This window comes from Triticum urartu, chromosome 3A (genome assembly GCF_056163025.1).
Source record: "Triticum urartu cultivar PI428250 chromosome 3A, HENAU_Tu73, whole genome shotgun sequence".
NCBI lineage: Eukaryota > Viridiplantae > Streptophyta > Magnoliopsida > Poales > Poaceae > Triticum > Triticum urartu.
The window spans coordinates 668811864-668883548 of NC_141875.1; the positions used below are offsets into that span (position 1 = coordinate 668811864).

A 71685-nucleotide genomic window follows, 5' to 3' on the forward strand; every position below is an offset into this window, starting at 1 on the left:
GTAGCTAGATGGCTTCTTCTCTCTCTTTGAATCTCAATACAAAGTTCTCCCCCTCTCTTGTGGAGATCTATTCGATGTAATCTTCTTTTTGTGGTGTGTTTGTTGAGACCAATGAATTGTGGGTTTATGATCAAGTCTATCTATGAATAATATTTGAATCTTCTCTAAATTCTTTTATGCATGATTGGTTATCTTTGCAAGTCTCTTCGAATTATCCGTTTGGTTTGGCCAACTAGATTGGTAGTTCTTGCCATGGGAGAAGTGCTTAGCTTTGGGTTCGATCTTGCGGTGTCCTTACCCAGTGATAGAAGGGGCAGCAAGGCACGTATTGTATCGTTTCCATCGAGGATAAGAAGATGGGGTTTATTTCATATTGCATGAATTTATCTCTCTACATCACGTCATCTTGCTTAAGGCGTTACTCTATTTTTAACTTAATACTGTAGATGCATGCTGGATAGCGGTCGATGAGTGGAGTAATAGTAGTAGATGCAGAATCGTTTTGATCTACTTGTCACGGATGTGATGCCTATATACATGATCATGCCTAGATATTCTCATAATTATGCACAATTCTATCAATTGCTCAACAGTAATTTGTTCAACCACCATAGAATACTTATGCTCTTGAGAGAAGCCACTAGTGAAACCTATGGCCCCCGGGTCTATTCTCATCATATCAATCTCCATCACTTTTATATTGTTTTGCTATTTACTTTGCCTTTACTTTTTACTTTGCATCTTTATATCAAAAATACCAAAAATATTCTATCTATCAGATCTCACTCTCGTAAGTGACCGTGAAGGGCTTGACAACCCCTAATCGCGTTGGTTGCGAGTAGCTATCGCTTTGTGCAGGTACGAGGGACTTAAGCGTGGGCTCCTACTGGATTGATACCTTGGTTCTCAAAAACTGAGGGAAATACTTACGCTACTCTGCTGCATCATCCCTTCCTCTTCGGGGAAAACCAACGCAAGCTCAAGACGTAGCACTCATCACGACACATGAAAGTGAGAGTGCGTGCGTCATCTTCTCCAAAGTGAACCGTGGCATAGAACTGATGGACGAGTTGAACATCAAAGTCACAGTTGACTGACATGAGCTTGACAAGATAAAATTCCTCGCAGAGAGCCAATGCCTCACCAAAATACTCCAAGTTGCTCCTCCAATGGTCAAGATCGATGGTCCACTGCTTGGCATACCTGTTCTTGTTGTGCTCAAAGAGTTCATGTACAATTCGTGCTTGCATCTCATTCCGGAACTGAACGGTGGTCCAACGAGGAGCAATGGGAACCTCATAAGGATTCTTCGAGCGATAGGCTTCCCAATCCTTGGCTTTTCAGCGATGCAACGGCAGTACCACACGTTGCTTTGCAGTGACAGACTTTTCATGGCGAGTGGGCTTGGTGGGAATCACAACCTCTTCTTCGTCATCAGACACAACCGGACGCAAGGTCCGTCGTGCCCTCTTCTTGGTCTTGCGAGGAGCAGAGCGAGAACTAGAGCCACCTGAACACACGCATAAGGAGAACACAAGAGACCCAGCAAAGATGAGAGGATTGCACACACAAAGAAGAAAAGATATATTGCACAAACTTTAGAAAATGAAACAGGGCTACATGGTGCAGATAACCCGGTTGAACTGGTTCTCCTACCGATAGTACCGCTCCAACGGTTGTACCACCCGCAGAGGCAGTATAACCGCTGGACAGTGGTACTACGGGTAGAGACTAGATTGAACCACGAAATATGAATCATACTAGCCATATTCTACTTTCAAAGACATGCAATCTAAGCAGGAGGTAAAAAGTGATCTCTTCCACCCAATAGTTTAATCAATAAATGCGGAATGTCAAGTAATGCCCTAGAACAAAGGGAACAAACCCTAGAACGAAGAACGAAGGACAAGGGGCAATACCGGCATCCATGGGAAGAGATCGGGAAGGAGGAGGCCTCCAAGGAGAGGATCCACAGAGACCCCACGGATCCGAAGCGCGAGAAGTACTCCGGGGCAGAGGCAATGGCGGCCGGCGGCTAGGGCACAAGAATGGAAGGGCTAGGGAAGGAAGAAAAGAAATCCCCACCAGCCCCGAGGGGTATATATAGACCCAAAGCCGCGTGGCGGTTGTACCGCTGCTTGGTACGAGCCAGTGGTTACGGGCGGTACTTCCGTCGCCAAGAGGCAGCGGTAGTACCGCCGTAACCAACCGGTAGAACCGGTCAGACGGGCACCCCAGTGGTTGAGCGGTGGAACCGCTGGGAGACCGCCTGGAGAGCACCAGCGATTGAACCTCCTGTGACCCCGGTTGTACCACCCGGACACCATCACCAAAGCCAAGGTCAAGAGTGTGCAATGAGACTAGAAGGCTTGAGGAAGGGAAGGCTTGGGATAGAGAAGCACGGGGAAAAAGGCAGGTCTCCAAGAAAAAACAAAAGGAAAAAAAACACCCTTGGAGACCCCAACACCTAGCACCTAGGAAAGCAAACTGAGGCATGAACAAGAAAAACTAACACAAGGCACAATCACTAACAAGGGGGTCGGAGGCCGTAGCCCCCTTTGTATGAGTCAATTGGTATGGCACCGCGAAGAATTATCATTGCGTCCATGACCAAAACTCATCTTTGAAGCACAAGTACCATCAAACATGGCTAATGTGAAAGACTTGATCAATTTATGCATAATGGGGGGAAGGAGAGTTCATTAAGCGAACAACACTCCCCCTATGTCCATGCCTACATCTAAACAAGACAACAAGTTGAGTATGGTGGGGTGTGCAAGGGTTCAAGCAACATTGCTCGAATCAATGATATTTAGCTCATGCCTTAACTCGCGAAATCTTGCTTCATCCAAGGGCTTCGTGAAAATATCTGCAAGGTTATCATGAGTGTTGACATAGTTGAGCTCGATCTCTCCTCGCCGAATGTGATCCCGGATGAAGTGATACCGGATCTCAATATGCTTCGTCTTGAAGTGTGATGACCCACAAGTATAGGGGATCTATCGTAGTCCTTTCGATAAGTAAGAGTGTCGAACCCAACGAGGAGCAGAAGGAAATGATAAGCGGTTTTCAGCAAGGTATTCTCTGCAAGTACTGAAATACGTGGTAACAGATAGTTTTATGATAAGATAGATTGTAACGAGCAACAAGTAACAAAAGTAAATAAAGTGCAGCAAGATGGCCCAATCCTTTTGTAGCAAAGGACAAGCCGGAACAAACTCTTATAATAGGAAAAGCGCTCCCGAGGACAGATGGGAATATCGTCAAGCTAGTTTTCATCACGTTCATATGATTCGCGTTCGATACTTTGATAATTTGATATGTGGGTGGACCAGTGCTTGGGTGTTGTTCTTACTTGAAGAAGCATCCCACTTATGATTAACCTCTATTGCAAGCATCCACAACTACAACAAAAGTATTAAGGTAAACCTAACCATATCATGAAACATGTGGATCCAAATCAGCCCCTTACAAAGCAACGCATAAACTAGGGTTTAAGCTTCTGTCACTCTAGCAACCCATCATCTACTTATTACTTCCCAATGCTTTCCTCTAGGCCCAAATAATGGTGAAGTGTTATGTAGTCGACGTTCACATAACACCACTAGAGGCTAGACAACATACATCTTATCAAAATATCAAACAAATACCAAATTCACATGACTACTAATAGCAAGACTTCTCCCTTGTCCTCAGGAACAAACGTAATTACTCACAAAGCATATTCATGTTCAAAATCAGAGGGGTAATAATATGCATATAGGATCTGAACATATGATCTTCCACCAATTAAACCAACTAGCATCAACTACAAGGAGTAATCAACACTACTAGCAACCTACTAGCACCAATCCCGAACTTTGAGACAAGAATTGTATACAAGAGATGAACTAGGGTTTGGAGATGGGATGGTGCTAGTGAAGATGTTGATGGAGATTGCCCTCTCCCGATGAGAGGAGCGTTGGTGATGATGATGGTGATGATTTCCCCCTCCCGGAGGGAAGTATCCCCGGCAGAACAGCTCTGCCGGAGCTCTAGATTGGATCCGCCAAGGTTCCGCCTCGTGGCGGCGTAGTCTCGTCCCGAAAGGTTCCTTCCTATTTTTTTCTCATCGAAATACTTCATATAGGAGAAGATGGACATGGAGAGCCACCAGGGGGCCCACGAGGTAGGGGGCGCTGTTGGGGATCATAGTAGAAATTTAAAATTTTCTACGCATCACCAAGATCAATCTATGGAGTAATCTAGCAACGAGGGGAAGGAGAGTGCATCTACATACCCTTGTAGATCGCTAAGCGGAAGCGTTCAAGTTAACGGGGTTGATGGAGTCGTACTCGTCGTGATCCAAATCACCGATGATCCTAGCACCGAACGGACGACACCTCCGCGTTCAACACACGTACGGAACGGAGACGTCTCCCACGCCTTGATCCAGCAAGGAGGAGGTATAGGTTGAGGAAGAGAGTCCAACAGCAGCACGACGGCGTGGTGGTGATGGAGCTCGTGGTTCTCCAGCAGGGCTTCGCCAAGCACTATGGAGGAGGAGGAGGTATAGGAGGAGGGAGGGCTGCGCCAGGTTCAAGGGTGTGGCCGCCCTCCCACCCCTCCACTATTTATAGGTGGGGGGAGAGGGGGCCACCCCCTAGATCCCATCTAGGGTTGGGGGCGGCGGCCAAGGGGGGGGGGGAGGAGTGCCTCCCAAGTCAAGTGGAGGCCCTTCCCCTTAGGGTTTCCCCTCTCCCATGCGCATGGGCCTTGGGGGGGCTGGTGCCCTTGGCCCATTAAGGTTAGGGCGCCCCCCCTACAGCCCATGCTACTGTATTGGACGTGGTGGAACATTTTCCGGACCTCCGGACCCCTCCGGAAGCTTCCCGGTACAATACCGGAAAAAACCGAACTTTTCCCGGAACCCGAACAACAACTTTCCGTATATAAATCTTTACCTCCGGACCATTCCGGAACTCCTCGTGACGTCCGGGATCTCATCCGGGACTCCGAACAACATTCGGTAATCACATACAAGTCTTCCTAATAACCCTAGCGTCATCGAACCTTAAGTGTGTAGACCCTACGGGTTTGGGAACCATGTAGACATGACCGAGACAATTCTCCGGCCAATAACTAACAGCGGGATCTGGATACCCATGTTGGCTCCCACATGTTCCACGATGATCTCATCGGATGAACCACGATGTCGAGGATTCAATCAATCCCGTATTCAATTCCCTTTGTCCATCGGTACGATACTTGCCCGAGATTCGATCGTCAGTATCCCGATACCTTGTTCAATCTGGTTACCGGCAAGTCTCTTTACTCGGTCCGTAATACATCATCCCGTGATCAACTCCTTGATTACATTGTGCACATTATGATGATGTCCTACCGAGTGGGCCCAGAGATACCTCTCCGTTTACAGGAGTGACAAATCCCAGTCTCGATTCGTGCCAACCCAACAGACACTTTCGGAGATACCTGTAGTGTACCTTTATAGCCACCCAGTTACGTTGTGACGTTTGGCACACCCAAAGCACTCCTACGGTATCCGGGAGTTGCACAATCTCATGGTCTAAGGAAATGATACTTGACATTAGAAAAGCTTTAGCAAATGAACTACACGATCTTGTGCTAGGCTTAGGATTGGGTCTTGTCCATCACATCATTCTCCTAATGATGTGATCCCGTTATCAACGACATCCAATGTCCATGGTCAGGAAATCGTAACCATCTTATTGATCAATGAGCTAGTCAACTAGAGGCTTACTAGGGACATGGTGTTGTCTATGTATCCACACATGTATCTGAGTTTCCTATCAATACAATTCTAGCATGGATAATAAATGATTATCATAAACAAGGAAATATAATAATAACCAATTTATTATTGCCTCTAGGGCATATTTCCAACAGTCTCCCACTTGCACTAGAGTCAATAATCTAGTTCACATCGCCATGTGATTAACACTCACAGGTCACATCGCCATGTGACCAACATCCAAAGAGTTTACTAGACTCAATAATCTAGTTCACATCACTATGTGATTAACACTCAATGAGTTCTAGGTTTGATCATGTTATGCTTGTGAGAGAGGTTGTAGTCAATGGGTCTTGCCATATTCAGATCCCTATGTATTTCGCAAAACTTTATGTCATATCGTAGATGCTGCTACCACGTTCCACTTGGAGCTATTCCAAATTGTTGCTCCATTATACGTATCCGGTATCTCTACTCAGAGCTATCCGGATAGGTGTTAAGCTTGCATCGACGTAACTCTTTACGTCGAACTCTTTATCACCTCCATAACCGAGAAACATTTCCTTATTCCTCTAAGGATAATTTTGACCGCTATCTGGTGATCCAATCCAAGATCACCTTTGTACCCTCTTGCCAGACATGTGGCAAGGCACACATCTGGTGCGGTACTCAGCATGGCATACCTTATAGAGCCTATGACAAGAGCATAGGGGACGACCTTCGTCCTTCCTATTTCTTCTGCCATGGTCAAGCTTTGAGTCTTACTCAACTTCACACCTTACAACTCAGGTAAGAACCCCTTCTTTGACTGATCTATTTTGAACTCCTTTAAAACATGTCAAGGTGTGCGTTCTTTGAAAGTATCATCAGGCGTCTTGATCTATTTCTATAGATCTTGATGCCCAATATGTAAGCAGCTTTATCCAGGTCTTCCTTTGAAAAACACTCTTCAAACAACCGTTTATGCTTTCCAGAAATTCTACATTATTTCAGATCAACAATATGTCATCCACATATACTTATCAGAAATGTTGTAGTGCTCCCACTCACTTTCTTGTAAATACAAGTTTCTAGCAAACATTGTATAAACCTAAAAGCTTTGATCACTCCATCAAAGCATATATTCTGACTCCGAGATGCTTGCTCTAGTCCATAGAAGGATCGCTGGAGCCAGCATACCTTTTAGCATCCTTAGGATCAACAAAACTTTGATTGTATCACATACAACTCTTTCTTACAAAAACTGGTAAGAAAACTCGTTTTGACATCCATCTGTCAGATTTCATAATCGAAAAATACAGCTAATGCTAACATGATTCCGATGGACTTAAGCATCGCTACGGGTGAGAAATTCTCATCGTAGTCAACTCCTTGAACTTGTGAAAAGATTCTTTCCCACAAGTCGAGCTTTATAGACGGTAACATTACCGCCCACGTCCATCTTCTTCTTAAAGATCCATTTATCTCAATGGCTTGCCGATCATCGGGCAAGTCCACCAGAGTCCATACTTTGTTCTGATACATGGATCCTATCTCGGATTTCATGGCTTCTAACCATTTGTCGGAATACGGGCCCACCATCGCTTCTCCATAGCTCGTAGGTTCATTTTTGTCTAACAACATGATATCCAAGACAGGATTACCGTACCACTTAGGAGTAGTACATATCCTTGTCGACCTACGAGGTTCGATAGCAACTTGATCCGAAGCTTCATGATCACTATCATTAACTTCCTCTTCAACAGACGTAGGCGCCACAGAAAATATCTTTCTGTGTTGCATCACTCTCTGGTTGAAATAAAGGTTCGACAACCTCATCAAGTTCTATCTTCCTCCCACTCAATTCTTTCGAGAGAAACTCCTTCTCGAGAAAGGACCCGTTCTTAGCGACAAACAGTTTGCCCTCGGATCTGAGATAGAAGGTGTACCCAACTGTCACCCTTGGGTATCCTATGAAGATGTGTTTGTCCGCTTTGGGTTCGAGCTTCTCTGACTGAAGCCCCAAGCATCGCATCCCCAAACATTAAGAAACGACAACTTTGGTTTCTTGCCAAACCAATGTTCATATGACGTCATCTCAACGGACTTAGATGGTGTCCTATCTAAAGTGAATGCAGCTATCTCTAACGCATAACCTCAAAATGAAAATGGTAGATTGGTAAGAGACATCATAGATCGCACCATATCTCATAGGGTTCGATTACGACGTCTGGACACACCATTACCCTGTGGTGTTCGAGGTGGCTTCAACTGCGAAGCAATTCCACAATGTCTTAAGTGATTGCCAAACTCATAACTCAGAAAATCCCCTTTTGATCAGATCGTAGGAACATGATCTTCTTTGTTATGATGATTCTTAACTTCACTCTGAAATCGCTTGAACTTTTCAAACGTTTCAGACTTGTGCTTCATTAAGTAGATATACCTATATCTACCCAAATCGTCGGTGAAGATGAGAAAATAGCGATATCCACCGCACGCTTCAATTTTCATTGGATCACACGCATCAGCATGCATGATTTCCAGCAAGTCACTTGCCCATTTCATTGTACCTGAAAACGGGGTCTTAGTCATCCTGCCCATGAGGCATGGCTCGCATGTGTCAAGTGATTCAAAATCAAGTGACTCCAAACATCCATCGACATGGAGTTTCTTCATGCATATTACGCCAATATGACCTAAGAGGCAGTGCCACAAGAAAGTGGTACTATCATTATTAACTCTACATCTTTTGGCGTGAACATGTGTATTACCACGACCGAGATTCAATGAACCATTCACATAGGGTGCATGACCATGAAAGGTATTATTCATGTAAACAGAATATCCAGTATTCTCTAACTTAAATGAATAACCGTATTGCAATGAACATGATCTAATCATATTCATGCTCAACGTAGACACCTGATAACATTTATCTAGGTTCAATACTAATCCCGAAGGCAGATGGAGCGTGTGATGGTGATCTCATCAACTTTGGAAATACTTCCAACACACATCGTCACCTCGCCCTTAGCCAGTCTCCGTTTAGTCCATAGCTTTTACTTCAAGTCACCAATAATAGCAACTGAACCAGTATCCAATACCCAGGTGCTACCAGGAGTACTAGTGAGGTACACATTAATAACACGTATATTCCTTGTTGAAGTTGCCAGCCTTCTTATCTACCATGCATTTGGGGTAATTCCGCTACCAGTGACCGTTCCCCTTACAATAGAAGCACTTAGTCTCGGGTTTGGGTTCAACCTTGGGTTCCTTCACTGGAGCGGCAACTGGTTTGCCATCCATGAAGTTTCCCTTCTAGCCCTTGCCCTTCTTGAAACCAGTGGTCTTGTTAAACCATCAACACTTGATGCTCCTTCTTGATTTCTACCTTTTGCGGTCTTAAGCACCGCGAACAGCTCCGGGATCAATTCCATCCCTTTCATGTCATAGTTCATCACGAAGATCTAGTAGCTTAGTGATAGTGGCTAGAGAACTCCCACTTGATTTAAGTGATTGTAGCACCCAGACATTCTGAGCACATGCTCACTAGCTGAGCTATTCTCCTCCATCTTGTTGGCAAAAGAACTTGTCAGAGGTCTCACACCTCTCAACACAGGCATGAGCCTAAAATCCCAATTTCAGCTCTTGGAACATCTCATATGTTCTTATGACGTTCAAAACGTCATTGGAATCCCGATCCAAAGATGTAAAGTATGGTGCACTAAACTATCAAGTAGTCATCAGGATGTGTCTGTCAGGTGTTCACAACATCCACAGATGACGTTGTAGGGGTTTGCACATCGAGCGGTGTATCAAAGACGTAAGCCTTCTGTGTAGTAGTGAGGACACTCCTCGGACTACGGACCTAGTCCGCATCATTGCTTACAATATATTTCAACTTAATCTTTCTCTAGGAACGTATTGAAACAGGGAGCTACAACGTGAGCTATTTATCTACAACATATTTGCAAAGACAATTTAGACTATGTTCATGATAATTGAGTTCATCTAATCAAATTATTTAATGAACTCCCACTCAGATAGACATCCCTCTAGTCATCTAAGTGAAACATGATGCGAATCGACTAGGCCGTGTCCGATCATCATGTGAGACGGACTAGTCATCAACGGTGAACATCTCATGTTGATCGTATCTTCTATACGACTCATGTTCGACCTTTCGGTCTTCCGTGTTCCGAGGCCATGTCTGTACATGCTAGGCTCGTCAAGTCAACCTAAGTGTATTGCGTGTGTAAATCTGGCTTACACCCGTTGTATTCGAACGTTAGAATCTATCACACCCGATCATCACGTGGTGCTTCGAAATGACGAACCTTCGCAATGGTGCACAGTTAGGGGGAACACTTTCTTGAAATTATTGCGAGGGACCATCTTATTTAAGCTACCATCGTTCTAAGCAAATAAGATGTAAAACATGATAAACATCACATGCAATCAAATAGTGACATGATATCCATCTTCGGGGCTCCATGATCATCGTTGTCACCGGCATGACACCATGATCTCCATCATCATGATCTCCATCATCATGTCTTCTTGAAGTTGTCTCGTCATCTATTACTTCTACTACTATGGCTAACGCTTTAGCAATAAAGTAAAGTAATTACATGACGTTTATGTTGACACGCGGGTCATAAATAAATTAAGACAACTCCTATGGCTCCTGCCGGTTGTCATACTCATCGACATGCAAGTCGTGATTCCTATTACAAGAACATGATCAATCTCATACATCACATATATCATTCGTCACATCCTATTGGCCATATCACATCACAAGGCATATGCCGCAAAAACAAGTTAGACGTCCTCTAATTGTTGTTGCAAGTTTTTACGTGGCTGCTATAGGTTTCTAGCAAGAACGTTTCTTACCTACGCCAAAACCACAACGTGATATGCCAATTTCTATTTACCCTTCATAAGGACCCTTTTGATCGAATCCGATCCGACTAAAGTGGGAGAGACAGACACCCGCTAGCCACCTTATGCAACTAGTGCATGTCAGTCGGTGGAACCAGATTTGCTGTTTTTTGCCTATTTCAGTGTTTCGAAGAAAAGGAATATCAAACAGAGTCGAAACGGAACGAAATCAACTAGAGAAGTTATTTTTGGAACGAAAGCCACCGGATAGACTTGAACTCCACGTCAGGAGATACGTGAGGTGCTCACTAGGGTGGGGGGCGCCCCCCCTAGGGCGCGCCCCCTACCTCGTGGGGCCCCCGTGGCTCCTCCGACGTACTTCCTGCACCCATATATATCGTCGTACCCTAAAACTTCCAGAACGAACAATAGATCGGGAGTTCCGCCGCTAGAAGCCTCCGTAGCCACCGAAAACCAATCTAGACCCGTTCCGGCACCCTACCGGAGGGGGAACCCTCACAAGTGGCCATCTTCATCATCTCGGTGCTCTCCATGACGAGGAGGGAGTAGTTCTCCCTCGGGGCTGAGGGTATGTACCAGTAGCTATGTGTTTCATCTCTCTCTCTCTCTCGTGTTCTTGAGGTGATACGATCTTGATGTATCGCGAGCTTTGCTATTATATTTGGATCCTATGATGTTTCTTCCCCCCTCTACTCTCTTGTAATGAATTGAGTTTCCCCTTTGAAGTAATCTTATCGGATTGAGTCTTTAAAGATTTGAGAACACTTGATGTATGTCTTGCCGTGGATATCTGTGGTGACAATGGGATATCACGTGATTCACTTCATGTATGTTTTGGTGATCAACTTGCGGGTTCCGCCCATGAACCTATGCATAGGGGTTGGCACACGTTTTCGTCGTGATTCTCCGATAGGAACTTTGGGGCACTCTTTGAGGTCCTTTGTGTTGGTTGAATAGATGAATCTGAGATTGTGTGATGCATATCGTATAATCATACCCACGGATACTCGAGGTGACATTGGAGTATCTAGGTGACATTAGGGTCTTGGTTCATTTGTGTCTGAAGGTGTTATTCCAGTACGAACTCTAGGGTTGTTTGTGACACTTATAGGAATAGCCTAACGGATTGATTGGAAAGAATAACTTTGAGGTGGTTTCGTACCCTACCATAATCTCTTCGTTCGTTCTCCGCTATTAGTGAATTTGGAGTGACTCTTTGTTGCATGTGGAGGGATAGTTATGTGATCCAATTATGTTAGTATTGTTGAGGGAACTCACACTAGTGAAAGTATGAACCCTAGGCCTTGTTTACTATCATTGCAATACCGTTTACGCTCACTTTTATCATTTGTTACCTTGCTGTTTTTATAATTTCAGATTACAAATACTATTATCTACTATCCATATTGCACTTGTATCACCATCTCTTCGCCGAACTAGTGCACCTATACAATTTACCATTGTATTGGGTGTGTTGGGGACACAAGAGACTCTTTGTTATTTGGTTGCAGGGTTGCTTGAGAGAGACCATCTTCATCCTACGCCTCCTATGGATTGATAAACCTTAGGTCATCCACTTGAGGGAAATTTGCTACTGTCCTACAAACCTCTGCACTTGGAGGCCCAACAACGTCTACACGAAGAAGGTTGTGTAGTAGACATCAAGCTCTTTTATGGCGCCGTTGCCGGGGAGGTGAGTGCTTGAACGTATATCTTTAGATCTTGCAATCGAATCTTTTTGTTTCTTTTTTAGCACTAGTTTAGTTTATAAAAGAAAACTATAAAAATGGAATTGAGTTTGTCTTATACGCTTCACCTTTTTAATATCTTTCGTAAGTATGATGGAAAGGAAAATTGTGCTCAAATGCTAGAAGAAGAATTACATAGAATGCTTGGCATAAACTATGTGAATGATGAGCATGATTGCAATGTTGTTAGTATGAATTCCTTGAATATCCATGATGATAATGATATGCAAATCCACAAGCTTGGGGAAGCTATGTTTGATGAAGATGATATTTTTTGTCCCCCAAGCTCTGATATGCAAATTTGTAATGATAATAACATGCCTCCTACTTATGATAATTATTGTGATGATACATATGCTATGAAAAGTAGTGAGGATTATATTTATAAAACTTGTCATGATTATGGTTACCCCTTTTCTGAACTTTACTCCTTTAATGTGGAAACAATTTATAATATCCAAGTCTCTTATGATACTCCCACTATCCCGAATGAGAAGAATTTTGTTTATGTGGAGAGTAATAAAATTTCTATGCTTGTAGATCATGAAAAGAATGCTTTAGATGCTGGTTATATTGTTGAATTCATTCATGATGCTACTGAAAATTATTATGAGGGAGGAATATATGCTTGTAGGAATTGCAATAATATCAAGTTTCCTCTCTATGTGCTTAAAATCTTGAAGTTATGCTTGTTTTGCTTTCCTATGCTAGTTGATTATTGTTCCCATAAATTGTTTGCTCACAAAATCCCTATGCATAGGAAGTGGGCTAGACTTAAATGTGCTAGTCATATTCTTCATGATGCTCTCTTTATGTTTCAATTCTTATCCTTTACGTGAGCATCATTGAAATCATCATGCCTAGCTAGGGGCATTAAACGATAGCGCTTGTTGGGAGGCAACCCAACTTTATTTTTGTTCCTTGCTTTTTGTTCCTGTTTAGAATAAATAATTCATCTATCCTCTGTTTAGATGTGGTTTTATGTGTTTAATTAGTCTTTGTGCCAAGTAGAACCTTTGGGAAGACTTGGGGAAAGTCTTGTTGATCATGCTGTCAAAAACAGAAACTTTAGCGCTCACGAGAATTGCTGCCATTTTTATTTGGAGAGTGATATTTAGTTAATTATTTTTTCGTATGATTAATAGATAAATTCCTCAGGTCTATAAACTTATTTTAGAATTTTATGTGTTCTAGAAGTATACGTTTGATTCACATTACTACAGACTGTTCTGTTTTTGACAGATTCTGTTTTTCGTGTGTTGTTTACTTATTTTGATGAATCTATGGCTAGTAAAATAGTTTATAAACCATAGAGAAGTTGGAATACAGTAGGTTTAACACCAATATAAATAAAGAATGAGTTCATTAAAGTACCTTGAAGTGGTGATTTATTTTGTTATACTAATGGAGCTTACAAGTTTTCTGTTAAGTTTTGTGTTGTGAAGTTTTCAAGTTTTGGGTAAGGATTCGATGGACTGTGGAATAAGGAGTGGAAAGATCCTAAGCTTGTGGATTCCCAAGGCACCCCAAGGTAATATTCAAGGATAACCAAGCGTCTAAGCTTGGGGATGCCCCGGAAGGCATCCCCTCCTTCGTCTTCGTTCATCGGTAACTTTACTTGGAGCTATATTTTTATTCGCCACATGATATGTGTTTTGCTTGGAGCATCAATTTATTTTGTTAGGATTTGCTTGCTGTTATTTATAACAATTTTTTGCATCTTTTATTTCAAAAAAAATGGCATTGATAGCCTTTACTATGCCTATGTTACAAGTATACATGTCGCTGTTTGAAAACAGAAAATTTACCGCTGTTGCAATAATTCCCTAGAAAAGTCAGAATGTGATAAAATGTTGAAACCTTTTTCATATTAAGCTCTGATAAATTTACTACGGTGGGAATTTTATTTCATAATTTTTGGAGCTAGGGAAGTATGGATGTTGCAGCATTCTTTACAGACTATCCTGTTTAGGCAGATTGCTGTTATGTTTGCATTGTTTGCATATGGTTGCTTCTTTAATGATTCTATTTGAGGATAGGACTATTAAATATGCAGAGGCATTTAGTATGCAATGTTGAATAATAATTTTAGTGATTTGCTACAGTAGAGTATGATAAGGTTTTTGCAATGGTTTATACTAACTTATCTCATGAGTCCTTGTTGAGTTTTGTGTGGATGAAGCTTTTGAGATTTAGGGAGACCGTGATATGAGAGGAATTAAGGAGACACAAAATATCAAGCTTGGGGATGCCCCAGTTGGCATACCACCTTTCTTCTTCAACAATTATCGGTTAGTTTCGGTTGATCCTAAGTTTTTTCTTCTTCACATGATGTTTGCCATTCTTAGAATGTCATTTTATTTTGCTTTGCTTGCTGTTTGAATAGAAAACCAAGATCTGAAATTATTAAATGTTAGAGAGTCTTCACATAGTTGCATAATTATTCAACTACTCATTGATCTTCACTTATATCTTTCGGAGTAGTTTGTCGATGCTCTAGTACTTCACTTATATCTTTTAGAGCAAGGTGGTAGTTTTATTTTGAAGAAATAGATGAACTCTCATGCTTCACTTATATCATTCTGAGAGTCTTAAATAGCATGGTAATTTGCTTAACATCCTAATATGCTAGGTATTCAAGAATAATACTACTTTCTTATGAGTGTGTTGAATACTATGGGAAGTTTGATGCTTGATAATTGTTTTGAGATATGAGGATGGTGATATTAGAGTCATGCTAGTTGAGTGGTTATGAATTTGAGAAATACTTGTGTTGAAGTTTGTGATTCCCGTAGCATGCACGTATGGTGAACCATTATGTGATGAAGTCGGAGCATGATTTAATTATTGATTGTCTTCCTTATGAGTGGCGGTCGGGGACGAGCGATGGTCTTTTCCTACCAATCTATACCCCTAGGAGCATGCGCGTAGTAATTTGTTTCGATAACTAATAGATTTTTGCAATAAGTATGTGAGTTCTTTATGACTAATGTTGAGTCCATGGATTATACGCACTCTCAGCCTTCCACCATTGCTAGCCTCTCTAGTACCGCACAACTTTCGCCGGTACCATAAACCCACCATATACCTTCCTCAAAACAGCCACCATACCTACCTATTATGGCATTTCCATAGCCATTCTGAGATATATTGCCATGCAACTTTCCACCGTTCCGTTATTATGACACGCTTCATCATTGTCATATTGCTTTGCATGATCATGTAGTTGACATAGTATTTGTGGCAAAGCCACTGTTCATGATTCTTTCATACTTGTCACTCTTGATTCATTGCATATCCCGGTACATCGCCGGAGGCATTCATATAGAGTCATACTTTGTTCTAGTATCGAGTTGTATCATTGAGTTGTAAATAAATAGAAGTGTGATGATCATCATTCAATAGAGCATTGTCCCAAAAAAAAGATAAAGGCCAAATAAAAAAAGAAAGGCCAAAAAAAGGGGGGACAATGCTACTATCCTTTTACCACACTTGTGCTTCAAAGTAGCACCATGATCTTCATGATAGAGAGTCTCCTATGTTGTCACTTTCATATACTAGTGGGAATCTTTCATTATAGAACTTGGCTTGTATATTCCAATGATGAGCTTCCTCAAAATGCCCTAGGTCTCCGTGAACAAGCAAGTTGGATGCACACCCACTAGTTTCTTTTGTTGAGCTTTCATACACTTATAGCTCTAGTGCATCCGTTGCATGGCAATCCCTACTCACTCACATTGATATCTATTGATGGGCATCTCCATAGCCCATTGATACGCCTAGTTGATGTGAGACTATCTTCTCCCTTTTTGTCCTCTCCACAACCACCATTCTATTCCACCTATAGTGCTATGTCCATGGCTCACGCTCATGTATTGCGTGAAGATTGAAAAGGTTTGAGAACATCAAAAGTATGAAACAATTCCTTGGCTTATCATCGGGGTTGTGCATGATTTAAATATTTTGTGTGGTGAAGATGGAGCATAGCCAGACTATATGATTTTGTAGGGATAACTTTCTTTGGCCATGTTATTTTGAGAAGACATGATTGCTTAGTTAGTATGCTTGAAGTATTATTATTTTTATGTCAATATGAACTTTTGTCTTGAATCTTATGGATCTGAATATTCAGACCACAATTAAGAAGAATTACATTGAAATTATGCCAACTAGCATTCCACATCAAAAATTATCTTTTTATCATTTACCTACTCGAGGACGAGCAGGAATTAAGCTTGGGGATGCTTGATACGTCTCCAACGTATCTATAATTTTTGATTGCTCCATGCTATATTACCTACTGTTTTGGGCAATATTGGGCTTTATTTTCCACTTTTATATTACTTTTGGGACTAACCTATTAACCGGAGGCCCGGCCCAGATTTGCTGTTTTTTCCCTATTTCAGTGTTTCGAAGAAAAGGAATATCGAACGGAGTCGAAACGGAACGAAATCAACTGGAGAAGTTATTTTTGGAACGAAATCCACCAGATAGACTTGGACTCCATGTCAGGAGATACGTGAGGTGCTCACGAGGGTGGGGGGCGCCCCCCCTAGGGCGCGCCCCCTGCCTCGTGGGGCCCCTGTGGCTCCTCCGACGTACTTCCTGCACCCATATATATCGTCGTACCCTAAAACTTTCAGAACGAACAATAGATCGGGAGTTCCGCCACCAGAAGCCTCCGTAGCCACCAAAAACCAATCTAGACCCGTTCTGGCACCCTGTCGGAGGGGTAACCCTCACCGGTGGCCATCTTCATCATCCCGGTGCTCTCCATGACGAGGAGGGAGTAGTTATCCCTTGAGGCTGAGGGTATGTACCAGTAGCTATGTGTTTGATCTCTCTCTCTCTCGTGTTCTTGAGGTGATACGATCTTGATGTATCGCGAGCTTTGCTATTATATTTGGATCCTATGATGTTTCTTCCCCCCTATACTCTCTTGTAATGAATTGAGTTTCCCCTTTGAAGTTATCTTATTGGATTGAGTCTTTAAAGATTTGAGAACACTTGATGTATGTCTTGCCGTGGATATCTGTGGTGACAATGGGATATCACGTGATTCACTTGATGTATGTTTGGTGATCAACTTGCGGGTTCCGCCGATGAACCTATGCATAGGGGTTGGCACACGTTTTTGTCGTGATTCTCCGGTAGGAACTTTGGGGCACTCTTTGAGGTCCTTTGTGTTGGTTGAATAGATGAATCTGAGATTGTGTGATGCATATCGTATAATCATACCCACGGATACTTGAGGTGACATTGGAGTATCTAGGTGACATTAGGGTTTTGGTTGATTTGTGTCTTAAGGTGTTATTCTAGTACGAACTCTAGGGCTGTTTGTGACACTTATAGGAATATCCCAATGGATTGATTGGAAAGAATAACTTTGAGGTGGCTTCGTACCCTACCATAATCTCTTCATTCGTTCTCCGCTATTAGTGACTTTGGAGTGACTCTTTGTTGCATGTTGAGGGATAGTTATGAGATCCAATTATGTTAGTATTGTTGAGGGAACTTACACTAGTGAAAGTATGAACTCTAGGCCTTGTTTACTATCATTGCAATACCGTTTACGCTCACTTTTATCATTTGTTACCTTGCTGTTTTTATAATTTCAGATTACAAATACTATTATCTACTATCCATATTGCACTTGTATCACCATCTCTTCGCCGAACTAGTGCACCTATACAATTTACCATTGTATTGGGTGTGTTGGGGACACAAGAGACTCTTTGTTATTTGGTTGCAGGGTTGCTTGAGAGAGACCATCTTCATCCTACGCCTCCTACGGATTGATAAACCTTAGGTCATCCACTTGACGGAAATTTGCTACTGTCCTACAAACCTCTGCACTTGGAGGCCCAACAACGTCTACAAGAAGAAGGTTGTGTAGTAGACATCACCGCCAGATAGTGACTTTCCTTAGGTGTGGCTTGAAACCGTGCACAAATTCCTGCACTCAACATGATATCCGGTCTAGATGCACAAAGGTAAAGCAAGGATCCAATCATGGAGCGATATACCTTTTGATCCACCGCTTTACCATTGGGATCTATGTCAAGTTGGCACTTGGTGGGCATTGGAGTGGAAGCCGGCTTGACGTCACTTAGCTTGAATATCTTGAGCATGTCTTGAGTGTATTTGGCTTGGTTGATGAAGGTCCCTTCTCTTCTTTGCTTCACTTCGAACCCTAGAAAGAACTTCAACTCTCCCATGGAAGACATCTCGAACTTTGAGGTCATGAGAGCGGCAAATTCCTCATTGAAAGCTTTGTTAGGGGAACCAAAGATAATATCATCAACATATAATTGGCACACAAACAACTCCCCTTTGACCTTCTTAGTAAAAAGAGTGGGGTCGATTAGCCCAACTTCAAAACCACGGTCTTGTAACAACTCGGTAAGGTGGTCATACCACGCACGTGGGGCTTGTTTAAGGCCATAGAGTGCCTTATCGAGTTGATACACATGATCAGGAAAGTAGGGATCCTCGAACCCGGGGGGGTGCTTGACATAAACCAATTCATTAATGGGACCATTAAGAAAAGCACTCTTCACGTCCATTTGTTGTAACTTAAAGTTATGATGAGAAGCATATGCAATCAACATACGAATGGATTCAAGACGAGCAACGGGAGCAAAGGTTTCACCGTAGTCGATACCCTCGACTTGGGAGTAGCCTTGTGCTTACAAACGAGCCTTCTTGCGAATGATAATCCCATGGGCATCTTGCTTGTTCTTAAATACCCACTTGGTTCTAATGACATTGTGGTTTCCCGTCGGTCTTGGCACCAATCTCCACACTTTGTTGCGCTCGAAGTTGTTGAGTTCTTCATGCATGACATTGAGCCAATCCGGATCTTCGAGCGCCTCATAGACCTTGTGGGGTTCGACACAAGAAACAAATGCGTGATGCTCACAATAGTTTGCTAATTCTCTACGAGTGCTTACCCCCTTTCTTAAGCTTCCAAGCACATTCGTCATGAGATGATCCTTGGTGGAGAGCTTGGAAGCAACCTTGGCGGCACGACGCTCCAATTCCTCCTCGGGGGTGAGACGAGGAGTGGTCACTTGATCATTTTGAGCGTCGTCTTGAGCTTGTTCTTGTTCTTGAACTTGCTCGGAGGAGAGAACTTGACCTTGGGCATCACTTGATGTGTCAACACCGTCTTGAGCATGATCTTGCCCTTGGTCATGTTCTTGAAGATGAGGGCCTTCATGTTGTTCTTCGGAAGCGTGTGGACCTTGGGTTGGTGATGGCTCCACTTGAGTGGAGCATTGTCCTTCTCCTTTAGCCACAAGGGGTTCCTCAATGGGTAGGATAAAGCCAACACCCATTCTTCTTATGGCTTGAGGAGGAATTTCATCACCTACATCACAAGTGCCACTTTGCTCCACTTGGGAGCCGTTATTCTCATCAAACTCCACGTTACACGTCTCCTCAATAAGTCCCGTGGATTTATTGAGGACACGGTAAGCATGAGAGTTTGTAGCATAACCAACAAATATGCCCTCATAAGCTCTAGCCTCAAATTTAGACAACCGAACACCCGAAAGTACTTGAGGTTGGGCTTGTTACCAGTGAGTATCTCATATGGAGTCTTGTTCAAGCCCTTGCGGAGGTAGAGCCGATTGGATGCATGACACGCGGTGTTGATGGCTTTGGCCCAAAAGTTGTATGGAGACTTGAACTCCGCCATCATGGTCCTTGCCGCATCCATCAACGTTCGGTTCTTCCTCTCCGCAACACCGTTTTGTTGAGGGGTGTAAGGTGCGGAATATTGATGCTTGATCCCCTCATCACTAAGAAACTCATCCAAGGTGTAGTTCTTGAACTCGGTGCCGTTGTCACTTCTTATTGTCAAGATCTTTGCATTGTGTTGACGTTGTGCTTCATTTGCAAAGTCAATGACGGTTTATTGGGTCTCGCTCTTCCTCTTGAAGAAATACACCCAAGTGTATCTTGAGTAGTCATCCACAATCACCAAGCAATACTTCCTACCCCCAATACTATCGAAGGATGGAGGCCCAAAGAGATCCAAGTGAATGAGTTCCAAAGGCCTCTTTGAGTAAATGATAGTCGTGGGAGGGTGAGCCTTCTCATGTAGTTTTCCTTCGATACAAGCACTGCAAGCACGATCTTTAGCAAAACTAACATTCGTTAGTCCACGGACATGGTCCACCTTGAGAAGACTTTGCAAAGATCTCATATTGACATGGGCTAGACGGCGATGCCAAAGGCATCCCACATCAACTTTAGCCATTAGGCATGTCGCGGTCTTAGTGGGTCTCTCCGAAAAGTTAATCACATATAGACCATTCTCGACATGCCCAACAAAGGCTACTTTAAGAGTCTTGCTCCACAAGAGGGCCATGGTATCGATATCAAATAAAGTGGCAAAGCCCATGATTGCAAGTTGACAAACGGAAAGTAAATTGTATGCAAGGGACTCAACAAGCATGACCTTCTCGATCGTGAGATCATGAGAGATGACCACCTTGCCAAGTCCCAATACCTTAGAAGATGAGGCGTCACCCCACTCGACGTTGGTGGGCATAGATGGAATCTTGTGCACGTCCACCACCAAGTCCTTGCTTCCGGTCATATGATTTGTAGCTCCGCTATCAAGCAACCATGATCCCCCACCGGAAGCAAACACCTACAAGAGATCAATGCTTGGTTTTAGGTACCCATTTTGTAATGGGTACTTTGATGTTAGTAACAAGGGTCTTTGGAACCCAAATAGACCATTCAATGTACTCATGAGGGGAACCAACAAATTTGGCATAGACATGCCCATCACTAGCACGACATAACATATAAGAAGGATTAAAGTCGCCGGCTTTGATGGGAGGAGTGGCATTGCCCTTTTTGACAGCGCCACCCTTCGCATTGGTCTTATTCTCCTTGGAAGTACTCTCTCCCTCCTTCACAAAAGTTTTCATGAGAGGAGGAGGTCGTTTGGTCTTGTCATTCTTCTTCTTGTTCTTGGACTCGGGCATGTACCCAACCCCTTCCTTGGCCACAACTCCCTTTTGGTTGATCAAGAGGTCGTTGAGGTTCTTCTTGCCTTGTATGCAAGTCGAAAGGCCTCTCTTAGGTTGCCCCTTTAACTTAGCATTCTCCTCAACAAGATGCACATGCTCACAACACGGGTTAGTAGCATTTGCATTATCAATTAACATCATACGAGGAAAAGTGGCTTTTTCCTTGGTTAGCTTTACTTGAAGTTGATCATGAGACTCTTTGAGGCTAGCATGAGCACCCTTCAAGACATTGTGAGCCTTGTCAAGTAGATCAAACTCCTCTTTGAGTCTAGCAAGATCAACCTCAAGTTCGGCCTTCTCGGAGTTTAGCACATGAGAAACAATGAGAACATGATCATAATCTTTCTTTAACTTAGCATGATCAACGTTGTGTGACTCCTTAAGAGCCAAACAAAGACCACGCTCTTCCTCAAGAGCATTGGAAAGATCTGAAATCTCATCGGCATAGTCATGACTATCCCCTTCCATCTTAGTGATGGTATCTTCGTGAGCCTCGATCATGTCATTGGCTTCACCAAGTTGTTCCAAGAGAGCAACAAAGTGCTTCTTGGATTTACCCATAATTTTGCCCATAAAGGCCTCAAACTCATTTGCCTCCACATTAGCTCCCTCATGTTCATCAATGCTATCCGTCGAAGAAGGATTATTAATGATGGTAGTTTTGATGTTGGGGGTTACCTTGTTGGTGGCTTTAGCTATGAGGCACTTGGCGGTGATGCTCTCATTGGGTGAGTCGAAGAGAGACACCCATGGAGTAGTCGCAATGGCAACTGAGGCCATGGCAGCCAACTCACCATCTTCATCATCGTCATCATCCTCATTGTACTCTTCTTGTACCACCAACGCCTTGGGAGGAGTCTTCTTGGTGAAGTTTCTCTTGTTAGGTAACGACTTGGCCTTGTCCTTTCGGATGAGCTTGCAACCATTGTCTTCCCTCTTCTCATACGGGCACTCCACAACAAAATGACTCACATTGCCACAATTGTAGCAAGTCCTTACACGTTGCTTGATCTTCGTGCCACTTGAGTTGTTTTTGTTAAAGTTTGGCCTCGAGTTTTTCTTGCTCCAAAATTGCCTTGAAGCGAGTGCCATGTGTTCATGATATGCATACTTTGTATCTTCGGGGTTGCTCTCCTCTTCTTCCTCTTCTTCTTCTTCAACGGAGAGCTTGGCCTTCAATGCAAGGTTGGGCTTCTTTGCCCTTTGAGAACAAAGCACCGCATTATCGGCGGTCTTGTCCAGAATGTTCATGGCCACAAACTCATCCAACACTTCGCTTGTGGTCAAAGTGTGGAAGTCCGGTCTTTGACGAATGACGGAGGACATGGCCTTGTGGTAGGGCATCATTGCCTTGAGGAATTTGCGCTTGATCCAATTGAAATCCGTGTCCTTGCTCCCGTGATCTCGGAGTGAGACCGTGAGTTTGGTTACTCTCCGATAAAGCTCACGAGGTTCTTCATCTTCTTTCATTGCAAACTCATCGGCCTCATCTTGCACCACTTCATAGTTGGAGCGGTGAATGCTTGTGCTTCCCCGGTAGAGTGAGACAAGACAAAGCCATGCGTCTTTGGCCAAGGCGAAGGGACGAAGATGAGGTAGGTCTTCGGGTGGGATTGCATCTTGAATGATGAAGAGAGAATTCTCATTGAATTGATTATCCGCGGCTTCTCGAGGAGTGAAGTTGCTTGGATCATCCGGATAGAAACCTTCTTCAATGATTCTCCAAAGATTAGTGTTCACATGATTTAAATGACGTTTAAAGCGGTAAACCCAAGAATCAAAGTCCTCATTTTTCACAATCTTAGGGGGAGGACCGGCATGATTCAAATGAGTGGAAGGAACCGGTCCACCATAAACAAGTGGTGGTTCCACATGAGCAAAGATGTCGGTGCCATTCTTACCACTAGAAGAAGGATCCTTTTCACTACTAGCTTCCCCCTTATCGGAGGTAGCATCCGTCACCTTGTTGGTGGGATTACCCACTTCCAACGGTGCGGTGGATAGTTTAAGCCCTTCAAGGAATTTAGTAAACATGCTTTCAACCTCGGTCGTCATGGAGGTTTTCAATGTCTCCAAGGCCACATTGAACTCCTCACGAGAGACCGAGGTTCCCCCATAGCCCGTGGACGAGATCGGATTCACACCGGAGTGTTCCTCCACACCGTCTACGGTATCAACCATACTCTTCGGACGGTAAAGTCCTTAATAAAGAGACGAGGCTCTGATACCAATTGAAAGGATCGATATGGTTGACTAGAGGGGGTGAATAGGCAACTAACAATTTTTAGCTTTTCTTTAACAATTTAAGCTTTGCATCAAAGTAGGTTGTCTAGATATGCAACTAGGTGAGCAACCTATATGATGCAACAAGGATAGGAACACAAGCAAGCAAGAGATATGATACAAATAAGCTTGCACAAGTAAAGGCACGAGACAACCAAGAGTGGAGACGGTGGAGACGAGGATGTGTTGCCAAAGTTCCTTCCCTTTGAGAGGATGTACGTCTCCGTTGGAGCGGTGTGGAGGCATAAAGCTCCCCAAGAAGCCACTAGGGCCACCGTATTCTCCTCAGGCCCTCACACAATGCGAGATGCCATGATTCCACTATTGGTGCCCTTGAATGCGACGACCGAACCTTTACAAACAAGGTTGGGGCTCTCTCCACAACTTAATTGGAGGCTCCCAACGAAACCACGAAGCTTCACCACAATGGAATATGGCTCCGAGGTGACCTCAACCATCTACAGTGCTCAAACACCCAAGAGTAACAAAATCCACACAAGAAAGTATGGGGGAAGCAAATATCCTTTGGTGGAAGTGTAGATCTAGGTCTCCTCCTTCAATCCCTAGCAAATCAACAAGTTTGAGTGGCTAGAGAGAGAGATCGGGCAAGAGAGCTTGAAGTGCATTAATGGTGGAGTGAGAGAGGTCAAAGGTGAGAGTGGTAGGTGGGAGAAGCTCCCTTATATAGCAACCCTAGATTCCAATCGTTACTGTGTTTTTTGTACTGCAGCGGTACAACCGGGACTCACGGTGTATCTGCAGAACCCTACCAAGCAGTACAACCGAACCTGCGGGCGGTAGTACCGGCTAAGAAAAATAACCGGACTAACCGCCTAGCCACCGCACAACCACCACATCAAAATAGGAGCTTGGCCGGTAGTTGGGCGGTGCCTGGCCGGAACAACTGCATGGCCTTGAGCTCTTGGGCGGCTAAGTTCTGAGCAGAAGAACCGCTCGGACCACCGGTGGTATCGGTCATCGAGGAACGACCGGACCAACCGGGCCACTACCGCATCAAAATAGGATCTTGGCCGGTAGTTAGGCGGTGCCTGGCTGAAACAACCGTATGGCCTTGAGCTCTTGGGCGGCTAAGTTCTGAGCAGAAGAACCGCTCGGACCACCGGTGGTACCGGTCATCGAGGAACGACCGGACCAACCGGGCCACTACCGCCCAAGAACCGCATCAAAACAGAAGCGCGAGCGGTACTTGAGCGGTGCATGGACGGAACCACCGCCCCAGCTTTTGCAGAGCATGGTGGCGGTACCACCGCCAGGAGGCAGGAGTACAACCGCTCGAGCAAAGCTGGTGAGCGACAAGACCCAGCGGTACAACCGCTGGGCAAAAACAGTGAGCAGGAATAGATAGGGGAAGAGACAAGGAAAACTCTCTCTCTCTCTCTGTCACCTGAGGAAGACAAAGGAGGGGTGATGAAGGTGTACGTGAAAAGATTCCCCAGTTCTTTCTAATGAGGATTCCCTCTTGATAGTACGGGTTCCCTACGACCAAAGAGATAAAAAGCATACGGGACTCCGTCTTCGATCTTTTCCTACAAGAGAGAATAGCTTTCCGATGTGAGCCTAAGCGTGAAGAACCTGAAACATTTAGCACAGGATTAGACCAACAAAGGGTTGTCATCATCATCCAAAACATAATGTAGGGAAATGCCCTTTCAGTGGGTAAGTCCTGTTCATTGTGTCCCTAAGAAGGGAGGTATTACTGTTGTTCCTAATGATAAAGATGAATTGATTCCACATAGAATTATTACAGGTAGGATGGTAATTGATTTCCACAAATTAAATAAGGCTACTAAGAAAGATCATTACCCCTTACCTTTTATCAATCAAATGCTAGAAAGATTATGCAAACATACACATTACTGCTTTCTAGATGGTTATTCTGGTTTCTCTCAAATACCTGTGTCGGCTAAAGATCAATCAAAGACTACTTTTACATGCCCTTTTGGTACTTTTGCATATAGACGTATGCCTTTTGGTTTATGTAATGCACCTGCTACCTTTCAAAGATGCATGATGGCTATATTCTCTGACTTTTGTGAAAAGATTTGTGAGGTTTTCATGGACGACTTTTCCGTCTACGGATCTTCTTTTGATGACTGCTTGAGCAATCTTGATCGAGTTTTGCATAGATGTGAAGAAACTAATCTTGTCTTGAATTGGGAAAAGTGCCACTTTATGGTTAATGAAGGTATTGTCTTGGGGCATAAAGTTTCTGAAAGAGGTATTGAAGTTGATAAAGCCAAGGTTGATGCTATTGAAAAGATGCCATGTCCCAAGGACATGAAAGGTATAAGAAGTTTCTTTGGTCACGCTGGATTTTATAGGAGGTTCATTAAGGACTTCTCAAAAATTTCTCGGCCTCTGACTAATTTATTACAAAAATATATACCATTTGTCTTTGATGATGATTGTGTAGAGGCATTTGAAATACTTCAGAAAGCATTAGTCTCTGCACCTATTGTTTAGCCACCTGATTGGAATTTACCCTTTGAAATTATGTGTGATGCTAGTGATTATGCTGTAGGTGCTGTTCTAGGGCAAAGAGTTGATAATAAATTAAATGGTATCCATTATGCTAGTAAGACTCTAGACAATACTCAAAGAAATTATGCCACTACTGAAAAAGAACTTTTAGCAGTTGTATTTGCTTGTGATAAATTCAGACCTTATATTGTTGATTCTAAAGTAACTATCCACACTGATCATGCTGCTATTAAATATCTTATGGAGAAGAAAGATGCTAAACCTAGACTTATTAGATGGGTTCACTTGCTACAAGAATTTGATTTGCATATTGTTGATAGAAAAGGAGCTGAGAACCCCGTTGCAGACAACTTATCTAGGTTAGAGAATGTTCTTGATGACCCACTACCTATTGATGATAGCTTTCCTGATGAACAATTAAATGTCATAAGTACTTCTCGTAGTACTCCTTGGTATGCTGATTCTGCTAATTACATAGTTGCTAAATTTATACCACCTAGCTTCACAAACCAACAAAAGAAAAAGTTCTTCTATGATTTCAGACATTACTTTTGGGATGACCCACATCTTTATAAAGGAGTAGATGGTGTTATTAGACGTTGTGTACCTGAGCATGAACAGGAACAGATCCTACGCAAGTGCCACTCCGAAACTTATGGAGGACACCACGCGGGAGATAGAACTGCACATAAGGTATTGCAATCCGGTTTTTATTGGCCTACTCTCTTCAAGGATGCCCGTAAGTTTGTCATATCTTGTGATGAATGTCAAAGAATTGGTAATATTAGTAGACGTCAAGAGATGCCTATGAATTATTCACTTGTTATTGAACCGTTTGATGTTTGGGGCTTTGATTATATGGGACCTTTTCTTGCCTCTAATGGATATACACATATTTTAGTTGATGTTGATTACGTTACTAAGTGGGTAGAAGCTATTCCAACTAGTAGTGCTGATCATAACACTTCTATAAAATGCTTAAAGAAGTTATTTTTCCGAGATTTGGAGTCCTAGATATTTAATGACTGATGATGGTTCACATTTTATTCATGGTGCTTTCCGTAAAATGCTTGCTAAATATGACGTCAATCATAGAATTGCATCTCCGTATCACCCACAGTCTAGTGGTCAAGTAGAATTGAGTAATAGAGAACTCAAATTAATTTTGCAAAAGACTGTCAATAGATCTAGAAAGAATTGGTCCAAGAAACTTGATGATGCATTATGGGCCTATAGAACTGCATATAAAAATCATATGGGTATGTCTCCGTATAAAATGGTATATGGAAAAGCATGTCACTTACCTCTCGAACTAGAACATAAGGCATATTGGGCTATTAAAGAGCTCAACTATGATTTCAAACTTGCCGGTGAAAATAGGTTATTTGATACTAGCTCTCTTGATGAATGGAGAACCCAAGCTTATGAAAATACCAAGTTGTTTAAAGAAAAGGTTAAAAGATGGCATGAAAAAAGGATACAAAAGCGTGAGTTTAATGTAGGTGATTATGTATTGCTATACAACTCTCGTTTATGATTTTTTGCAGGAAAACTTCTCTCTAAATGGGAAGGTCCCTATGTTATCGAGGAGGTCTATTGTTCCGGTGCCATAAAAATCAACAACTTCGAAGGCACAAATCCGAAGGTGGTAAACGGTCAGAGAATTAAACATTATATCTCAGGTAATCCCATAAATGTTGAAACCAATATTATTGAAACCGTAACCTCGGAGGAATACATAAGGGACACTTTCCAGAACGTTTCAGACTCCGAAAAGGAATATGTATGTGGTACGGTAAGTAAACCGACTCCAAAACAATTTTTAAGGCAATATTTCTCCGTTTTGGAATATTTAGAAAAATAGAAAATTAAGTAGCAGTCCGGGAAGGACACGAGGGCCCCACGAGGGTGGAGGGCGTGCCCTACCCCCCTGGGCGCCTCCCCCTACCTCGTGAGCACCTCGTGTGCCTTCCGGACTCCGTTTTCTTGCACGATACGTATTTTGGTCGGTAAAAATTCATTATATAATCTCCCAGGGGTTTTGACTCCCGTATCACGCAAAAATCTCCTGTATTTGTTTCAAGTTGTTTTTCTGACAGATCTAGATTATCATGACGTCCCAAGTGCTTCCAAGGACAAGTTCTTCGAGAAGGTCATCAACCCTTACCTCGCGGAGGTGCTGCGACACCCTCAAACCATTGAGATGCGTGATGGGTTGCTGCACATCCGCGATGCTGAGGGACCAAAGGGAATCGGAAGCGTGGAGACGAGGCTCGAAGCAATGGAGCAATAAATTTTCAAGTGCCAAGGGATGGTGGAGCGTGGAATCAACGCTAGCCACACGATGCTCGTGGAGTTCACTGACAACTACAAGCCGGATGCCAAGAACACCGAGGAGGCCATCTTCAAGTTATATGAGAAGATCGAGCACCTCCAAGCCCACATCTATGACCTGCAAAACCAAAACTGTGAGTATGAATACAGATTCAAAAGAATGAGTTTGGCTGCAGATTCGAGGATTCCGGAGACTCGATCATCCTTTATGATGGTGAACCTATGCCTTGGAAGATGGATGAGAAGCCTGCATCATCAAAAACACCTCCACCTTCTTCACCAACCAAGGAGATATAATAATATGGGTATGGGCACTCCCCTTGGCAACTGCCAAGCTTGGGGAGGTGCCCTGGTATCGTATCACCATCACTTTTATCGTTACCGTTTTCCTTAGTTCGATCCTATTAGTAGTATTTGGATCTAGTAGAATAAAGTTTATGGCATGATCTAGTTGTGAGTTTTGCTTTATTATCCTTCTATGTAATCGAGTTTGTGAGCTATATAATAAAAATTAGTGTTGAGTCAAGGGCTTTGATTTTCTTGCTATGATCTTGGGTGAATAAAAGAAAAGAGAAAAAGAATAAAAAGAAACAAAAGTTCATATTGATCTTATTGATAGTAATGACTTCACACAGAAAGAGTGTGATGATTAAAAGTTGTTGGGAGTTGGCAGACATAGCTTTGGTCATCGTTGCAATTAATAAGAAGTAATAAGGAAAGAGAGGTTTCACATATAAATATACTATTATTGACATCTTTTATGATTGGGAACACTCATCAAAATATGACATGCTAAAGAGTTGATGTTGGACAAGGAAGACAACGTAATGGGTTATGTTTTCTTATATCTGAGATAAAGTATATTGTCATGGATCATCCAACATGTTGAGCTTGTGTTTCCCCCTCATGCTAGCCAAATTCTCAGCACCAAGTAGAGATACTACTTGTGCTTCCAAATACCCTTAAACCAGTTTTGCCATGAGAGTCCACCATATCTACCTATGGATTGAATAAGGTCCTTCAAGTACGTTGTCATCGGTGCAAAGCAATAAAAATTGCTCTCTAAATATGTATGATTGATTGGTGTGGGAGAAATAAGCTTTATACGATCTTGTGATGTGGAAGTAATAAAAGCGACGGACTGCATAATAAAGGTTCATATCACAAGGGGCAATAAAAAGTGACATTCTTTCGCATTAAGATTTTGTGTATCCAACCATAAAAGCGCATGGCAACCTTTGCTTCCCTCTACGAAAGGCCTATCTTTTATTATTATCTTCTACCTTATGCAAGTGTCATGGTGATCTTCACCTCTCCCTTTTTCATTTTATCCTTTGGCAAGCCCAACATGTTGGAAAGAACCTGATATATATGTGTGTGTGTGTGTGTGTGTGTGGATATATATATATATATATATATATATATATGTATATATACAACCCGTCTATTCTGGTAATATTATCAGAATAGTTATTCTGATAACACTTCCGCCTTGCATGCTCAACGCGAGGGCACTGCACTTTCTTTACTAAGAGCACTGCATTACAGAGACTAGTGAACTTCGCGTCGAAAAAAACTGCGCGTAGTGTTTTTTCGGTACTGTTTTTGCTCTAATTTTTAAACCGTTTATCAGAACGAGGCGTGTAATATACCGTTGGAAAGCTATGGATTAGGCGCAACTTCGCCATTTTGAACACTTTTAGAGATTCTCCACGGTTTAAGAGCAGTTTCAAAAACGGTGCGGCCCAAAAAGAGTGTCAACGAGCGTTTTTTCACGTCTTTTTCTAAACCGCTTCTCGGAATGAGGCAAATGATACACCGTTGGATAGATATCGTCGAGGCACATCTTTTTCATAACTATTGTTTTCTCTAATTCGTTACGGTTTAAGGGCAGTTTTAAATTTACTAAATCGCGGAATTCTGTTTTTTTTTATTTTTGCAATTTTCGGTACTGTTTTCGCTCTAGTTTTTGAACCGTTTGTCAAAACGAGGCATGTAATACGTCGTTGGAAAGCTATGGACAAGGCGCAACTTTCATATGTAGAAATGGTTTTGAGATTCCTTACAGTTTTAAGTTAATTTTGAAAATCGTGCGGTGGACGACGAGAGGCAGCAGTCGTTTTTCGCAAAAATTTTACAAACCGGTTGTCGAAATGATTCAAATGATATTCCGTTGGAAAGATATCGATGAGACGCAACTTTCTCATGTAGAACACTCTCTCTAATTCCTTACGGTTTAAGAGCAGTTTTAAATTTACCGAAAAGCGCACACTGTTTTTCGCGAGACCAAAATCATCGTGTGTATTTCATCAGACAGAAGAACACACTGCTTCAAATGGAAAACTGCACTGCAGCAGGCAGTCAAGTGAACTTCATGATTTCTTTTTGTCGGACATAAACTTTCTCACAAAAGTTTTTGTTGTCTTTTTTTCAACTTTTTTTTGAACGAGAGTGGACCGCAACACTCCCGAAAATGAACCGCAACACTATCAAAAGTGAACCTCATGATTTTTTGTTGTATTTTTTCATACTTGTTAATTTTTTGCACGTGTTGACCAAGCGAGTGGACCTTTCATCGGACAGAAAAACGCACTGCTTCAAACGAAAAACCGCACTGCAGCAGGCAGTCAAGTAAACTTCATGATTTCTTTTTGTCGGACATAAACTTTCTCACCCGAGTTTTTTGTGAGTTTTTTATTGTCTTTTTCTCAACAATTTTTATGAACGAGAGTGGACTGCAGAGACGAGGCAAATGAACCGCGACATATGTCAAAGTGAACCTCATTGCTATCTTGTTGTTTCGCTATTTTTTTTGCATTTTCATGTTGAGGGCAAGTGAACAGCATCACTCTCAAAAGTGAACAACATCGGAGGACCAAACGCACTGCATGTGTTTTGATGTAATCAAATGGTTTTTGAAACACAAATTGCACTTCATACCAAGGTGTAATGAGCTGCTACACAAATGAGGTGAACTACTTTTGTCGTTTACTTAACTTTTTTATCACAAACGTGTCTGTACCGAATAGTCGAAGCTAATGTACTGCATTAATTTTTAGGAAAAAAAGAGGTTCACTAGAAGAACATCCCCAAGAAAGGATTTTTTTCTCTTACCATTTTACAAAATGAACCGCTTCACGATTTATAACGAACTGCATTAGGGTAATTTTTTTACAAACAAGCTACAGTTTACATAACAACCATCAAAAAAAATTTATACTTGTCTTTTTCCAGCTGCCATGCGGATGGAGTGAACTACCTTGCAAATTGTTTTACAAGTGAAGTATAAAGCATATAGCAAAAGTGAGCTTCATCACACTATCTGTGAACTACATCATGTACTCAAGATTTCTTAAGGAAAAGAGCCCCCAAAAAATGCATTGAGCAGTGCTACACAAACGCCGAAAGGTGGCCGAAATATGAACGACACTACATCACAGACCATCCACTGGCAAGTCAGAGCAGCCGTAGGCGCTTGGATCAGCTATCGTGCATGCGTCGTTCAACACAAGATCGTCCGTCAAGTAGTTCTGAAATGCATTTGTGAACCGGGCGAACTGCATCACTTTTTTATCGTGCCACAACCAAGAACAAAGCGAACTTCAAAAAAGAAACCTTTTCTTCTGCACATTGAGCGAACTATAAAAGGGCAAACAAATTTTTGAAGCTCCGGGCCTGCACGAAAATCCAAGAGCAAAGATTGTGTCCGCCGTGACGGTAGGCAAGGGAGGCCCTAGTAGTCGCTCCTTCCCGGGTCAGGGCAGTGGCCGCCGTCGTGTGGGTCATCGGGGAGGCACCCAAGAGAGGGAGGGAGAACAGGGGAGGTGCCCGAGGTGTAGATGGCCGCTCTGACGGCTCCAATCCCGCTCGCCCATGGGCAGGGCCGCTCCAGGAACACCTGGACCCCACGCGCGCCAAGCTGGAGAGCAGCAGCAGCGACCTCGTCGGGGCGGGGAGAGGGGCCGCATAGAAGGAGCCTCCGGATCTGGGATGCAGGGCAGGGAATCTCGCAGCCCCCGCCGGAGTCCATGAACAGCGGGCGACCGCGGATCCGGTGGCCATCAAGAAGGTGGGGGCGAGGTCGTGGATGTGGTGATTTCAGTGCCCGACGGCGGGATCAGGGGAGGTGTGGTCGAAGAGGATCGGGTCTGGCCACGTCGGGAAGGAAGTAGTGGCAGGCTTGGGCGGGACCAGGGCGCTGGCGGCGGCTTGGGCACATGGCCGGCGGCATTGCAGGGAGGGGATGACGCGGGGTGGGAGGTAGGAGGTCGTCGGGATGGCGCCGTGGCGGCGCGGGGGAAGGAGGTGGGGCGGCGGCGCGGACGAAGATGGCGGCTAGGTGGCGCGGGGGAGGAAGGTGGTGCGGCGGCGCGGGCAGGGAGATGGTCCGGCGGTGTGGGGGAAGGGCACAGGGAGGTGACGACGCGGTGGGATGCGGGTGTGGAGGACGAGGAGAGCGAGGGGTGGAGGAGAGGATAAGGCGGGGTGGTTTCTGTTTTTTTTCTTTGCATCCGCAGTTTGCTCGTGGTTAGTTTGTAGCTACAGGTGGGTCGGGGTGTTATCAGAATAAGCTCCGGTGTTATCATAATAAGTCTCTTAAGGGTGTTATATAATTGGATCACTACTAGGGAAAAGGCTAGCAGCAGCGCGGGTTTTAGGCCTATCAGCAGCGTGGGTACCCGCGCTACCAATAAGGCGCTACAGCTAACTCTTAGTAGTAGCGCTGCCTATACCCGCGCTACCACTATTGACTATAGTAGCAGTGCTTTTCAGGAACGCGCTGCTATTACTTAGCTGTAGCGATTTCCTGGTCCAGCGCTACTGTTATATCTTTCACCATTTCCCCATTCCGGCTTCGATAAACTGCAATTTCCAGATACTAGGTACTACTAGATATCAATTTCATAAAGTATTATAGGTACTAGGTAGTACTCCCTCAGTTCGAAATTACTCGTCGTGGTTTTAGTTCAAATTTGAACTCAAACCACGACGAGTAATTTGGAACCGAGGGAGTACTAGATAACAATTTCATATATACTCAACATGCATCCTCAAGCAGTACAAGGTGACATCGACGACAATCATCATATTTAGTTCTAGATGATATCGACGACGATCATCATATGTAGTTCTACATGATATCGACGGCGATCATCATATGTAGTTCTAGATGATATAGCCACATACACATATGTAGTTCTAGATGATATCGACGACGATCATCATCCTCAAGCCTGGGCGGTGGGTGTTCCTGATAGTAATTAGGATGGCCTGTCCAGCACGAAGATTCTTGCCAACGAGGAATCTCTTCCACCCAACCGAGTTCAAGTATGTGCGACCATCTGTGCCCATGCGGTAAGTACATGTGGTGACGGAGCCCCTTGCGGTAAGGCGTAGTCCAACTGAGCCTTCTTCATCAGGCTCGATACCACAACTCACAAATAGGTTCTTTGGCAATCTCTGAATAAGAAAAACATATCAATTAATAAATAGCCTAAGCATGTGATCAGACTCTACACTAAAGTATATCATCGACTAGATTTGTAAGTATAACAATACAGCATGTACATATCATCAAATTACTACATGCAGTACGTATAACATACCATTTCATGCCGATCGACCATGGTACTTGTCAGGCGGGTCACGAATGGCACCCCGACAAAGTCATCACGTGACGGAATTATGTCCCATAGGTTGCACACCTCCTCCTCGCTCAGCCTCATTCTTTGAGCTATGATGGCTTCATGAAGTGGGTTCTCATCATCTTCATTGAGTGGGTCCTCATTATTTTCATCATCTTCTTCATCTTCATCATCTTCCACCAGGTTGATATAAATGACAACCAGCTTGGGTCTTTTTGCTTTGAAGGAGAATCTGATCAACTCACCACCAGTAAGACGCATGCGAGCGAGGAAACGGGCCCATCCATCTCCTCCAATCTGCGACATATTGCGTCCTTTCTCGACCTCCATAGTGTACGACCCCCAGGAGCCTCAAATGTCACAGTGTCTCCTGTCAGCTTGTTGAATTTCAACCTCACATTGCATGGGACGATCTGTGTAAGAAAAGCAAAATGACACAATGCAATAATGCCAACACTAAAAATAAAGTAGTTGTTACATTTCATCTAATTTCTTACCGTCGCATGACGAAAACTCGGATACAAGTAGATGTCGAACAGCTTGCCAGTTGCAAGGCTGCTGGCGCACCTTGACTTGCACAGTCGACATAGTGGTGCTGGTGGTGGCGCCATTTTACTAAATCAACTAAATCAAAATGTTCTAAATCAACTAGCCTACTAAATCAACTAAATCCACTAGCCTACTAAATAAACTAAATCAAAATGTTCTAAATCAACTAAATCAACTAGCCTACTAAATCAACTGAATCATATCAACTAAATCGACTAAATCAACTAGCATACTAAATCAACTAGCATACTAAATCCACTAGCATACTAAATCAACTAAATCAAAATGTTGCATATGAAAGCCTACTAAATCAAAATGTATCAAGGAGGAGGGACAAGGAGGGGCGACTCGAGGAGGGAGAAGATAGTAGGACGGAGGAGGAAGGCGGAGCGAGGAGGGGCCGGCCGGCGGCGAGTGGAGGGAGGACGGATCGAGGAGGAAGGCAGAGCGAGAAGGGGGCGGCCAGCGGCGAGTGGAGGGAGGACGGAGGAGGAGGCCGGTACCGAGTCTAGCGAGGAGGATGAGGCGACAGCGGCGCAGATCGGGGGAGGGGCGACGGGGCGGGGGGTGAGGAGGAGACCGTGAGTGTGTGTGAGTCTGATCTATGGATGAGGCTAGTGAGATCTGTAGTTAATTTAGCAGTAGCGATTATTGCCTGAATGCACTGCTGCTACGTTACGTAGCAGTAGCGCTGTCTATTTTAATGCGCTGCTGCTATAACTGGCCTCGCGGCGGCGTCGTGGAAATTTTAGCAGTAGCGCCGCTTGGAGTGCGCGTGCTACTGATAAACTTGTTTCAGCAGCGAGTTTCCACAGCCCGCGCTACTGCTACTTAGCAGCAGCGCCTGATTTTATAGCGCGCTGCTGGTAAGATTCTGTGTATAGGCTTTTCCCTAGTAGTGGATGTAGGGGGCATGAGTTATTATCTTTGACATTACCCTTGAGGTAAAAGTTTGTGGGGTGAAACTATAAGACCCTATCTTTCTCTGTGTCCGATTAAAACACCGTAACCACAAGTATTACGCGAGTGTTAGCAATTATGAAGGACTAGATGATAGTTGCGTATGTGGACTTGCTTTTTAGCTCTGACATAGACTCTTTCTGATGTTATGATAAATTGCAATTGCTTCAATGATTGAGGTTATAGTTTGTTGGTTCTCAGTAACGTTTCTGATTCATACTTTTGCATTGTGAATAGATCATCACTTGAACATAAGTAATCATATGACAATATCTATGTATGTTGCTGTTATGAGAATAATCATGATGCCCTCATGTCCGTATTTTATTTTTATCGACGCCTCTACCTCTAAACATGAGGACATATTTATCGTTATCGGCTTTCGCTTGAGGACAAGCGAGGTCTAAACTTGGGGGAGTTGATACGTCCATTTTGCATCATGATTTTATATCGATATTTATTGCATTATGGGCTGTTATTTAACATTATGTCAAAATACTTATGGCTATTATCTCTTATTTTACAAGGTTTACATAAGGAGGGAGAATGCCGGCAGCTAGAATTCTGGGCTGGAAAAGGAGCAAATATTAGAGACCTAGTCTGCACAACTCCAAAAGTCCTGAAACTCCACGGAATACCTTATAATAAATAATGAAAAATCATCGCCAAAGATGAAGACCAGGGGCCCACACCCTTCTCACGAGGGTGGGGGCGCCCCCTAGGGCGCGCCCCCTACCTCGTGGCCCCCCTGGTGGCTCTCCGATGACCATCTTCTCCTATATGAAGTCTTTCGTCGAGAAAAAAGTAGGAAGCAACCTTTCGGGACAAAACTCCGCCACCACGAGGCGGAACCTTGGCGGATCCAATCTAGAGCTTCGGCAGAGCTGTTCTGCCGGGGAAACTTCCCTCCTGGAGGGGGAAATCATCGCCATCGTCATCACCAACGCTCCTCTCATCGGGAGAGGGCAATCTCCATCAACATCTTCATTAGCACCATCTCATCTCAAAACCCTAGTTCATCTCTTGTATCCAATTCTTGTCTCCAAGTCCGGGATTGGTGCTAGTCTGTTGCTAGTAGTGTTAATTACTCCTTGTAGTTGATGCTAGTTGGTTTAATTGGTGGAAGATCATATGTTCAGATCCTTTATGCATATTAATACCCCTCTGATTATGAACATGTTTATGCTTTGTGAGTAGTTACGTTTGTTCCTGAGGACAAGGGAGAAGTCTTGCTATTAGTAGTCATGTGAATTTGGTATTCGTTCGATATTTTGATGAGATGCAGGTTGTCTAGCCTCTAGTGGTGTTATGTGAATGTCTACTACATAACACTTCACCATTATTTGGGCCTAGAGGAAGGCATTGGGAAGTAATAAGTAGATGATGGGTTGCTAGAGTGACAGAAGCTTAAACGCTAGTTTATGCGTTGCTTCGTAAGGGGCTGATTTGGATCCATATGTTTCATGCTATGGTTAGGTTTACCTTAATACTTTTGTTGTAGTTGCGGATGCTTGCAATAGAAGTTAATCATAATTGGGATGCTTGTTCAAGTAAGAACAGCACCCAAGCACCGGTCCACCCACATGGGAGCGCTTTTCCTTATATAAGAGTTTGTCCAGGCTTGTCCTTTGCTACAAAAAGGATTGGGCCACCTTGCTGCACTTTATTTAATTTTGTTACTTGTTGCTCATTACAAATTATCTTATCACAAAACTATCTATTACCACTTATTTCAGTACTTGCAGAGAATACCTTGCTGAAAACCGTTTATCATTTCCTTCTGCTCCTCGTTGGGTTTGACACTCTTACTTATCGAAAGGACTACGATAGATCCCCTATACTTGTGGGTCATCACCATGTAGCAGTAACATTTTAATGTTCGAAATCACTACTTAATGTTTAATTATACGACGTGAGGTTTCTAGGCGGCTCATTGTCAGGTCCGGATTGTTCAGCCTCTTGGTGTTTCTACCTCCCATTCGTTCTCAGGGATTGGATCAAATAAAAACTAGTTTAGCTAGAAGTTTTCATGAAATTCAAATTGTGTTCGAAGATAAGCTTGGCAAGACCTATCCGCCGAATGACCTTTCATCCCTCCTCACAAGACCTAGTGGATGCAACACCCCATCTCCCCTTCCTACACCACATAGTCACCAAAGGACGCCATCGGGCCAAGCCCGTGTGGCCGATAGCAGCAGCGGGGTGCATGCTCGTGATGGAGGGGCACTCGTGGGCTTCATGCATTGGTAATTCAGGCGTAACGACGCGGTCTTGGGCAGGAGTCATTGATGCTTGTAGCGGACATTTGGAGCTCGGTCGGAGGCCTATGGCGACATCAAAGATTGCCGGAGGTATGATCTCGATCATGCATGTGCCACTTAGATCAACGCGGCCAGCGGCGGTGGGTCTAAGGCATATGTTGTGTCGTCGATGGTGGTCCCTGTGATGGCAGACTATGGTTGGGTGTCGAATGGCCTCCTCCACTGGTTGGATCCCACCTGCAACGACGTCGTCCATGTGGTTGGCGCCATCTGGCTGCAGTGTTTCTCATTTAGACCTGGCCATGGTAGCATCGGCCGGCCACTCGACATGTTGATTGCGATGGTCATCAAAGGGTCTTCATGAGAGTTCTTTTGTCCAGATCCGGTGGTTGTTGTTTGCCGCTCATACTGACAAGGTTAGGGGATGCAGTTGGGATTGTGGGTTTCGGTGGCTCTCACTCCTCCTAGTTTTCCTTCGGCGGTGAGATGCGTCTATCTACGATGGCTTGACGCTGAGGGTATGGTTGTGCAATAACGATGGTGAGATTTCCTACGTATCGCATGTACTTGTGGGATCGTGGAAAATGGTGGTGACAACACAAGATTAACTTTCATTTGGTGGTGCTTCTCGACTACTTAGTCTCGAGCTCCACGGAGAAAGTCCGAGTTACTTATACCTGGAAATAGGGATGTTTTTCTATCATTACCTTGTTGAAGGCAATGCTCAGACTCGTTCTTCATGGTCAAAACCTATAATCTAACCTTTCGTAGTTGGTCCCGGTGATGGCGGCACTTGAGCATCGTTCCCTTCTTGAAGGCGCTGTTGTTGAAGAACTTTTCTTGCACTACTAGCGAAAACCTTATACACAGAACTTTAGAAGTAGCGCGGGTCAAAGAAGCACGCTGGTGCTAAGTAGTAGTAGCACGCCTGTGCAAACTGCGTTGTAGATAAAGTTTTAGCAGTAGCGCGTCTTGTTCTAAACACGTTACTACTAAAATTCCTACGGCTTAGCTATAGGCTACACACAGTAGTAGCGACCTATATCGAACCGCGCTACCGCTACTTTGTTTGTAGCAGCGCTTTTTTATCTAAACTCGCTACTGCTAAAGGATATAAAATTAAATGGAAAGCACATAGAAAGGTAATTGAAAATGAAAGAAATATAATAAGGTGAAAGGAAAAAAATAAAATATGAAGAAAACTAAATGAAAAAGGGGAAAAAGAGACAGGAGTAGCAGTAGCGTGTATCCGAGAACGCGCTGTAGCTAACGTAGCAGTAGCGCGCTTTCTGGAACGCGCTACTGCAACTTCTGACTTAACCATACGGGGTTCGTCCTTCCCCACGGCCACTTCCCCCAAATCCAGTTCTCCACTCTCACCGTCGCTGTCGCCCGTCGGCCGCCGCGCGCTCTCTGCACACCCTCTACGCCGCCCCCAACCCCAGATTCAACGCCGCCCCCGCCCCCGACCTCAACGCCGCCCCAGACACCGCCCCCGACCCCGACCTCGACGCCGCCATCCGCCGCGCGCCTGAGCCCCGACCCCCGACCCCGACCTCGACGCGGCCTGCCCCTCCCTCATCGCAGGCACCCGAGGTGAGCACGCCTGCTCCTCCCTCTCCCCTACCTCTGCTTGGGGTTTCTTTATATTTTAGTTGCATCAAATTAGTTAGGGTTCATGTAAGGGTGGAAACGAATCGGATGCGGATGCGGCTCAAATGAGTTAGGGTTCATGTAAGGGTGGAAACGAATCAAATTTCTAAGATGAATCATAAAACAAGTAAATTTTGACCACTTATTTCACTTTATAGTTGGATAATTGGCATATCCGCTACCACTTTCCACCCCCAGCTTCATCAAATTAGATGGTAATTAGGGAAGTAGTTCCTAGCTACTAGTTAGTTAGTAAGAACTAGGTACTAATTAGGTACTAGTTTATTTTTATTTATAGTAAGTTTATTTTTAATAAGAACTAGTTGAATTAATAGAACTAGTTAGTAAGAACTTGTTGCTATTTTTTTAGGTAAAGCAATGTTCCCGCATCGACGTGGACGATGCCTATCCCGCATCCTCGTCGTCGAGTCGGCGGAGGACGACACCTGCTTGACCAGATAGGCCATGTCCGGGACTGGGCTCCGCTGGGGTGGTACTGGGAGGCGCTACCTACCGGGGGGCGCAGGTTGGTGAGGAGCCAGCCTGTCGTTGACCCGAACCTTCTTTGGTGGCGGTCGCGTGGGCCAGTGACGGTCCAGAGGCTCGAGGACCCCGCGGAGGTGGTGCGTCACCGTGTCAATGAGGAGGACGCGCACGTCCGTCGCTACTTGTTTGCGTTGGAGCACAGGTTCTCCAATACCTGGCAGGTTCTCCAGGGATCTCACTGGAGCTATGATCCCGTGATGGTTTCTTCTCTGTGGGTGTCCACCGCCCGCGCCGATACCCGTCGTGTGCTAGGGTTTTAGTTGTACTAGTGATGTTATATGTATGACACTATTCGGGATGTATTAGTGATAATATTCGACGATGTATGGATGCATGAGATGATTTACTTTTGCTTATTGAATGCATGCTAATTTGAGTCCTATAAGATATTTTGAAATGTATATCTTGTGTTGCTCAAATAGGATATGTGCTTGCCCAAGTGGCCGGTCATGTTTGCAGGTTACACCTCCGCGTGGCCTATGTTTTGCCGGAGTGTTGATTCATTTCCGTTCCGGCAAATTTCAGGCGCTCGATATGTCCTATTTTAGCAAAGGTCATGCCGGATTTTTCCGTGAATTTTGGCATGACTTGTGTCAGAAGATGTAGGAAATATCGAGTGCCCCGGATTTGTGTGTTGAGTATCCTGGTAGTTGTCTTCGATCGATTTTCAATTAATGTTTTAACTATGAACATAGGAAATGTCTGATGACGAAAATGATTTCGGTATTTGCAAATACTGCAAAGATGAGTGTGGCCTGTGCGACGGAATCTTCCTAGATGATGATAGGCGCTTTAGCATCAAGCTGGACGAGAACTTCGAAGTGGATATAGTAAGTCACAACGACAAGTCTTTTTTCGTAATTAAGCACGACATTTGCTTCATTTGCTTCAACTTATAATTTAAGCATGACATTAAGCATGACAAGTCTTTTTTTACTATTCTACTAGTGTATCCCCTGCCATGCAAGAGTTTTTGTATTGGATAAGATAGGTTTCAGTCGTACTATGGAGGAAAAGAAAGTTTACTTGAAGACCGAGCATGGTTATATTTTCCACGCAAAATTATACAATTCAGACGACTACACCTATTTTAGATGCAAAACATGGCGAGCACTATGCAAGACTTATGCATTTGAGCCTGATATGGTTATCACCTCTAATATTCGTCCGGAAGATAATATTGAAGGTAATACCGACATCTGGGTCGATGTGCAGACGCCTCCAGTTATACCATTATGTAAGTTTCAAAACCATATTTATGTCTTTGATATTGTTTATTCAAAAATAGTTGACAACTAATTTGTATTGTCAACTTATTTCGGTGCAAGCAAACATGTCCAGCGCTTGGTAGACAGGACATACTACTTTCCCGAGGCTGAACTAAACTGCGAGGAGCTAAGTCATTATGTTTCATGGCTTGAGGATCTTGATACTGTCAAGACAAATTTTCTTCCTGCATTTAGAAATGTTAGTACTGAAAACGTGCGACCAATAGTGTTCGTAATGAACTACGGTCACATCTATTTAAGAAGGATGGTAAAAAATTTACTATTTGTCCTCAGTGCATCTTTTCCATACATTATTTTTGAAGCTAAACTTCATTGCTAAGTATGTTACCATACGATGTTCTTCAACAGGGACTCCCGATGAATGTTGTGCCTTATGGAATCGAGACTAAAGGTAACATGAGTATTATTAGCTTACGGCCAAGATATCCTACAGATAACTTTAGTGCATTCAAGATTAGCGACGGATGCTTAATAGTGCAAGACTGGACCAAATGTGTGATGGAGAAGCGCAGAGAAGTATTAGGGGGCAGCAAACAGATGCGCTACCCACGATTAGGAGACAGGTTAATCTGCATGCTCCAACTTGATCAAGGAGAAGAGCTACACATGTTTTATATTATTTTACCTAAGAGAGAGCAGCAGGAGTGATTAGCTAGCTAGAAATGAGTTTGAGGATGATGATGTGCTACAATATTACTATGAAGATAAAATATCTAGTGTTGGTGGTAATGACTATGATGATTATTATTAGCTAGTGTTAGTGGTGATTAAATAAATACTATTGGTGGTAATGACTATGATGATGATTAAATAGCTTGTGCTGGCGGATTAGATTCAAGTGGAGGCAACATGTGGTGCACATCGAAAGTACTACTAGTCCAAACTGATCAAGTTTGGATTAGTAGTATACTTTTGACATGCACCACATATTGCCTTCACTTGAACCTAATCCACCTTCATTTAACACACTGTTATGGACATAATGATGTAAACCTCATAACTGGTATTGTACCAATATTTGTATGATGGCGCATAAATACACTAAAAATAAAAAAATAAAAAAGAATACTAGTAGCGATGGAGAGAAAACACGCTGCCAGTAGTTATATTAGCAGTAGCGTGGGAGTGAACAAACATTGCAGCTATTTGTCCTAGCAATAGCGCGTGCGGGCACGCGTTACTGCTAAGCAATAGCTGTAGGGCCTTATTAGTAGCGCGTCTACCCGTGCTACTAGTGAGCATAAAACCAGCGCTACTGCTAGGGTTTTCCTTAATAGTGTTGTCATCCTTATGGTGTCAAGAGATGGTTGGTGCGGATAGCAGTTAATATAGCTTGTCGATCATATGATCGTTTTTCTTTCTCGCGCAGACATAAATTTGGTCTTGTATTACTTTACTATTTTCCTAAGTGTTTTATTTTGTGCCTATTGGTGTGGATTGTGTGCATTCTAATTATGTAAAATCCGCAAAAGGCTGGATATGTGCTTATTGTATTTGTATCCCTTTCTTTTGAGTGAATAAAAATCCACTGTTTGTTGAAAAATCTTGTGTGTTTTCATCTCATAACGATGCACCAGATGTAATCCATGAATGGTGTATTTGCATTTAAATGGACTTAATAATTTGAGTCAATTTGTCAGATAGATGCCGAGTGGCCCGGCCATTGTATGCGAGTCGCATAATTATCTGAAATTTCCAGGTATAGACAATGATCGCTAAAAGTAGTGCGGCTTCTTAGCCTTCTTTTTAACCGTAGAATTTAGGCCACAGCCGTCAACATGGCAATCCGGACTGCAACCCGCTAACTCGACGGGTAAAATCCCTATTAGGGTAAGGCTGTAAGGGCTTGAAAAAAATAAATACCTATTAAAACAAGAATTTAGGAAAAATAGATACCCGACAGCGGATGCGAAGTCTATCTGAAATTCCTGTTTGTCCCGTTGAATTTTCAACTAATTACTTTGACTACTGACCGTTCAGTTACAACCATCGCTTTGACATTTTTCTTTTCCTTTTGAGAAACCATTGTTTGACGAATTCGCCCCTACTTTGTGAGCATGTCAATGAACCAGTTGTACTGTCAAGTCCATCAGGAAAAACGGGAGTGCTTTCTGCATGGTTCTTTTCATTTGCACATATCTTATCTTCAAACGATGTTGCCCTTTATAACGCATGACCCGGTGGTGGTCATGTCAACCGATATGATTAATTACTACTTACTCCGATCCATAATAATAATAAGTGTGATGGTTTTAGTTTTGAACTAAAACCACGACACTTATTATGACCGGAGGGTGTAATATTTTACCAGGTTAAAGTTCAAAATTAACCGGCAAACATATAAACATATGATGGTTTGGACTTTGTAAACATAATGTATCATAAGTCAAGGCTGCAGAAGTGCTGAAGTAACAATAAGATCTACCAATTGTACATATCCAAGTCAGTAAAATGCGATGCCTTGCCTGCAGCGTGGAACTTCCTCCGCCGTGGAGCATCTGTTACCAATGAAACATCCTAAGTCAGGCTCTGACCGATGCTGGATTGGTAGAAGTTAGTGGGCAGAGAGTCTTTGCATATTACTAGTAGTATTGTAGTTTGAAGAAATGGAGTTATTTTGGTTTCTTAATACTACGAGCCGACCAATTCGCCAGCTGATGCCCATTCATGGACGCCTAACTAGGTTACGTAAAAGTGGTACACTCCCTCCATTTCTAAAATGAAATTCCTATACATTTTGTCCCAAGTCAAGCGATGCAATGTTTGATCAAATTTATATATGGAAAAAATTATAAACAACTATAATATCAGGTTATATAATAAAATAAATAATTAATTCAAGAAACATATGATAAAATATTTCTTTATATTATATGTGTCAGGTATTGTGGTTGTTGGTAGTTTTTCATTTTTTGTACAAATTTGATCAATCTTTGCACTATTTGACTTTTGAGATAAAAAAAATATATACTGTAGCATCCTTTTGAAGAGGGTGGGAGTACGTGATTTGATGTGGTGAACTTGTTTTGATGCCGCGTTAACTCAGTGCGCACTGCAATTTCTCACACGCCGGTTAGGAAGTCTCGTCGCCTAAGCTCTAGCTTAATTACCATAGCCGCGATTGACTTGTCATTCTCTCTGGATTAACAAGTCGTGCTAAACTAATTACCCCGGAAGGCGAAGGGTTAGGTGGCCTCTTAATTACCGGCGCAACAAAAAGTATTGTACGTGCGAATGATGCTAATCTGTAAGACTGTAACCTCCCTTCACATCACGGTCTTTCCATGAAGCCTCGCCTCTAGCCGGCCTAGCTAAGCTAATAGCCATGCATGCATATGTAGCAGGAGTGATCTACTGTGCTTGCGTACGTGATCCATGATATCAACATGCATGGTGTTTCATGTCGCCTGGTTTGATTAGCCTGGTCAAGTCAACCATTGCAAACGGCCGTAGGATGCCGACGCCTAATCCCTCGAGTGTATAAATAGGCCACACCACAGGCTTAGCAAACCACCCTTCCATTGAGCAGCGACTTAACTAGCTAGCTAACTACCGATCGAGAACGCCATAGCACTGAGTTTGCAGACCAAGCAAGCATGGAGAAGTTCTCCATGGCGGCGACCATGTTCTGCGCCGTTGTCCTCGCGGCTCTGGCGGCGGCCGGCGGTGGTGAGGCGGCGGTCGTGGAACACACCTTTGTTGTGAGTATAATTAATATATAGTACTTACTATCTAACTTTAACCTCCTGATTGGTTAACTAGACTAATCAGTTACGTATTTGACAAATGATGTACAGGTGCACGAGATGAACCAGACACACCTGTGCAACACGACCAAGATTTACGTGGTGAATGGGCAGCTCCCAGGCCCCACCATCGACGTCACCGACGGCGACACGGTTGTCGTCCACGTCGTCAACCGTCTCCCTCACGGGCTCACCATCCACTGGCATGGTGTCCGGCAGATGAGGAGCTGCTGGTCCGATGGCGCCGGCTTCATCACCGAATGCCCCATCCCTCCCGGCGGCGAGCACATGTACAGCTTCAACGTCACGGGCCAAGTTGGCACGCTGTGGTGGCACGCCCACGTCACCTGCCTCCGCGCCACCGTTGCCGGCGCCTTCATCATCCGCCCCAAGGGCGGGAGGTACCCGTTCCCGACGCCCGCCAAGGACGTGCCCATCATCATCGGCGAGTGGTGGGAGCTCGACCTCGTCGAGCTAGACAGGAGGATGCATGATGGTAACTTTGACGACAATCCGCTGTCGGCGACCATCAACGGTAAGCTCGGCGACCTCAGCAACTGCTCTGGCAAGCCGGAGGAGAGCTTCGTCCTCGACGTGGTGCGCGGGGACACATACCTGCTGCGGATTGTGAACACGGCGCTCTTTTCGGAGTACTACTTCAAGGTCGCTGGGCACACGTTCATGGTGGTGGGCGCCGACGGGTACTACCTGACGCCGTATAAGACGGACATGGTGACCGTCGCGCCAGGGGAGGCCATCGACGTGCTCATGGCCGCTAACGCCCCGCCCGCGCACTACCATATGGTGGCGCTCGCAAACCAGCCGCCGGAGCCTGACCCGCAGATCCCGGGGTTCGTGTCCCGTGGCCTCGTTCGCTACGCCGGATCCTCCCATAACAACAACGGGCTGCCGGTGCCGACGCCACTCATGCCCAGCCAGCACAACACCATGCCGTCCTACTACTTCCACAGCAACCTCACCGGCCTCGCCCACCCAGACCGCCACCGCGTTCCCATGCACGTCGATGAGCGCCTCTTCTTCACGCTCGGCCTCGGCTCCATCTGCCGCGGCACTAACAAGACATGCGAGCGTGGGAGGAGTCCAGAGACCATCGTGGTGGCCACCATGAACAACGTGTCCTTCCGCCACCCGACTAATGCGTCGCTCCTCGAGAGGTACTACGACGGCCGGACAAGTGGCCTCTACACGGAGGACCTCCCCGACCATCCGCCGCACCCGTACAACTACACTGATCGCTCCCTCATCCCGCCGGGGCCACTGGAGAAGGCGCTCGAGCCGACGTTCAAGGCGACCAAGCTACGGAGGTTCCGGTACAACACCTCGGTGGAGATCATCTTCCAGGGCACGGCGCTGCTGCAGAGCGACTCCAACCCCATGCACCTCCATGGCTACGACTTCTTTGTCCTCGCCACGGGGCTGGGCAACTACAACCCCAAGACGGACCCCAAGAAGTTCAACTACCACAACCCACCGCTGAGGAACACGGTGCAGGTGCCCAGGACCGGCTGGGCCGCCGTGCGCTTCGTCACCGACAACCCTGGGATGTGGTACCTCCACTGCCACTTTGAGTTCCACATCATCATGGGCATGGCGACGGCGTTCATCGTGGAAAACGGGCCAACGGCAGAGACCAGCCTGCCCCCGCCGCCCCCAGAATTCAAGAGGTGTGGTGCCAATGGCTTCACTCAGCCATAGAGCTAATTAATCTGGGTAAGGACGTGTGTGCCGAAGTTGTGCCCTGAATTTATTTATTATTAGTGCAAAATAAGAACAAATGAAGATGCACGCATTCATTGTTCATTGTATTGAGGATGATTCTTACCATAAAAAGTTGATATGGATTTTGTAATTTTATTTTCCCATTGTAATGTGTGAACTGTAAGTCTGTCTAGTAGGGTTCAGTGTCAGAAATAAGTGTGTCAAACTCAAACCTACATTTTAAAGAGAAGTATATACGAACTGGCTGATATCACAAACATTATCCTATATTTAGAGGATTCAGTGTCGGAAATAAGTGTGTCAAACTCAAACCTCCTCGGGTCGTTTAATCTAAATCCTACTGTCCCAAATCATATTGCAAACCAAAAGGATAACTAAATATGACAGGTGTTGTTGTAGAAGAAGTCGACTTAGCCCTATTTGTTTACTTTTCATATCTTGTAACATTTCGGCTTTGGTTAGATTTGTTATGTACTTTGCTCAATAAATAATAAGAATGATTATGCGCCTCATAACGATGCAGAGGCGGGGGGGGGGGGGGGGGGGGGGGGTCCGCCTCCTTTTCAAGAAAGGAATAAAAATCACAAAAATTGAAAAGTAAAATGTGGAATCTAGATGCATTTGACTTTTTTTAGTTGGATCACAAAATTAGGAGGGGATTTGGAGCAAGCTGCAGCCCGCACACGCACTTTCTCGGCTGCTGATCCGCCATAATTCGCAAACATAGTCACGTAAAGTGGGCACTCTCCATTGCATAGCCCTCATGAAAACTCTGTAATTGGTTCGTAAAAGGGAAAAGTGATATACCTCTACAAGTGGGATCATATTATGTTATACAGAGGCTAGGCATTTTTTCGATGCGATTGTATCATCTTGATAAGTCAATTCAATTAAATGTCACTTATCGGAAAACAGACATAGCTTTGTTTTTTTATGACTTTACTTTTTGTCGACATGTTTAATTTGTATGTTAGTGTTGGTTGTGTGCATTATAATTATGTAAAGTTCCTAGATTTATGTCCCCTACTTCTGTGTAAATATTGAAAAGGCTAGGAGTTTTCATGTCATAAACGATGTCCTAGATTTAATCCATGAATAATGTATTTTGAATGGATTAAATAGTTCGGGTCGTCTCTCAGATAGACGCTGTGGGTAGCCCGGGCCTTGCATGCGAATCACTATCTGACATTTTCAGGGACAGACAATGATCGGGAAAGGTAGGGTCCAGCTTCTTAGCCTTAATTTTATCCCTTTGAATTTACACAACAGCGGACCCAAAGTCTATCTGAAATATCTCGTTGGCCCCGTTGAATTTTCAACTAATGACTTTCACTACCGATCGTTTTAGTTAAACCCATCGTTTTGACCTTTTTCGTTTTGTTTTCAGAAACCATTGTCTGGCTTATTCGCCGTTACTTTGAGAGCATGTCAATGATCCAGTTGTATCGTACTTTCTGGATCATTCAAACGATGCTGCCCTTTATAATGCAAGACCCGGCGGTTGTGTCAACCGCTGTGTGATTAATTACTAATATTTGACCAGGTTAAATGTCAGAATTAACCAGCAAGCGGGAAAAGTTCTGCCGTAGAAACATGATGGTTTGGACTTGCAGACGTACTATAGTGCATCATTAGTCAAGGCTGCTGAAGTAACAAGAAGATCTTCCAACTGTTCGTATCCGGCTCAGTAAAATACTAGTTCGCCTTGCCTACAGCGTTGAACGTCCACTGCCGTGCACTATCTGTTACCCAAAATGAAGCATCGTAGTCAAACTCTGACCGACGCTGGGTTGGTAGAGGTAGGTGGACACGGTCTTTGCATATTAGCAGTAATGTAGTTTGAAGGAATGGATGTAATTCGATTTTCGTAAGGAAAAAAGACCATTAGTTCCACTTCGCACTTTGCGTAACTAAAGTCTTGCGGCTAACAGCTACGGGCCGACCGATTCCCGTGCTGATGCACGTTCATGGACGCCAAACTAGGTTACTTCAAAATATATAGTACTCCCTCATTCTCTAAAGGAAATTCCTAAAAAAATTGTCCAAGTCAAACGATGCAGTGTTTGATAACAATGAACTAAAAAATGCATACGTAATAAATTATACTCTCTCTGTTCTTAAATACTTGTCTTTTCAAAGATGTCAAATGGACTACCACATATGAATGTATGTAGATATATTTTAGAGGGTAGATTCACTTACTTTGTTGCGTATGTAGTCACTTGTTGGAATCTTTAGAAAAATAAATATTTAGAAACGAAGGAAGTATATTTTAATACAATATGTATTTGTTGTTGTGGTTGTTGGTAGTTTTCTCTACGAATTTGATCAAGCTCTGTACTATTTGACTTGAGATAAAAGTTATAGTATCCTTATGAAGATCGAGAGAGTACGTGATTTGATGTAGTCACTACCAGAAACTGAAATATTTATGTGAGTCTTTTATTTTCATATCGGGCCCGCGTTAGCGCACAGGGAAATGGGCTTCTACTGTCGGGCCGCAACTGCACGCCAGGAATAGATTTCTTTTCCTGTGCGCTCGTCCATCGACACACAGGAATAATAATATACCTGTCGGTCGGTTCTCGGCCCACAGGAATAGCCCATTTGGCGCCACGAATTCATCTAATTTGCGCCAAAGGTAGCCCATGTCCCGCCGCTTTGCCAATTTGAGCCCGCCGTTTTTCTCAGAAAAAAAAGAACATATGGGCTCTATCCCAGATCGCTCCCAGACCTAGCTCACTCACGAACATTCTCCCCCAAATCTCAGCCCCCAACCTAGCTCTCTCTCCATCGGCCGGCGGCCGGCTGCGCCCCGAATCCCTCGCCGTCGGCTGCGCCCCCAAATCCCTCGCCTATTCCATTCTCTCGTTCGCCCCCTCCGCCCCTAAATCCCTCGCCTCTTCCATCCTCTCGTCCGCCCCCTCCGCCTGATTCGCTGGTCAGTAGCCCAACGACCCGCTGCCTCTGAAGTGTCGCCGGCAAAGCTTCCCGCGGCTTCCGGAAGAGGGTCGTCGTCAACGACCCCGTGGCCGCCGTCGCTCGACCACCGCATCCTTCCCTGAGCGGCGCCCTTTCCAATCCAGGTACCACCCTTTCCTGTACAGGTGACGCTCATATGGTATATGAGATTTGTTTGTGGTAAGTGGCGGAGGAGCCTATATGGCTGAATCTTTCATTGTGCTGGTAGTACATGCCTAATCCATCTAGGAATAAGATGGATTTGATAGAGTTGGGGGTTGTGGTTGTTACCCCCGTTGCTGGTAGTACATGCCTAATCCATGTAGGAATAAGATGGATTTGATAGACTTGGGGATTGTGGTAGTTACCCATCCACGACATAGTATTAGGCCCTATCAGATTTGTGCTGAAAAAAATACAAATCTGTACGCCTACCCTGATTTGGCACTTGATTTTTTAGTAGACTATCAAATACTTTGTCTTGCTGATTAGACTACCAAATACCAAAATCTAAGTCAAATCTTTTGCTTACATCTCCCAGGTTACAAGACTTCTGAAGTTATTTCACTTGTTGACGAGAAAGAAAACATAGTTAAACTGCTGATTGTCAAGGTAGTGGTCAGTACTACATGCTTGTTGTCGTTTAATATTGGTTGATTTCTCAAATATATTCTATGCATGTCTTGTTTTCTAGTCTGATAATGCTTACCAAAGGTTTTTATTATTTTGCTGCTGCGATTGTTTTTTGAGCTCTTTCTTTTTCATTTCCTACTATCCTTATGCTAATTATCTTAAATTGTTATGTTGTGTGTAATAGGATTAGATCTTGGATTTGCTAGTGGATTTTGGGAGTTTCTTAGCCAGCTTGGTGACTCCATATTTTTCACTATTTCAGCAAGTCTTTGGTAAGCATTAAACTTTCAGCATTACATTTTTATCTTATGTGTACATCTGTTTGCTTCCAATTGCTATACATGTATTGTTGTTGCTAAAAAACTCATATTAAGTATGATATGTTGAGGTTAAATAAGCAAATAGCTGATCTATTCCATTTTCAACACAGAATTTGTTAAATGGCAGATCGTGCATGGATGTATAATGGTTGGCAGTATGGTCAAATTCCCTCTAACCTATGGCTTGAACAAACCAGCCGATTTCTAGAGCATGCATTCTCTTTTCCAGGCGTAGCCGAAGGTGGTAAAATCAAGTGTCCATGTGCCAAGTGTCGTAATTATAATAAGCGCAGTAGGGATGAGGTAGAGAAACACTTGTATAAATACGGGTTCAGGGAAAACTATGAAACATGGATAGAACATGGTGAGCAGTATGTTCCTAGACAAGAGGGATCTTCCTCTGCCACAAACTGTGCGAGGCATGATGAAATTGACCGAATGGACAATATGTTAGTTGACCTAGGTGGCAACTGTCCTCCACCGATTGATGAAGAATCAACCTCCTCTGCCAAGGCTTTCTATAGGATGGTTAGCAGTGCTGATGAAATTGTCCATGAGAACACAACACACTCGCGTCTTTCTGCAGTAGCTCGTTTGCTAGCACTGAAATCTCAGTACAATATGTCAATTGCAGAATATGATGATGTGTTACAAATCATCCATGAACTTATGCCTCCGGGTGCTAACTTTTCCAAGGACTTCTACCAATCTAAGAAACTCTTAGAAGGCCTTGGTATGCCTTATGTCAAGATTGATGTGTGTAAAAATAATTGCATGTTGTACTATAAAGATCATGAGCATAAAGACAAGTGTGACATCTGCGGTACATCTCGCTATGAGGAAGGCCAGAATAAAGTCCCACATAAAGTGTTGAAATATCTCCCTCTTAAAGATAGATTACAGAGGTTGTATGCTCACGAGGAAACAGCAAAACATATGCAGTCACATAGTCGTTCCAATTCTGGTAAGATGGTCCACCCTATCGATGGTGAAGCTTGGCAAGGGTTTGACAAGGACTTCCCAGAATTTGCAGAAGATCTTAGAAATGTTCGTCTTGTCATAGCCGGTGATGGTTTTACACCATACAAGTTGAATGCTGCTCCATATACTTGCTGGCCTATTTTTGTAGCTCCATTAAACCTTCCACCGGGTATTCTCTTGAAACCAGAGTACATATTCCTTAGCCTTGTTATCCCTGGTCCTGAACATCCTGGAAAAAATTTGAGTGTCCTAATGCAACCTTTAGCTGATGAACTGATGCAATTGTGGACGGGGGTTGAAACATGGGATGCTTATCACAAGGTAAACTTTCCAACGAAAGCGGCTTTTCTATGGTCAGTCCACGACTTTCCTGCCTTTGGTATGTTCGCTGGGTGGAGCACCCATGGCAAGCTAGCATGCCCCGAATGCATGAGTGATTCCAAAGCATTTACTCTTCAATACGGGTGGAAGCCTTGCTGGTTTGATTGTCATAGGCGCTTTCTACCTCCAGATCATGAATTCAGATTCCAGGCCAATTCGTTTAGAAAGGATACAATAGTGTTAGAAGGGCCTCCAAGGCATTTAATAGGAGAGGAAGTGGAATCTCACATGTACAGACATGTGAATGACACCTTCAATTACAATAAATTGCACAATTGGACTCACATAAGCTGCTTTTGGCAACTTCCATACTTCAAAAAGTTGAAGCTCCGACACAACATCGATGTGATGCACAATGAAAAAAATGTAGCTGAAGCTATATTTAACACATGCTTTGACATTCCTGATAAAACTAAAGATAATGTGAAGGCAAGAAAATATCTAGCTGAAATTTGCAACCGTCCTTCGATGCACTTGAAATTGAAAGACAATGGGAAGTGGGAGAAGCCAAGAGCACCTTTTGTCATCGATAAGAAGGATGTGATAACCATTCTGAAATGGTTCCAAGAGCTGAAGTTCCCTGATGGGTATGCATCAAGCTTTAGACGGGGAGTTAGCCTACTACACAGAAAGATTTTTGGCCTCAAAAGTCATGATTACCATATCTTCATGGAACGCCTACTTCCTGTTGCATTTCGTGGCTTCCTTCCAGAGGACATATGGAAGTGTCTAGCAGAGCTAAGTTATTTCTATAGGCAGCTATGTGCAAAAGAACTTAGCAAGGATACCATACGTTCACTTGAGGAGAATGTTGTTGTTCTTGTATGCAAATTGGAGAAGATATTCCCTCCTCGTTTCTTCAATCCCATGCAACATTTAATCATACATCTTCCATACAAAGCTCGGCTAGGAGGTCCTGTATTAGCTCGATGGATGTACATCTATGAAAGGTAACATCCATTTTCCTTATGAAGCTCGATTGATAAAACGTTGAGTCCTGATTTTTTTCTCATAATTACTTTATCTGCACTAACAGATGTATAGGGAAACTTAAATCAAAAGTACGCAATAAGGCTCGAGTTGAGGGTTCCATTATTGAGGCTTATCTAGTTGAGGAGGCAACCAATTTTCTCTCCTTGTATTTCAAACACAATGCCCGAACAGTTAGGAACAAGGTGCCTTGCTATGATGACGGCACCTCTACATTTGTAGCCAAATGCAACCTTGGCATATTTCAATTCCCTGGTCGATGCATGAGTCCTCAAGGAACTTATGAGCTCTCAACAGAAGAGTATAAGGCTGCATTCTTGTACATATTGATAAACATCCCGGAGATGGAGGATTTGTTCGAGTATGTTTCTTCTTTAACTTTTTTATCCATTTAGTAACATCTATGACACAAACTGAACAAACTTTATTATTTAGAGAGTTCAATAAGGAACAATGGAGGAGCTGAGTTGTGCCTACAGAGAAGCAACGTCGTGAGTTAAGATTAAAAGGCCGGAAAGCAGGCCGTTCTAGAAATCATGGTCCTAACTTTTTTGACTGGTTTAAAACTAAAGTAAGGCTCTTGACCACTTGAAACTATATGTAATGCAATTCTAAACTCAACTCAAACTAATATGAGTAACTATATCTTGCAGTGCGCGAAGTCATCTAGCATTCACAATGCCTTACGTGAAATGTCATATGGCTTTCGTACACGAGTGAAAACCTATGGAATATATGATGTGAACGGATTTCGGTTTCGTTCAGAAAAGTATGAGAAGTCAAAATTAGCTACAGTCAATACTGGAGTGTGTGTGCCTGCGCTTGATGAATATGAAAACCCACTTGATTATTATGGTGTAATTGAAGACATAATCAAAATAACTTGGGAAGGTAGCCTTGGACTTGAGCTTGTCCTGTTTAAGTGTCGCTGGTTTGATCCAACTCCCGCTGGAGTTAAGCGGACTGAAAACTTGGGATTGGTAGAGATAAATCACACATCCAGGCTCTCTAATTTTGATCCATTTGTGATGGCCTCTCAAGTTACTCAAGTATATTATTTGGAATACCCGTGCAAGTCTAGACCAGATCTACAAGAATGGTCAGTTGTATACCGGGTTTCTCCATTGGGCTACATTCCTCCAAGTGAAACTGACAAGCATTCTGAAGGATCATCACATGATGTCTTATTTTATCAAGAGGATGGGTGTCGGTGTCAAAACCGGCGGATCTCGGGTAGGGGGTCCCGAACTGTGCGTCTAGGCCGGATGGTAACAGGAGGCAAGGAACACGATGTTTTACCCAGGTTCGGGCCCTCTTGATGGAGGTAAAACCCTACATCCTGCTTGATTAATATTGATGATATGGGTAGTACAAGAGTAGATCTACCACGAGATCAAGGAGGCTAAACCCTAAAAGCTAGCCTATGATATGGTTGTTGTATGATGAAGTTGTCCTACGGACTAAAACCCTCCGGTTTATATAGACACAGGAGAGGGTTAGGGTTACACAAAGTCGGTTACAATGGTAGGAGATCTTGAATATCCGCATCGCCAAGCTTGCCTTCCACGCCAAGGAAAGTCCCATCCGAACACGGGACGAAGTCTTTCAATCTTGTATCTTCATAGTCCTGGAGTCCGGCTGAAGGTATAGTCCGGCTACCCGAACACCCCCTAATCCAGGACTCCCTTAGTAGCCCTTGAACCAGGCTTCAATGACGACGAGTCCGGCGCGTAGATTGTCTTCGGCATTGCAAGGCGCGTTCCTCCTCCAAATTCTTCATAACAGTTTGTAAACACCAAGAGTAGTGTCCGGCTCTGCAAAATAAGTTTCCACGTATTGCCATAGAGAGAATAATATTAACACAAATCTAATCTGCTGACGTATTTCGCAGCGTGACATCACACTACGGCCAAGCCTTTATTCGAATTGTTTTCACTTTTCCACCTCAGCGTGTTTTGTGAGGCGGTTTGCTTGGCACGTCTTGTCAAAGCAGAGATCGTGTCCCCCATTTACGGGATTCTCATCAATACGGACGTGGGTAACCCAACCACGCCATTTATCACGGCGCTTGGGAGGCAAGCGAGTTTTACTAGGCTGGTGGGGACGCATAGTCGCATCCGCTCATATAAGGGGATAAGGATCCACCTTTTTACCTACGCCTTCTTCCTCCTTTGCCTATCCATCTTCTGCGCAGCCGAGCTCCAGCGCCCAAGCCCGCACTTCCTACCTCAACCTTCTCCAACAATGTTCGGAGCGGGAGGCAAGTGGATGGTCTCCTCCGTCACAGAGGGCCATGTCAAAAGGCTAAGGAAGGCCGGATACCTATCCAAAGACATCGCGCACCGGCTTCCTGAGGAGGGGCAGCTTCTCCCCACCCCAAGGCCCCATGAGAGGGTAGTATTTCTTCCCCACTTCCTCCGCAGACTGGGTTTTCCTCTCCACCCATTTGTCCGCGGGCTCATGTTCTATATGGCCTAGATTTCCACGATCTGGCCCCGAACTTCATCCTCAATATCTCGGCGTTTATCGTCGTGTGCGAGGCTTTCCTCTGCATCCGTCCCCATTTCGGCCTCTAGCTCAAGACCTTCAACGTCAAGCCAAAGGTGGTGCGCGGCAACCAGGCGGAGTGCGGGGGTGCCATGGCGGGCAAAATAGCCAACGTCCTATGGCTCGAGGGCTCCTTTGTGGAGACCCTGAAGGGGTGGCAGTTAGGGTGGTTTTACATCACCGAGCCACGCGATCCGAAGTGGATCGCAGCCCCTGAATTCCGATCCGGACCCCCTACGCGGCTCACGTCTTGGAAGGAGATGGGCTTGTCGTGGGGCGACGAAGAGGAGGTGACCGGACTGCAAAAATGCATCCAGTCCTTGGTGAACAAGCAGCTCAAGCTTGTCAACGTAGTCCAGGTCATGCTCGTCCGCCGGATCCTTCCGTGTCAAGAACGGGACTTCAATTTGTGGGAGTTCAACCCGGCGCAGCACCGAACTCTGAGCAGGCTCTTCGACACGACGTACGAAGATGTCTGGAAGGGGCTAACCAAAGGCGCCGAGGCTCCCACGTCTGCCTCCGAAGACCGCGGATTCAGCTCGCAGCGTCCTGCTGGCGAGGTAAAATATTTTCATCTTTTACAGGATGTCAAGTTTTCTTCATAGTTTGACTCTATGCAGGATCTAAACTCCCTCACCTTTGACAGGATTGGCAGGCGAAGTCCGGACTGATTAACTGTCCGGCTCCCTTGCCCGAAGACCCAGCCCCTGCTCTCCTAATGAAGCTGCTGGTTCCGGCACCTTATGTGGTGCCGGAGAAGAAGGCCAAGAAGAAGAAGGCCACGGGGACTCGAAAGAGTTCCCGGCATATGGTGGTGTCGGACTCGTCGTCCGACGAGTCCGAGACGCACTCCTCCCGTGAAGACGAGGAGGAGGAAGAAGAAACCTCTCCCCCTCCAGCGGGGGGAGGAAAGAAGAGGAAGGCCACCCCAGTAGGGGAGGCCGAGGGGTCCAAGAAGAGGAAAACCCCTCCGCCGGACTACGCCCCCGACGCCGACGAGGACGAAGAGGAGTGGCCGGACAGGGCCAAGCGTCCGGCGAAATCGTAAGTGTTCGGATACCAGAGTAACTCATGATATTCCTTTTGTTGCACAGCTTTCCCTAATGTCGAATATAATCGTGCAACCCGCCCAAGGACGGGCTCGACGAGTCGTCGAGCGGCTCCCTGGATTCATCGGACGTGAATTCAGTTCCGCCCGCTGCCTCCCCCTGTGCTGCGGATGACGCCGAAGTGGCGTCGCGACAAGCTCTGGGGCAAGAGGAGGTGGTCCAGGAGGAGCCGCGAGGCGACCTCCCGGACTCCAGGAGTAAAGGGGACAAGACCCCCCAGGGCTCCAAGTCCGGCTTTAAGCCGGACACCGCGCCGGAATCATCAACGATTCCGGACCGCGGCAGGCGAACTCCTGCCAAGAGGAGCAAGCCTATTGAGTCGGCATCCTCCGCCCAACCAGAGGTGCCGGACAATCTGCTGGAGGTGCTTAAGGGCGCCTCCATCGACGAGGAGCACCGTACCATTGTGAGTACGGTGGTCCAGAAGGTTCGGTCCGCCAAAAGCGGACTGACTGAAGCTTGTGCTAGCCTTTTAACAGGCTTCGAGGTAAGTAGAAATATGTAAAAATATTACCGCATAGACAGTAGCCCCTGATGCTCTGTTTGGCGTTCGGAAAGAAAAGCCGAATAGAGGATCTATGAAATATCGCAGGAGTCTAACTAAAAATGAGTCAACATACATATGCAGGCTTCGCTGCTGGCCACCGCCGCACTGACTGCGGAGGTGGGTGCCCTGAAGCAGGGCCTCGAGTGGACCGAGCAAGAGCTCGGCCTTGCCAAACGGCAGCTCGAGGAGAAAGAAGGTAAGAGATACCTTATAGAAAAAATGCCTATAAGAAGATGCAATTGCAAAAAATGACAGGAGTATAATGCTTATTGTAGGGGCCACAACTGAGGTGGCGACCCTCAAGCAGGCGCTGTCCGAGGCCAAGAAGAGAGCGGCCACGGAGCGCATCGATCGGGAGAAATTTGAGGTGCAGGTCGGCGAGGTGCAGCAAGAGCTTCAGGCTCTCATGAAAAAACATGAGAGTTTGGAGCTTGACTCAAAGACGTGAGCGTCCGAGCTTGCTGCGGCCCTTAAAACTGCCAAATCTGCCAAGGCCGAAGCCCAGAAGGCCCTCCAGGAATTGGGTGCGGTGAAAAAGATAGCGGCGGGTAAGGCATTCTCTATGCAAAGCAGACATATAAAAGTAAACTACTTATTACTTACCCGAATCCGGAGCTCTCCAGGGGCATTTGCAGATCTTCCCCGCAGCGTATCCGATGCCGGCGCATTCTACCGAGCCGAGGAAGGCAGCTCGACGGAGAAGGTGTTCTGGTCTCAGTACGCTGAGGCCGGAGACCCTGTGCCCTTGAGCGACCAGCTGAAGCAGCTGGTCGAGCTCCACAAGGCGGCCGAACAGGCCCTGAAGGGCTTCATAGTTTGGCTGTGGCCTGGAGAGGCCCTACCTGGGAGCTACTTCGGACTGGTGCGGCAGCTGGTGGAGGCTTGTTCCAAGCTCGAGGTCATCAAGCGCTCCGTCTGCATCGAAGGAGTCCGTAGGGCCCTTGCCCGTGCAAAGGTGCACTGGGGTAAGCTGGATGGTGAGAAGCTAGTGAGGGACGGGCCGCCACCGAGGAAGGAGCATCGCAAGCCCGAGAACTATTACAAGGATGTTCTGGCTGGTGCCCGCCTTATGGTGGATGAATGTACCAAGGATGTAATTTTTGAATGAACTCGCTCCTGTTATCCTGTGCGCTGAAAACTTGTTCATATGCGCTAAGCAATGCTTGAATTAAAAATATTACTTTCTGTGCGGCCGTTTATCAAAAAATTGAGAGATGGCCAGTCATCGGCTTCTGCCCCCATGCCACTAGTGCTGGGGTGTTCAGGATAAACCTGATGTAACACCCTCGATGCGACTATAGCTCCCACGTGTCGAGGCACGACTTAGAGACATAATCGCATTGAAGGCATATGTCGCAAGTTAGGCAATCTTCACAAACATCCCATGTAATATAATAATAAAAGGGGAGATAACATAGTTGGCTTACACTCGCCACGTCAATCAAGTACATAAATAACATTACATCATCCAAACACTCATGGCCCGACTACGGTGCCAAAATAAAAGAGAACCCAACATGCGACAACGGTCCCGTTCACCCCCAACTGGGCACCACTACTGATCATCGGGAAAGGAAACATAGTAACGTTGAGAGTCTTCGTCGAACTCCCACTTGAGCTCAGACGCGTCTCCTGGAGCGGAATCATCAGGCCCTGCATCTGGTGTAATAGTAATCTGTGAGCCACAGGGACTCAGCAATCTCGCACCCTCGCGATCAAGGCTATTTAAGCTTATAGGTAAGGCAAGGTAAAATATGAGTGGAGCTGCAGCAAGCGACTAGCAAGTATGGTGGCTAACTTATTCGCAAAAGAGAGCGAGAAGAGGAGGCAAAGCGCGAGAGAGAAACTAGAGAGCAACCTGCGCAAACATTACTCCAACACCGTGTTCACTTCCCGGACTCCGCCGGAAAGAGACCATCACGGTAACACGCTTAGTTGATTCATTTTAATTAATTAAGGTTCAAGTTATCTACAACAGGACATTAACAAATTCCCATCTGCCCATAACCGCGGGCACGACTTTAGAAAGTTCAAATCCCTGCAGGGGAGTCCCAACTTAGCCCATGACAAGCTCTCACGGTCAACGAAAGAATAGACCTCCTCCCAAGACGTTTCGATCAGACTCGGTATCTCGTAATTCAAGACACTTCAACAGGTTAAAACAAGACCAGCAACACCGCCCGAATGTGCCGACAAATCCCGATAGGAGATGCACATATCTCTTTCCCAGGGCACACTCAGATTGTCCTAGGTACAGGTAGGCCAGCCCAGAGTTGCCCCTGGTGGCCACCGGTAGCTGACAGGTGGACCAACACTCAGAGGAGAACTGGCCCGGGGGGACGGGGTTAAAATAAAGATGACCCTTGAGTCTGCAGAACCCAAGGGAAAGAAAAGGCTAGGTGGCAAATGGTAAAACCAATGTTGGGCATTGCTGGAAAAGCTTTAATCAAGGCGAACTATCAAGGGGTTCCCATTATAACCCAACCGCGTAAAGAACGCAAAATCCGGGAACATAACACCGATATGACGGAAACTAGGGCGGCAAGAGTGGAACAAAACACTAGGCGAGAGGCCGAGCCTTCCACCCTTTACCAAGTATATAGATGCATTAAGATAACATAGCAATATAATGATATCCCAACAAGTAAATAAATGTTCCAACAAGGAACGGCCTCCAATCTTCACCTGCAACTAGCAACGCTATAAGAGGGGCTGAGCAAAGCGGTAACATAGCCAATCAACGGTTTGCTAGCACAATGGTGGGTTAGAGGTTTGACATGGCAATTTGGAAGGCTTGCAAGCAAGTGGTAGGCATCGTAGCAATGGCATAGCAAAAGAGCGAGCAGACTAGCATAGCAAAGATAGTAGTGATTTCGAGGGTATGATCATCTTGCCTGCACAGTTGTCAGAGTTGACTGGATCCTCAAAAGCAAACTCAACGGCCTCCTCGTTAGCAAACTCATCTCCCGGCTCTACCCAAACAAGACAAACAAGCAACAAGGATACAATCAACCACGTGAAAACTCAAACAACACGATGCAAAGATGATATGCTATGCGGGATGCGATGCGGGATGCAAAATGCAAGATATGACAGGAAATGCATGAACCTGGCCTCAATTTGGAAAACCAAGTGTGCCACTGGAAATATGAGATGAAATCGCTTGTAAATGATATAAAGAACGCCGGAATCGGAGTTACGGTTTGGAAATGGCAAGCGATTCAAATATGACACCGGTCTGCGATTTACAGCAAGTAGGCATCTAAATGCAATGCAATGAACATGCTACAGCACCCAAACATGACAACAAAATACATGGCAGGGATGCACACAAGATGCTTAACAAAAGTCTAGCACTGAGATACGGCCAATTCATCCATTAACAGGTTCAAACAAGTATGGCAAAAATGCAAATGACAAACAGATTTCAAACTTAGTGAAATTAACACTTGTCTGGAATTCCAGATCAGGTAGCCCTCTTCGGAGCAACAAAACTACATGCTACAAGACCTGAACATAGCAAAGTAAAACATGGCATGGAGCTACTCAAGGAGCTTAACAAAAGTCCCTTAGTGACCTTGAGCCAAAAGGGATCATAAAATACAATTGCAAGCATGTGAACATAGCAAAAACATAATCAGTTTTCAGACTTAGTGAAAACTGACACATGCTGAAATATAACTCAAGTAGGCATGTTTACAAGCTCGATGCACTCACTACGGTGCAAGTCATGGCAAGACAATAATACACCCATTAAGAAGGCACAAAATGCAATCTAGACATGGCAAGAACAATAGCATAGCATGCACGGATCAACTACAACATCATCGGCAAAATTGCAAACAAGTTGACAATCTGCCCAGATTCACAAAGTAGCAAAAGTAGAGCTCGATTGACTCAAGCTAGGGTGCTCCATAATTGAAAACAAAGATATGGATGGATAGAGCACTACAATATTAACAAAACTCCCTTACGGATCATCCTCAAAAGAGGCACGGATCACTAGGAAACAACAAGAACATATGGCATCATGAGATAAACAGCTCCAGGACTTAGTGAAATTACCAAGTCCCTAAAAACAGACTTAGCAAGTGCACCACTTTGCAAGCTTGCACAAGTCACCACACACATCCTAAAAATACATGGGTTGCACGTCTGGAAAGATGACAAAACTCTTAACAGAACACATGCAGAACTCACGAGCATATCATGCACACATCAATCATGGCAAAAATGACAAAAGTGCTAAACGGAGTAACAGATCTGACAATTAACTCAAGTAGCCCTCTTCTAACAGCATTTCGGGCATCAAGATGAACTCAAATGAAAATGATGCAATGGAATGAAATGATGTACTCTCTAAGCTGAACATTTTGATATGCTATATGCACGAATCAAAGCTACGGATGCAAAGTTACGGAGCTACGAACATGAGCACTTGGATCGGAATTTCTGGGACTTAGACGAAATTTTACCCCTAGGGTTTACTGTTCATCCCGAACTAGATCTGGGCACGGAAATCGAGGAACGTCGGAGCTGCACTGTAGACGGCCGGATTCGAGGTCGGCGGGGATGAGGACGGCGGCCGGCGGGGGCGACGTCGCCGGTGGCCGGGGGCGGCGGCGCAGGGCCCGCGGTGGCCGGAGCTAGGGGTGACGCCGGCGAGCTCCTGCGGCGGCTGCGGCGGCCCGGGCGACGAGGTGGCGACGGCGGCGGCGTGGCGGACCGCGGCGGCGTGGCGCCGGAGTGGAGGGTGACGGCGGCGGGCGGCGGCGGCCTCGGGCTGGCGGGGGCCGGTTGCGGGCCGGCCGGGCCGCGGGCGGAGACGGCGGCGGCTTGCCACGTGGCGAGCGCGGGATGGCTGGCGGCGGCGGAGCGGACGTGTCCGGCCGGGGCGGACGTGTCCGGCCGGCGCGGATCTGGGATTTAGGGTTTCGGGCAGAGGGGGATCCGGAATTTTCGAGGGCCTATTTATAGGCATAGAGGGAGCTAGGAGAGTCCAAATGAGGTGCGGTTTTCGGCCACGCGATCGTGATAGCTCTAGATGATGGAGCAGAGTTAGGTGGGTTTTGGGCCAAATTGGAGGGGTGTTGGGCTGCAACACACAAGAGGCCTTTTCGGTTCCTTGGTTAACCGTTGGAGTATCAAACGAAGTCCAAATTATACGAAACTTGATAGGCGGTCTACCGGTAGTAAACCAAGGCCGCTTGGAAAGTCTCGGTCCAATCCGGAAATGTTTAATCCCCACACACGAAAGAAAGCTAGAAATGACCACCGGAGGAGAACGAAGCGCCGGAATGCAAAACGGACAACGGGGAAAATGCTCGAATGCATGAGACGAACACGTATGCAAATGCAATGCACATGATGACATGATATGAGATGCATGACAACGACAACAACACACGGAGACAAAACCCGAACCCGAGAAAATAAATATAACTTAACGCCGGAAACGGCAAGAGTTTGAGTACAAATTGGGAAAGTTACATCCGGGGTGTTACACCTGAGCGCTCTTTTTCCCATGATTGGGTCTGTCGAGGGAGGCGCTCAGCACAACGAACAAGGCAATCGGACTATAATGCTTGAACACTCTCACTTAGCCATAGAACTCTATAATTTTAAATTTCGGCGAAGCCCCTAGTATTCGGAAGACCGAGTTCGGGGCGCTATCCATGCCTTGGCCGGACAAAGCCGGTTCCTCGCTCAAAGCGGTATAAGTCTTTAAGGACTCGAAAAACCTCTCGAACAGCGACTGGTCTCTCGCCTCATCATGACAGTCAGTTTTAGCTTTCTCTACTGAGGTGCTCAGCCCAGCTCAACTGGGGCACAATCGCAGTAGTTCTCCTAGTGCTACCTTAGCCGATATAGCGGAACGTAAGGCACCAAAACATAGGAGCCGGGCAAACCCAACTATTGACCCAAATCATGATTCGGAGCCGATGCATATAGTGCTATAAGTTCGGGGTGCCGCACTTGTGAAAGTGTACGGACTTCTCACGCGCATATTGATGGGTACTGAAGCCCCTGGCGTATTTTTGCCGTACCACAGTGTACGGATGCAACATGTTATTAATAAACATATATATAAGAAGAGGATAATGCAAAAAATAGACAAAAAGCTATGCATTGTTTATAGAAAGGTTGCTATGAAAGCGGAACGATACAAATAGTGCGATAAGCAAAAGAAGTTGGACTATTTAACATGTCCTGGCCAGGGGCAGGCCGCGGAATTGTATTAAAAAACAGGTATGCTGCTTGCAATAGAGACCACCTGGAAGTTCCATAATGCGGTGTGGCTTGTCTGTGTTCCTGGATCTTGCATCGTTTGTGCGGCAGTTGAATTGCCGAACGGGTCGTCCGAAGTATGGAGTCCTGAGAGTAAGAAAAAAAGGAATCCGGCAGCCCCTGGTGCGGTTTAAGCCGTATTTCGGGCGTGCCGTGATAGTGCCCCTTCCCCTGTGCCCATGGTATTTCAAGAGCGTAATTATGTACGCGAAGCACTGGTTTCGCTATATCGCGAGGGCTAGGGTTGAGGACGTATTGCTACGCTAGCTCAGAACGTGCCAGACGGTCTTGTTGTAGGGTACTTCGGGCGCGCTTGACAGTGTCCGGCTTTTTGAAGGCCGAACTGGAGAACTGCCTAGAGAGGCTGCTTTGTACTTCTGCTGCGAGCGCTGCCATGTGCTCCTCCGTTCGGAGGGAGCGTTCAGTGTTCCCATTGACCGTGATTACTCCTCTAGGGCCTGGCATCTTGAGCTTGAGGTATGCATAGTGCGGTACCGCATTGAATTTTGCGAATGCGGTTCGCCCGAGCAGTGCGTGATAGCCACTACGGAACGGGACTATGTCGAAGATTAACTCATCGCTTCGGAAGTTATCCGGAGATCCGAAGACCACTTCCAGTGTGACTGAGCCTGTACAGTTGGCTTCTACACCTGGTATGACGCCTTTAAAGGTCGTTTTGGTGGGCTTGATCCTTGAGGGATCTATGCCCATTTTTCGCACTGTATCCTGGTAAAGCAGGTTCAGGCTGCTGCCGCCGTCCATGAGTACTCTTGTGATATGAAATCCGTCAATGATTGGGTCTAGAACCAATGCGGCGAAGCCGCCGTGGCGGATGCTAGTGGGGTGGTCCCTTCGATCAAAGGTGATCGGGCAGGAGGACCATGGGTTGAACTTTGGGGCGACTGGCTCTATCGCATATACGTCCCGTAACGCACGCTTCCGCTCCCTCTTGGGGATGTGGGTTGCGTATATCATGTTCACCGTCCGCACTTGCGGGGGAAATCCCTTCTGTCCACTGTTGTTCGGCGGCCTGGGCTCCTCCTCGTCGTCGCTATGCAGCCCCTTGTCTTTGTTTTCGGCTCTTAACTTGCCTGCCTGCTTGAACACCCAACAGTCCCTGTTGGTGTGATTGGCTGGCTTTTCGGGGGTGCCATGTATCTGGCACAAGCGGTCGAGTATTCGGTCCAAACTGGACGGGCCCTGAGTATTTCTTTTGAATGGCTTTTTCCGTTGATCGGATTTGTAGCCTCGGAATCCGGCATTAACTGCCGTATCCTCGTTGTTGTCGCTGTTAACGCGGCGCTTTTATTTGTTCCGACGCGACCTGTCACTTTTGTCCTTGGTATTCAAATTACCAGGGTTCTTGGTTAAGTTGTTGTTGCAAGCTAGCCAACTGTCTTCTCCCACGCAAAAGCGGGTCATGAGTATCGTGAGGGCTGCCATAGATTTCGGCTTTTCCTGTCCCAGGTGCCGGGCAAGCCACTCGTCACGGATATTATGCTTGAAGGCCGCTAAGGCCTCTGCGTCCGGACAGTCGACTATCTGGTTTTTCTTTGTTAGGAACCGTGTCCAGAATTGCCTGGCCGATTCCTTTGGCTGCTGAATTATGTGGCTTAGGTCATCGGCGTCCGGTGGTCGCACATAAGTGCCCTGGAAGTTGTCAAGGAATGCGGCTTCCAGGTCCTCCCAAGAACCGATTGAGTCTGCTGGCAAGCTATTAAGCCAATGCCGGGCTGGTCCCTTAAGTTTGAGTGGGAGGTATTTGATGGCGTGTAGATCATCACCGCGGGCCATGTGGATATGAAGGAGATAATCCTCGATCCATACCGCAGCATCTGTTGTGCCATCGTACGATTCGATGTTTACGGGTTTGAAGCCCTTAGGGATTTTATGATCCATTACTTCATCTGTGAAGCATAGTGGGTGTGCGGCGCCTCTGTATTGGGCTATATCACAACGCAGCTTGAAGGAGCTTTGTCTGTTGAGTTCGGCCCGGCCGAATTTAGTGCATCCGAAGTGACGATCACCGTCACGTGTCGTGGGGCGCCTGCGCGATCCGTAGATCGATCTTGTTTGCCTTGCCTTGTCCTCCAGTATGTCGCGTAGGTCGGGCGCATTTTCCCGTGCCTTAGTATGCTTGACGCGGCGTCGGGGCATGGCTTGAGTGGAGGGCCAAGAGGCCTCTCTGTCGCGGCCACGAGGTGGCCGGTCAGCCATGTCATGCGCTGGTGACGTAGGTGCTTCCTCCTCTAATCGGGGTAGCAGCCTGCGCTTTGGGTAACTCTTGGAGGGGCGTTCGAGTTCATACTCTTCGGCCGCAAGGACTTCAGTCCATCTGTCAGCTAGCAAATCCTGATCAGCTCTAAGCTGTTGCTGCTTTTTCTTGAGGCTGTTTGCCGTGGCCATAAGCCTGCGTTTAAAACGCTCTTGTTCGGCGAGATCCTCTGGCACGACGAACTCGTCGTCGTCGAGGCTTGCCTCGTCTTTGGAGGGAGGCGTATAATTATCGTCCTCGTCCTCTTGGTCTGCCGCCCTCTCGTGAGGGATGGCTTCTCTATCCTCCTGTGCTGAATCTTGCTGGAGGGGGTGTTCTTCGGCGCTATCCGGAGTAGTATTATCTCCCGTGCCGGAATCACCGTTTTTGCTTTGGCGGGATTTAGAGCGGCGCCGCTGACGCCGGCGCTTGGGCTGTTTCTTAGAGGTATCGTCCCCCGCTGTTCCATCGCCACCTCCATCCTTTGGAGTGTCCACCATATATATGTCATATGACGAGGTGGCCTTCCAGCACCCTACAGGTGCTGGTTCTTGTTCGTCTCCTGCATCATCGTCCATGCCGTCGATGTCTTCGGAGTCGAAGTCAAGCATGTCGGTTAAGTCGTCGACAGTGGCTACGAAGTGGGTGGTGGGTGGGTTTTGAATTTCTTCATCGTCCGTATCCCAACCTTGCTGACCGTAGTCCGGCCAGGGCTCTCCTGATAAAGAGAGAGACTTTAGAGAATTCAGGATGTCACAGAAGGGCGAGTGCTAAAAGATGTCTGCGGCGGTGAACTCCATTATCGGCGCCCAATCGGATTCGATCGGCAGGGGCGCGGGGGGCTCGGAGTTCGGAGAGGAATCCGGCTCCTCGGAGTCACGGGCCATGCGGAGTGCGGGGCTGGAGTTCGGCTCGATCGCCTCTGAGATCGCAGCCCCTGAGGCAGCGTCCAACCGCTGATCCTTGATCGGCACAGTAGGCTCCGAATCAATGGTCGGAACCGGTGCGTGTGCGGCCTCCAAAGCGCTGTTCGGCGGCAGAGCTATATCATTCCCATCGAGACAGTGCGGCGCGCTTGGCTGTGGCTCGAATTCGTCGAAGATCAAGTCCCCGCGGATGTCAGTCGTGTAGTTTAGGCTTCCAAACCTGACCTGATGGCCAGGGGCGTAGCTTTCGATCTGCTCAAGGTGGCCAAGCGAATTGGCCCGCAGTGCGAAGCCGCCGAAGACGAAGATCTGTCCGGGGAGAAAAGTCTCACCCTGGACCGCATCGCTGTTGATGATCGAAGGAGCCATCGGGCCTAAAAGCGACGACACAGAGGAACTCTCAATGAAAGCACCAATGTCGGTGTCAAAACCGGCGGATCTCGGGTAGGGGGTCCTAAACTGTGCGTCTAGGCCGGATGGTAACAGGAGGCAAGGAACACGATGCTTTACCCAGGTTCGGGCCCTCTTGATGGAGGTAAAACCCTACGTCCTGCTTGATTAATATTGATGACATGGTTAGTACAAGAGTAGATCTACCACGAGATCAAGGAGGCTAAACCCTAAAAGCTAGCCTATGGTATGGTTGTTGTATGATGAAGTTGTCCTACGGACTAAAACCCTTCGGTTTATATAGACATCGGAGAGGGTTAGGGTTACACAAAGTCAGTTACAATGGTAGGAGATCTTGAATATCCGCATCGCCAAGCTTGCCTTCCACGCCAAGGAAAGTCCCATCCGGACACGGGACGCAGTCTTCAATCTTGTATCTTCATAGTCCTGGAGTCCGGCTGAAGGTATAGTCCGGCTACCCGAACACCCCCTAATCCAGGACTCCCTCAATGGGCTTGAAGGTGAATTTGTCATTGACTTGGGAGTTGACCTAGAAAGTCTAACTGCACTTGTGTCAGATGAGATCAGTGATCCAAAAGAATTAGAAGTTCTGGAGAAGCTACGTGCTGGAGGTCAACAAGATGGAGACGAAGAGGAGTCAGATGAAGAAGAGGAATCAGATGAAGAAGAGGAGTTTGCAGCACCGTCTTATGATGAAAACGATTTCTAGTCTGATGAAATTGTAGTCCTTTTCTGTTAGTATAAATTTGTGTGCTGATTGTAACCAAAACTTGATTGTTTTATGGACTATTTTGTGCTGATTGTAGCCCAAACTTGAGTGCTTTATGGACTATTTTGTACTGATTGTATTATTTGTGGAATATGGCTCAAACTTGCTTCCTAAGCTATTTCATGTGCTAATTTTGTTTTAAGCTGCATTTTTGTGTTTTGTAAACTTGAACTCACATTTGAATTTGTGCAGGAGATGGTTGTGCTTCGTCATAGAAGTACTAGACGCGGTGCCAGCCGTGCTAACCAGAATACTGTTGCTGGTATAGGCAGCCCCAACAATGATAGCTCGCAAATGTCTCGATCTGATGGCGTCAATACTACTGCTCCTTTATCTCAAAACAGTGAAGTGATCCAAAGGCAGCCCCCGTCTCGTCAAAAGGGGAGGAAAGGAGGGCCACGACAGAACTAAGAGTGCCTCCACATGGTCATAAAGTTGGCCTTAAACCGAAAGGTGATAGGTATGGTTGTTTCTTCACATGTGATTTTATGCTTGACACTTAGTATCATCCTCTCAGTAAATGCTGCTTACCTTGTTGTTTAGGCAATTTAATTATGCTGACCCTAATTCCAAACACTACAGGTATACTATGCAACTTGGAATCATTCTTAAACAAGAACACCCCGGCATAATTGAGAAGAAGGAAGGTGGTGTTGTCATTAAAACCCGTCCAGCTTTGGAGTGGTCTGATTATTATGATGATGATACTCTAGATGATAAGGGGCAGATAGCAGCAGATCGTGTGAAGCAAGTGTTTTGGGTAAGCCCCAAGTACTTGGGAGTTATTTTGAAAATCTGTATTGCACATGCATATTTGACATGAAAATTTGTAAACTTGCAGAACTTGTTTGAGGTTCATGTGAAAGATGGTGAAGACCCGGACAAGGTGGAGGATGATGCTGATCGTGTGTTGGACAACTATGCAATGAAAAAAGTGAGGGACATGATGTATCAAGTTCGTGTGGATGTTGTGAAGTTCTACTATGAGAAGAAAGGAGAGCTGCTTGATGACACATTGGCATGTTCAAAAGAACTTGAATATGATCAGTACCTGGAAGGCAGAATACCATGGTTTAAGGAACATGCATGGCCTCATCTTTGTGCTTATTGGTGCTCAAAAGAGTTCAAGTCTTTAAGGAAGAGAGGGCAAGAATCTCGCTTCAAGAGTGAAGATATTGCTCAAAATCGGGGAGGTTCACTGCCATTTGTGGAGGCTCGACAAATTCTGGTATGTCACACTTGTATGAGATTTTTCGCAAATTGTTTCTTGTTATTTTGTATTTCATTTAGTTGGTCTTGTAGGCACAGAAATATGGGCCTGAGAAGGCTACCACCCTGAATACGTATGCTGCAATGAAATCTGGATTAAAGAATTGGGATGGCAGTGGCAGCATCAGTTCCACCCTCAGCGGGAAGGCAAAAAAACGCCACGTATGTTCTTGCTCGTCTTCTTAACACCAACTATTTGTTCTGTTTGCAAGTTTACAAGTTAAAATTACTATTGTTCTAGGATGATTACTGTGATTTGGCTAGAGACGCACATCCTGATGATTGGGAGGAGTGAGAGTTAGATGGGCAAATGTTATATGAGTCATCAGGTGGCATTCCTCATGGGCGACTAGCAATAGAGGATGGAGCAATTAAGAAGGCTGATGTTATCTCAATAGCTAGAGAGAAGAAATTGAGGTCGTTATCTTCAGCATCATTTCGGCGAACTATTCAAGAAAACGAAGAACTGAAGCGACGAGCTATTCAAGAAAACAAAGAACTGAAGCGACGTAATGAGAACCTTCAAAAGATAGTGGATATGCATGGAAGACTTTTCTTGGTACTTGCAAATTTGTGTACATGTTTCAGATTGATTGTTCAAACCAGCTATTCTAATGTTGCATACTTGTTCATAGGCCCTTTTTAAGGAGATGGGAAAAGAACTACCAGAGGAGCTACGCCAAGGAGAAAGTTTCCAACCACATGTAAGTACATTACTTCCTGAAACTTTTTTCTCAAACTGATGGTCAGCCAACCATTGCAAATAAAGAGTATTATGTTATTTGAGTAGCCATTAGCCACATCATGAATATCTTAGATCTTATTGATTAGTAAGGTACTTTATATAGATTTAGCTTGATAGATGGACCCCCCCCCAAATATATTGAGATATGCTTGTGGGAGTGCATCTTGATTCCTGCATGCACATGTAGTCCCAACTTAAGTGAATTTACACCATGATTCATTCTATTTTTCTAGGATCTCAATTTTTGGTCACTCTCATTTAGTTAAATTTATCATACTTAAGTTCTTGGCCAAATCTGTTCGAAACACCATTTGTGGTAGATGTTCATTGTTTATTCCGACCATCCTCTCTTAGTTAAAATTACTACTAACATTGTTGGCCAAATCGGTCCAAAATGGATGTGTTGATGGTTTACTCACAAAAGGCCATTTGGTTTTATTATCATTTATATTTTCTACCTGATGGTTTACTGCAACTTTTAATTGAGAAGCCTTTTCTGGTTTGCTTCATAACCTCTCCTGGTTTGTCTAAATAAATAATCCTATGTAGGGGGGCACTAATTCATCTCAAATTGAAACCCAAGCACTTGATGACAACACCGATGATGGTGATTTGGGTGGAACTGTTGGCGGTGACAACTCCAATGGGAATATTGGCGACATGGCTATTTTTGCAACTAACCTTCACTCCAACAACCTGGAAAGCGAGACTTAGAGTGGTAGTAACCTGGGCAGTGCCTTTGTTGACTTAGAGCAGGGTAACACAACTTTGGAACTAATGGTCGTGTTGGTAATAGAGTAGCATTTTGGAAGTTGCAATAGACACTAGAGGCAGGTTATCTACTTCTGTGAAGTATGTTGTATTTTGTTTGTAATGCACTGAAGCTTATCCTTGCAACTTGCAAGTTGAACAATTTATCTTTTGTTGTCGATAACTGTTATGTACTTAGATGTGCAAAACTAAATCTTATCAGTCCAATTTATGGTAGTGGTTGACACAAGAATCATCATGGTATAATTTGTGTTGATAGATGCAGTATACAAATTTAAATGGATCATTAAGATGCACCATCCATTGCTGGCGGTTTTGGGCCGACAGGACTAATAATTCTGGTTGTGACATGCACAAATTCCTGTCGGGCACGAACTCACAGCGAAATGTAATGAGTATTCCTGTCGGTGACGAACTGACAGTGAAATATTGCGAATTTTCCTGTCGGTTCAGACCGACAGGGAAATAACGTATACTCCTGGCCACCCTATACCTGACGAAATCATATTTTCCTGTCGGTCACCGTCGGGAGTGACCGTCAGGGAAATGTTTCCTGTCGGTCGGCCGACGGGCAAAAGAAAGTTTCCCTGTCAAGCTATCTCTGTCGGCTTTCCCTGACGGGTGACCGACAGGAAATACTTTCCCTGTCGGGTTTGGCTCTTTTCCTGTCGGTTTCCAACCCACAGAAATATTGCGGTTTCTGGTAGTGAGTGAACATCTTTTGATCCCGAGTTAACTCAGTGCGCATCGCACTTTTTCACGCCGTCTTGGAAGTCACGTCACCTAAGCTCTAGCTTAGTTACGTAACCGAGATTAACTTGCCATTCTCTCTCGATTA

General features: G+C 45.1%; 5 protein-coding genes across 5 annotated transcripts; 4 read left to right on the plus strand and 1 right to left on the minus strand.

Annotated features, from left to right (window-relative positions):
- Positions 1-33755: 33755 nt before the first annotated feature.
- On the minus strand, positions 33756-34531 carry LOC147981297 (uncharacterized). The gene is made up of 2 exons (XM_087517077.1): positions 34163-34531; positions 33756-34016 (listed from the first exon to the last, which is right to left on the minus strand). The coding sequence occupies exons 1-2, from the start codon at positions 34529-34531 to the stop codon at positions 33756-33758; spliced, it is 630 nt and encodes a 209-aa protein (XP_087373203.1).
- Positions 34532-44991: 10460 nt separating this feature from the next.
- LOC125532123 (laccase-19-like) lies at positions 44992-47185 on the plus strand. The gene is made up of 2 exons (XM_048696287.2): positions 44992-45160; positions 45257-47185. Exons 1-2 carry the CDS (start codon positions 45056-45058, stop codon positions 46919-46921), a joined length of 1770 nt encoding a protein of 589 aa, XP_048552244.2. The 5' UTR covers positions 44992-45055; the 3' UTR covers positions 46922-47185.
- A 2953-nt stretch (positions 47186-50138) lies between these two features.
- LOC147981298 (uncharacterized) lies at positions 50139-53614 on the plus strand. Its single transcript, XM_087515926.1, has 5 exons — positions 50139-50208; positions 50448-50518; positions 50730-50811; positions 51494-53171; positions 53258-53614. The coding sequence occupies exons 1-5, from the start codon at positions 50139-50141 to the stop codon at positions 53604-53606; spliced, it is 2250 nt and encodes a 749-aa protein (XP_087372052.1). The 3' UTR covers positions 53607-53614.
- A 206-nt stretch (positions 53615-53820) lies between these two features.
- LOC147981299 (uncharacterized) lies at positions 53821-54625 on the plus strand. The gene has a single exon (XM_087513924.1). The coding sequence runs from the start codon at positions 53844-53846 to the stop codon at positions 54528-54530; it is 687 nt and encodes a 228-aa protein (XP_087370050.1). The 5' UTR covers positions 53821-53843; the 3' UTR covers positions 54531-54625.
- A 13942-nt stretch (positions 54626-68567) lies between these two features.
- LOC147981300 (uncharacterized) lies at positions 68568-71079 on the plus strand. Its single transcript, XM_087513922.1, has 5 exons — positions 68568-68822; positions 68904-69290; positions 69365-69890; positions 69967-70035; positions 70626-71079. Exons 1-3 carry the CDS (start codon positions 68583-68585, stop codon positions 69515-69517), a joined length of 780 nt encoding a protein of 259 aa, XP_087370048.1. The 5' UTR covers positions 68568-68582; the 3' UTR covers positions 69518-69890; positions 69967-70035; positions 70626-71079.
- The last annotated feature ends 606 nt before the right edge of the window (positions 71080-71685 follow it).

Excerpts from the sequence above, each read along its gene's own strand:
- LOC147981299 (XM_087513924.1), top strand. The coding sequence starts at position 53,844 with ATGAGTAACTATATCTTGCAGTGCGCGAAGTCATCTAGCATTCACAAT.
- LOC147981297 (XM_087517077.1), bottom strand. The coding sequence starts at position 34,531 with ATGGAGGTCGAGAAAGGACGCAATATGTCGCAGATTGGAGGAGATGGA. Across the intron at positions 34,017-34,162 it reads TGGTCGATCGGCATGAAATG|AGATTGCCAAAGAACCTATT; the intron begins GTATGTTATACG and ends TTTCTTATTCAG.
- LOC125532123 (XM_048696287.2), top strand. The coding sequence starts at position 45,056 with ATGGAGAAGTTCTCCATGGCGGCGACCATGTTCTGCGCCGTTGTCCTC. Across the intron at positions 45,161-45,256 it reads TCGTGGAACACACCTTTGTT|GTGCACGAGATGAACCAGAC; the intron begins GTGAGTATAATT and ends AATGATGTACAG.
- LOC147981300 (XM_087513922.1), top strand. The coding sequence starts at position 68,583 with ATGCTGCTTACCTTGTTGTTTAGGCAATTTAATTATGCTGACCCTAAT. Across the intron at positions 68,823-68,903 it reads GTGTGAAGCAAGTGTTTTGG|AACTTGTTTGAGGTTCATGT; the intron begins GTAAGCCCCAAG and ends GTAAACTTGCAG. Across the intron at positions 69,291-69,364 it reads TGGAGGCTCGACAAATTCTG|GCACAGAAATATGGGCCTGA; the intron begins GTATGTCACACT and ends TTGGTCTTGTAG.
- LOC147981298 (XM_087515926.1), top strand. The coding sequence starts at position 50,139 with ATGCCTAATCCATCTAGGAATAAGATGGATTTGATAGAGTTGGGGGTT. Across the intron at positions 50,209-50,447 it reads GGTTGTTACCCCCGTTGCTG|GTTACAAGACTTCTGAAGTT; the intron begins GTAGTACATGCC and ends TACATCTCCCAG. Across the intron at positions 50,812-51,493 it reads ACTATTTCAGCAAGTCTTTG|AATATGATGATGTGTTACAA; the intron begins GTAAGCATTAAA and ends TGTCAATTGCAG.